At 41.8% G+C, this 64,529-nt stretch overlaps 1 protein-coding gene and 2 long non-coding RNA genes across 10 annotated transcripts; 2 read left to right on the top strand and 1 right to left on the bottom strand.

The window, feature by feature from the left end:
• The first annotated feature begins 3,940 nt into the window (after positions 1–3,940).
• Positions 3,941–41,306, top strand: grin1b (glutamate receptor, ionotropic, N-methyl D-aspartate 1b). Of its 8 annotated transcripts, XM_035380054.1 has the most exons (23): positions 3,941–4,635; positions 7,387–7,521; positions 7,702–7,878; positions 13,178–13,240; positions 13,925–14,022; positions 14,527–14,648; positions 15,402–15,576; positions 17,040–17,184; positions 17,675–17,761; positions 18,523–18,658; positions 18,872–18,999; positions 19,825–19,989; positions 20,328–20,446; positions 20,956–21,068; positions 21,387–21,535; positions 21,900–22,057; positions 22,848–23,009; positions 26,335–26,444; positions 27,886–28,031; positions 28,449–28,505; positions 32,278–32,304; positions 33,370–33,480; positions 38,107–38,172. In XM_035380054.1, the coding sequence occupies exons 1-23, from the start codon at positions 4,387–4,389 to the stop codon at positions 38,170–38,172; spliced, it is 2,898 nt and encodes a 965-aa protein (XP_035235945.1). In that variant the 5' UTR covers positions 3,941–4,386. The 8 variants fall into 8 exon arrangements, with proteins under 8 accessions (XP_035235945.1, XP_035235947.1, XP_035235952.1 ...); XM_035380056.1 differs by lacking the exon at positions 13,178–13,240 and having other exon boundaries at positions 3,942–4,635; XM_035380055.1 differs by lacking the exon at positions 32,278–32,304 and having other exon boundaries at positions 4,387–4,635; positions 38,107–41,306.
• Positions 34,517–53,823, bottom strand: LOC118206905. Its single transcript, XR_004761272.1, has 3 exons — positions 53,430–53,823; positions 50,080–50,183; positions 34,517–35,179 (listed from the first exon to the last, which is right to left on the bottom strand). It is a non-coding gene; the product is annotated as an uncharacterized LOC118206905 (long non-coding RNA).
• On the top strand, positions 52,997–59,942 carry LOC118206904. Its single transcript, XR_004761271.1, has 3 exons — positions 52,997–53,199; positions 54,029–55,655; positions 59,928–59,942. It is a non-coding gene; the product is annotated as an uncharacterized LOC118206904 (long non-coding RNA).
• The last annotated feature ends 4,587 nt before the right edge of the window (positions 59,943–64,529 follow it).

Here is a 64,529-nt window from a genome sequence, read left to right as displayed (position 1 = left end):
TACCTCTCTTTTTCACTCTGTTTTTGCTAGTGCTTTCCATCTTATCCATTTACTGCAGTCTTACTGGCCATGTCAGTCCATGTCTCCTGCTTAACTCAGCATGAACTCCCTTCAGAGTCAGAGAACGTGAGGTGATTACCTCGGCTATGATCTTACCTTAGCGATCAGTGGTTACGACATGATGACATTGTATAATGAGAGAGGCACTTGCTCTTTTTCTTCTGCTCAAGGGAATCCGGGAATGCAAATCAACATTTTTTTTTCACAGTTCAAACAGTGTGAGTGGGAATACAGCCATGAGACCACTCAGCAAGCAACTACTAAATATTACAATTAATCCTTAATGTGCAAACAATGGTTGGAAGCCAAATTTTTAATGAGTTCTAATATTCTGATATGAAAATACAACAATGTGTAAATATTGATCTGAATTAAACTCAAATTTTTCCCCAATTTGGTTTTATACTTATAGAGTTGAACTCTTTTGTGCATATATATTATACATTATAAAATTATACCATGATTGAAAGAGGTTTTTTGAAAACCATTTAAACTAGTTCCAGTCAAACATAAGCACCTACTTCCACAGAAAGAATGCTGCGAAGAGGGCGAAGAGAACGGTTCAGAAAAGACATGATGTGCCTCTCATTTCTTCATGATAATAAGCCTCCTTGATGAAGAGAACTTTTAAAATAATTAAACAGGCCTCAGGAAACATCGCAGGCTGGAGATGTAATGGTCTTCAATAATGCATGCGGGGAAACATATGCTACAAAAGAATCACATTAAGTGTGCAACTGGAAAGCGAGGCCTGACTGTTCATGCTTAACTTGCTATCTGCTTAATATGCCTTTCTACTGTAGCCCCTCCTGCACTTCTGAATTTAGCAGAAGTGGTAGGCACCAGCTCCCTACTCCCCAAGTCAAATGAAAGACAGTGTGATGCGTGTCCAAGCTATAGCATGCAGGAGAAAGCGAGGGGCATTTAAGGTCTTCCTGATTGGATAAAACGAAACACTGGCTTAACGGTTTGGATTAGTGTTCGGGATGCCGGTTCTGCAAGCTGTTGCCGTTCTCTTCTGAAATGCTTTTGCTTCTGTGCCAAAAGAGTCTCAGTTTTTCTGTCGCTGTTTTATTCTGCCACTGTATATGACAGGGTGATTTAGTTCATTCCACCGAGCCCAATAAATACCGCATAGGGTCCAGTGATGAAATGGTGTGCCTTTTGTACGCTGTTGCTGCAGCGACCCAGTTTGGGAGTCACTCTAGTATGATTTAAAAGAGCCCGGAGCATCTTATAGCAGGAGCGGGTCTACTGCCAAGTTGTCTGCCTGGTCCTTGTGTCTCAGTCTTTCTGAATAGGGCAGGACGACTCTTGCTTTCCAGTGATTTCCTTCAATTAACCGTGTGAACAGTTTGGCCACTCACAGCCGAGGACTCAGAAGGCCTGAAGATAATTGGTTAATTGTGTGGAAACTTGATTGGTTGCTCTGGAATAGTGGAGAGTTTTCTATACAAGTCCTCCCTACTCCACCCCCCCCCCCCCCCCCCAAGTGGAGCTATTTATGTGGTGTCTCCCGTACTGGTTTCCCTCCTCCCATGGGTGTGCTGCATCAGCGTCTACTAATTCTGTCCACAACCGAAATCTCCACTTTAAGGACCATGCCAAAATTATGATAACAGATAAAGGGATTTCTGTTTGTGTGATTTTGAATTGTCTTAATGTCTGTGTGCCTGTCCCTGAAGTACATAATATATGTGCAGTGGCTGCATGTGCATTTTTACATTAGTATGTATTGTGGTTGCGGTGGTACATAGTACACGTAGTATGTGAGCATGTATGTACGGGTGCTGTTCAGTCAATATTGATATGTGAGTACATTTAAGTGTGTGTGAATATTCACGCATGTGTATGCATTTATGGAGTGCCGTTGTGTATATGCATTTGTGCCTATTTTTGTTTATGCATGCACATATTCCTGTGTGTGAGTGTGTGCAGGCGTGTGCCGGTGTGCGTTTGCACATTTGTGTGCATGCCTGTAGGCACTAGTGTAGTGTATGAGGGCGTGCGTGTGAAAGGGTGTGCAGACCAGTCTGTGCACGTGTGAGTGCATGTGTGAATGGTGAGGTCGTAGTCACCTTGGCACTTCTGCTTTTCGGGCGCTGTAGTGACGAGCGTATGCGAGGACTTCCCGTCGCCGAGCAGAGGCGTTAAATGAAGCCGCTGTTACACCGACTGCCGCTGTTTTATTGATGTGGAGGGCGGTGGGGGGAGGGGCAGCGAACGTGGCGCGGGCCAGAAGGAACCACGCCGGCCCTTTGATTGTGTGGCTCTCAGCAGGACAGGATCAGAGTCCTCGGTGGGTCTGACATAAAAACCACACACTGGCTCCAACTGTTACAGTGCGTCTGTGTGTGCGTGTGTGTGTGTGTGTGTGTGAGAGAGAGAGAGAGAGTCAGAGAGACAGAGAGAGAGAGGGGTATCTTTGATTCCCCTTTATTTTGACAGTTAAAGGAGACATACGATTTTTGTCCAAACATTTTTAACATAAAAAGAAAGAAACAAATTCAAATCAAAACGACAAAACAAAAAAACAACAACCCCCCCCCCCCCCCCCCCCCCCTCATATACATAAGAAATACCGCCCTCCCCCCAAAAAGAGAAAAACAAATAAAAATAAGAGAGCGAGAGATCGAGAGAGGTCTATAAATAAAATATTTGATGCACATTCCAGCTCCTATTAAGATTCAGGAAACGAATACAATAACGCTATGGTTTAGACATGGTATTACGGCATCGCCAGTAGTTACCATTAGGCGATGTCTGCTTCAGTGGCTTCCATGGCTTATAATAGTTCTTTAATCCACAGGTTTCATTAAAAAATGAAATGCTGATGGGTCCCAGTTTAGGCTACCCACATCGCAAATATTGAGAATGCCCTTGCGTATTTTATTCTTAAGGTCTGTCCTATTCTTTTGGATGCTAAAAGCGTTTACTACCACCGATTACGCCGTTTTAAAAAACTAGCTTGAGCCAGAGATTCTTGTTTCCTTGGTAACCGAGGTCTGGTTGAATTTCTCGCTCTACTGTTCTGGAGCGTTCTGTCTGTGGAGCCCCAGTAATAGATGCACCTCCCATTTGGATTAAGCATGATATTATGTCTAAGCAGAAAACATTTTATTTCGATTGCTTTAATAATCCCGTTGTTTTCCAGGATACTATGTAAAATATTGTTTAAATGCATTTATTATTCATTTAACATGAGCATGTACGGTTATGAATCATTTAATAGGATTGGATGAAGAGGTGACTGGTGCCCTGTTGGTTTGGCTTCACATATTCTGTACTGTGAAATTATTCATACGTTCTAGACAAATCGATGCAATCTACAAAAGAATCGTACGTGGATTTGTCCATGATTGTGGAGATTAATTCACGGATAACGTGGTTATATAATGAAACAACCGTAGATGAAGAACACTGATCAACAGTGACATATGCTTGGTGGTGTGGTGCTTTTAGGGCAGTGAAATTTTAAAGTAAACAGATTTACAGTTACAGTTTGCAGATCTCTCAGGTGGCGTTCAACAAAAAAAATTCTTTCACTAGAATGAACAGATTTAACATACATCTGCCGTCTTATTCTGAGCTCCAGGCACTGTCTCTCTTTCTCCATACACATGTACATATAATAATTTTATGTGCTCATTGTTAACGTGCTGATTCACCAGTTTTTCCTACCTTGTCACACTGAAAGCCAGTATTACATCGATTACATCTTTACTTGACAGTAAACTGTAAGAGAACTATATAAAGAGCCAGGTACTGTGTTTGAAATGATTCGTTACTCAGATAGAGGAAAAACCACTCGATCGTTCAAGCAAAACACAAAAGGAATATCGAGTGGGGGTCCGTGGGCGGGCACGCGCCTCAGTGCGCAGGCACCGTGGTCAGAACCACGGACAGCCGCTCACACGCAGGTTTCGCTCATTTGTATCACAGCCCAACAGTACCTCGGACAGTGCCGAGGCAGAAGCGAACGGGCGTCGAAATGCACTTCTCCAAGCTGACGGCAAGCATTGTATGGTCCTCTAGAATGAATAGAATTTCATCAAACATAAAAAACAAACGGAGGATTTGCTGAGGATTTAGAAAACATAAGGAAATGAACGGCAGAATATAAATTAGATTTTAATTGTCTAGCGATTCACTCACACATAAACAGCGCACATTCCTTCGCAGTGTATGTTAATGTAACCACATTCCAGCGGGTACACTGGGACTGGAGGCGGTCAGAGAAGCGTGGATAAAAGACGGACACACCAGCCCACTGACAGCAGGAAAAGACGAGACCCGGGATCACGGAGCTACGGAGTTTTACACAAAATGCGTCTGTGTCTGCTTGCCATTTTCTTCTCGTGCTCCTTTGCGCGTGGCGGCTGTGAGCCGAAGATGGTCAACATCGGCGCCGTCTTGAGTCAGAAGAGGTATGAACAGGTGTTCAAGGACGCGGTCGCCCAAGCCAACAACATATACGGAAAAGATAAGTTCAAGCTGAACGCCATCTCTGTCACCCACAAACCCAACGCTATTCAGATGGCTCTTTCCGTCTGCGAAGATCTCATCTCGAGCCAGGTAATTCAGCAGTAGTAACAACATGCTTTTCCACGCTCATCAAATCTTTGCAAAGATTTTCTTTAGAACGTCCACACGTTTAAAGGTCATATACAAATATGCGCAGCTCAATGATATGTAAAGACAGTTGGTAGTCTACCGTACTATAACATTAATTTGAAAGACAAAAACAAGCCAATATTTAATGGAACAACATCGCATGAGCATTTGGAGAGCAAAACTGGAAATTCGCCAAAAGCGTACGTTTTGAGATGACCTGTATGGGCTGTGGAAAACATTGGGTGTAATATCAGACAAGCTGTCGAGAAAGCAGCACTATGACAGTTTAAAACACATGAATGACGAATAGTAGCCAACTGTATTGAACCAGTTACACCCACTTTTGAAGAAAAAAGACAAAATAAACGCATGATAGAATAAAATAACACATTAAATAAACGCAGGATAGCGCGATAAAAAGAAAATATTTATAACCAACATTTATAACAAAAAATAAAAATGAACCCTAAAATAAAGGATAACGTTACAAGCAATCCTCAAATTTACGTTCCACTGTTTACCTGTTACCAAAAGCCTATTAAGATGATGTGACTGCTCATCTGAGTTCACAGAGGAACTGTTCTTTCAAAAACATATTAAACAGCCGTTCTTCTAGAATTAAATTTCTGAACAATCTCTCAATTGAATGCTCAGTAGCCTAAATCAGAATGTCGATGAAAATGTTCTTGCAACCTTATGTGTAGTCTACGTGCAATCAGATCCCCAGAGAACATGATGTTCAACAAACCTAAACTTTGTGATTCTTATTTAATTTATTGTTTACCACATGCAACACGGGTTATCAACATTTCACGTTGTGCTTCAGCAAAATCGGTTAAAATGTGCATTGGCAATGTTTGCCATAAATTTTGTAGTTGATATAGACTACCTCTTGATATTATGTTGATTGAATTCGTAGGCTATATAACCCATTCGCTTTCTGTACACAAACCAAATGCTCTAAAATTGAAAAAAAGGTTTATTGAATTAAAAGAAAATCCGTGTTAACATAGAAAGTAATTTTGAGGACACCTCGCCCGCTCCATGTTCATTCATCTGCTATTTTTACTGTTGGTGTACGTGACAGAGCACAGTGATACATTGTGAACAACATTACTTCAGCATTGTTCAGCATTGACGTTATCTGTGTAGATTTAGCCTAAGTAATGGTCTTCTTCGGTTTTTATGCATAGACTTTTTATACTTGTGTTGCAAGCCTGATGCATGCAAAATGTTTTCTGAAACTATTTTAGACTAAGAGACTGTATCAGGCATAATATTGATGGCGACGGCTATTAAGTGACGATTGTGGCGATATAGGCCTAGATAATGCCTATATGACGCAGTTGTCACTATTGTAATCCCCATATTCAAAAGAGTCTCACAACGTATCAACCTCTACAGAACATACAGAGAAGTAACAAGTATAAAATATAACCTAGACAATGCTTTTAATTGTGATGGACGGGTAAATATTTGGAAGTCGACAGTTCCCCTAATTAGCAATGTATCTCCCTTTGCCAAATCATAAAGCGGAATAAGAACCAGGTTATTAAATAGGGCATGAATGCCCCTTGATTTAAACGCATCAGACGTATTCACATCCACGCTAAGATATGATACATTGCCGTCCATCTCCAGGGAGAAGGATATCATTATAACGCATTTTCATCTCTCACACTCAAACCGAGTGGAAAAACTGAAATAAAGAGGAATAAAAAGTGACACATCCGGCAGCACTGATTTTATGGTTTATATACTCGTAGCCCATACCGTGTTTGATGGCGTAGAGCCCCTAGGCGTTGACCCTAGATCCGTTATACTGGTTGGGTCAGCTGATCCCAGATCGGGCTCTTCACTGGAAGGAAAACAGAATCTCATTCCAGTTAGAAAGGAGGCCAACATGGCGGCAAGATCAACATCTGCTTTGTTCTTGTGAAAAGAAAGCCCGTGATGCTGCGCGTGCTTTGAGCCTTTTCGTTAAAAGATTATTGTCGCCCAAACAGCTCAATGCAAGTACTCTACCAACAAACAATTTCGCCCGCACAACAAACCGCACACCGCACACCTCACCCCGCCCCAAACACACACATGCATGTAGAGATACTAACATTAATGTTATTGTTTACAGGCTACATACTGTACTAGCATCAAACTGTTATTAATGATTTGCCAGTTGTTACAAAATGTTTGAAATTGATATGATATGATTTGATCTAACCAATAATTACTAATTCATTCTGGTAATCAAACTGAGTGATAATTGTATAAGCCCCACATAAATGTACAGTAAATGTGTGGTAACAATGTTGTTTGGTACCCATTGTGAATGCTATAATCTTCCCCCAAACTATTTGTCTCCTGTTCATGTTTTTCAATTAATACATGTCTCTATCAATGTTCTAGTTCAGTGAAAACACATACATTGCATTGCCTGTGAGTATTCCGGGCTCCACGTGTTCTAGGACCTCAGTCTAATTCTGAAGACTGAATAAAACACAGACATACATGAGCACACAAATACACACATGCACGCACACACACACACAGACGCAGACGCAGGCACAAGCACACACACATGCACAGCAACACATAATAAGGACAATTTACTTCAAAGGAGAAAAATATGCACCTTCACATCTCCTTGGAGGGGGCGGTACCGCCTCACCTGGCTATTTACATAATAGTGTAACGCTCACTCTGTGCCCTCAGGTGTACGCAATCCTGGTGAGTCACCCACCGCAGTCCGTTGACCACCTCACGCCCACGCCCGTCTCCTACACTGCTGGATTCTACCGCATCCCAGTGGTGGGGCTGACTACACGCATGTCCATCTACTCAGACAAGGTGAGCTCCTGCTTGCATGGTGAGCCTGGTCTTCCCTTTTACCCCATTTGTTCAGTGGGCACTGGGAGCCTCTCCTTCCATTTCGGTTCTAATCTGCATGCTGCCAGTGTGATGACAGACATTAAAGGCATGTATACAAGACATTAAAGCTCTCTCTCTCTCTCTCTCTCTCTCTCTCAGAGTATCCACCTGTCCTTCCTGCGCACAGTGCCTCCGTACTCCCACCAGGCTCAGGTGTGGTTTGACATGATGCGGGAGTTCCGCTGGAACCACATCATCCTGATCGTGAGCGACGACCACGAGGGGCGTGCCGCCCAGAAGAGACTGGAGACGCTGCTGGAAGAGAGGGAGACCAAGGTGAGACGCGCTGCGCGACGGCAGTCACATGGTGCGCACGCGTATGCGCGCGCGTCTTCTGTACATGTGTATCCTGTACTTTAATACCTCAATGGTCTTCTATGTATGTAACTGTTTTCTTTTCTGTTGTGTAAACGCATTTCTTTCCATTTGTAACATTGGCAAACATTTTTTATGCTAGAGGCATCAACAGCGTCTTAAGTGGTTTATCTGACAAAACTTTGTATTTTCTACTCATCTCACGTTAATTTTTTGCCATAGTCAAATTCTCCTATGTGTCAATCCACACCGGGAGCAAAAATACTTAACCTGGGGCTGTGCAAAAAATCAACGATTTCCAGATCGTTAAGCAGCTTGATACATCGTTTTTTGCTTGTTTGGATGTTTGTTCTTGCTTTGAAATGGTGTGTATCAGTGTGGAGTGGTGGAGCCGGTTATGTAATGGGCATGAATGTTGACAGGATGTGTCTTGTGCGACTCCACTGCGCTCGTTGGTCCGATTGAAGCAGAAAGTGTTGGTGTTCGGCTTCATCTCAGGATCCTCTTATCTCACAACGAAAATGGTAGAGGGTTGGGTCTGTTTGCCGGCAGAATCAGGTGTGATTCTCTGTGCTATCACTTTGATCTGGGGCGTTTAGATATGGACAGGTGTTGTGGTTTTCATAGCTCTGTGCCTTCTCTGGTCACATATTCTCTATCTCAGTGAGGGTTTGTGCCGTCAAAACCGTCAAAATGGCAGCGAATGCACAGCTGGCCACAATCCCACTGCTAATCTGATCTGATCTCAAAGCCTTTCTGGAATGGGTTTTTCGCTCTTGCTGATGTGCCAACAAATGAAACCGTTTCATGCTCTGGCTGAACCATGAAGGAGACCTTGGTTATCGTCATATGTCGCATTCTTGCTTTTAAGCACACTCATAGGGTACAGCTCTTGAATGAACTGGACTGTGAGGAGCACTTGTCATAAATCTGGCTGGCCTCTTTTTTATTTATAATTTATTATATTTGTTGTGCAGCTTCATGCACAAAGTAGGTACTGTTTCAGAGACTATACACCTACGGCCTGTTTATGTTGATGTGTTTTGTGGATTTCTGTGATTTATCTGCGTACTTTCTGCTTTGATGCTACTACTACTACAAATAATAATAATGATAATAATAATAATAATAATAATAATAATAACTTTACAGTGATAAAACAACAACAATAATAATAATAATAATAATATATTAATAATGATAAAACAACAACAACAGCAATCATAATAATAATAATAATAATAATAACAAACTATTTTTTAATAGATTTGTCAATGCTCTTAACATTTGTTGGTTAAATCATAAGCTGTATTCTTATAATTGTTGTTTTAATATGTTGTAATAAATGGCACAATATTCATAGGTATATGCTACTGTAAATGGAAGTGTCATTCACTCCTGCGTAATTTATATATTTATGTAGTTTATTATTTCTAAAAACAATTTATTATCAAAGCATATCAGCAAACCACGTCTCTTCACACCTTGATCATTTTTTTCTACACTTATGAGGCAAAGAAGAAAATAAATCCTAAGACCAGGGAAAATCAGAAAACTTATGCAATGAATGACGACAACAAAGATAAATGTGGCTCTTAATTAATTAGTTCTTTTCCTTATTCATAATGCTATTCTTTGATTTATTTTTTGAAAATACTCATGTTTAGGACCAATTTAATATTTCATTTTAATTTAGTAATGAATATACCTGAATAAAAATATAGCTATTAAAATTCCTAATGAGTAGATGGTGTTAATGCATGTGCTAAATACCCAGAAATGCACAATTACATCAAACCACATCACCAATGAATGGGTCCATTAAGGTCTATCCTACACATGCAAATATGATAAATAATGGATCCACACAATTTACAGATCTTAGCCATAGAATTAAAGCCAGAGCAACAGCTTTTTCCATCTTCTCTGAAAGGTAGAGGAGAGCCGCAGGAGTCAAACAACGGTCAAACAGTGTTAAAACAGTGGTTAAAATAGTGTTAAAACAGTGTTAAAATAGTGCACGGTTGCATTGTGCAGGAAGACCGCATGTTGGTCATCAGCACAAACACCTACCAAGAAAGCTCCAAAGTCACATGTATGTGTCACATGCTTGGCTTTAAGGTCGTACCCTGGCGTTTAACGGGTGGCCTGGGGGAGTCTGGGAGTTTCATCCTGCCTGGGGTTACGCTTTCCGAGGAAACGCGAAGCCATTGATGTTGGAGCCGACCCCGTCTACAGTATCAAAATCGATTTCAGGGACTGATCTACTGACTAAAGGCAGGGCGCCCTCATGAAGTTCTCTTCAGCGAAAGGCTGGAACAATGCCCAGTCCTCAAACAAGGATTTTCATTGCTGGATTATTAAAGATGAAGGTTCACTTGTAATTCATCAATAGAAGCATATTTTTTTTTCCAGCAGAATAAAAATAAATATAGTCTAATGTATGGTCAGCAATAAATGGAATGAGTCATTTGTTCAGCCAATCAATGTTCTTAATTACCTCAGAACAGGGAGCATTTCTGTTGATGACACATTTGAGGTCTACCATTTTTAACCTTCTGCCATACTAAAAATAAGTTTGACGTATTCTCGGAGGAATAGTTGTTTTATTGGAACTTTGTTGGTCAAAAGTCACAGGGGTCTGAGTTCTAGCAGTTCTTCAGCTCCTGATTTCCAGAATAGGTCAGCGATGGCAACAGCTTACATTCTAAGAACCACCCCCCCCCCCCCCCCCCCCCCCCCCAAACACATGTCCTTGCCGAGTCCGTGCTGTAATCTTAAATTAAAAATGGATGTCCTATTTAGGATGACTCCTATGAACAAGGCATTTTTCATATTTTATTTAAAACTGCAGGCAAGTTAAATGGCCTGCCAGCATCTTGCTTTAATTACGTCTGTAAAAGAGATCCTTTGGGGATCTTAACCCCTCAGTAGCACAGCTCTAATCAATGTTGCATCAGTATGAATCACAACATGCAACATTGCAGGAAAACCATACCGGAGAATTAGGAAACCCTGATGAAAGGTAGGTGACACCACCATAGAGGTAACCTTCTGATGTTTGAGAATGGGATATGTTATTTTCTTTGAGTTACAAGTTGAAACAACCTTCATTGCATTTTAACTATTCTACATTATTTAATATTTCTTCATCTGTGACTAACCAATAGTGTTTTCAGACCCTCACACAAGAAAAAACAAAAGCCAAAAACTGATTATCATCATGTATCTATTCTGCCAATATAGTACTTGGGTACCTCGCTTTTATGCTAATATTTTTGTTGTTGCATTAAATATATAGTAATTCTCTCTCATAAGACAGTATTTCTAAAATATGCTTCCCCATTTCAACTTCCATAGCGTTCACTCTATATTTGGTCCAGAGTTTTAAAGTAATTTGAGAACAATATTTACACACACACATGCTCGCACACACACACACACACACACTCACACACTGACATGCACATGCACACACATACACAGACACACACACACATTTCAAATAAATTCAAGTAAGTTGCATAACATTGTGCATGGTCATCACTTAACACCCAAAAAGAGTGAATTTAATAGACACTCAAATCCACTCATGAATTTGTCAGATGAATTTTAATGTTCTGTCAGATGGAATGTGGCTCTTTACTTAGAGCCACTGTAGGTATGGTGTTGGTGGGGTTCATGGGTTGATGCTTCAGAGTGGAATTAATTCGCATTTTCCTCTCCAGCAAACACAATACAAGTCATGAGTAGAATAAAATAAACAAAGCTTTTGTTTCTGTTGGAAGACACACACATGTACACAAACACACACACACACACACACACACACATACACAAACGCGCACACACACACACACACACACACACACCCATGCACGAACACACACACAGAGTACAGGGGGAGTCATTAGTCCAATTATAAATAAATGAAAAGGTGCACTGTTCCCATTACTAACCAAGAATATCTCAGCCAAGAATACAATTTCCTTGGCACCAAACAGACGCAATAAGTCAGGGGAAAATTAATTTGTTCAATTTGACAAGGAATCTGAATCAATAACTAATGTGAGATTACAAAATTATACTTCAACATTATTTTCCACAGACCGCATAATAGACTGCTTTGTATTCACCACAGCATTGTACGGAGAGGGCATAAATTCTGCTTCAAAGAATAGCTCTGGGACGGCAGCTATACTGTATGTGAGAGCGATCAGGGCACGCATGCTTAGTCACGGTGTCCATTTTGTGGCTATATTGAGGTAGATGTCTCTTGCATAATGGAAGCCTTGGAGACGGCATGGCGGCTAATAATTCCAAGGTCAAAACTGTGCAATCAATCTCAACAACTGCTTCAGAACCTGAAGGTCAAATGGCAGAACTGCTCTGAACCAGGGACTTGTGGTGGATTTTTGGTCACAAATTGTCCTAGATATTTGTAGATGTAAAAGTGGCAGTTTTCACACCAAGTGTGAGTATTAGGTAATCACCTTTATGTCTGGGAAGTCTTTTGTTTACAGTCACTTCATTGCAAGTAACTAGACTGACAACGGGCCTTTCAGAAATGGGGGAGCTGGAGATTTTCAGATAAACAAAAAAATAAGCAAAATGCAAATGTTTTGGATTTTTAATTCATGGAATTGTTCAGTAAGGTCGGCATTCAAAGAAATAGCTTTTGCATGTTTATCGCACGTTTATCGCAAATGCATTTACCCTGCGTCCTTTGCATTGCTTGGAAATGACTGGGTAGGTCTGGGGAGTTTGCACAGAAGCTGCATAGCTCTGCATTCAGATGTATATTGGGAGGAGTTGAGCCTCAGAGAACCCCAGACAAATGCCCAAACTCGACAGTGGCTTGCTCCACACGGAACAGAATGCCTGCCTTTTTATGACCTGACTGGCAAATCAGGAGTTCTCTTAAAAGGCAAAGGCCACCCCTTCCAATTTAATTATGGTGGGGATATATATATATATTTCTTGTATCCAGGCAATTAAACACATACATAAGAAATTAGAAAGTTATAAGGAGACAAAAAGGGTCTCTGATAAGCATGCCTGCAGCCCTGAGAAGCTAAGTGTACAGTTAGCGTGCATCAGTGGTCCTCTTTGATGTTTTGCAAGCCCCAGTGTTAGGGATTCCAATTTGAAGCAGAAAAGTGGAGATTTGTTGGAATGCTTTTACTGCCGCCATTTTTCAACTGTTTATAATATTTAATATCTGTGTCTGCATATCTTCTCTGTGCGCATTATTCATCAGAATAAAAACAGGAACTATGAAAACCTCGACCAACTGTCCTATGACAACAAGCGAGGACCCAAGGTATATTTGCATGGTTAATGCACGCCGCCCCACCAATTATCTAAACGTAGAAAACTAGAAACCAATCAAGCAGTCAAAAACCGACCCAGAAATGTTCTTATCTTGGTAGCACGCCTTTTTTATTTTGAGATTTTTTTTTGATTTCATAAAATCAAGAATGTTTTTTTTTGTGTTGGGAAAAAAAAAAAAGAAAAAAAGAAAAAAACACCCCGCATTTTTTTTAAAGGAATGCATGTGTTCAGATCAGCAAGTTTGCAAGTCTGTTCCTTTGTGGACATCTGGTCGTGTGGGACAGGCACTCTTCAAATACTGAGTCTTACCTCTTCAGCATTTTCTTATTTTAATTTTTTTCTTTGGGAAAAAAAACCACCACCACCACCCCTTCCCCCTCCCTTCACCTATTTTTGATTTCCAGTTGCATCGATCTTCTTCTCCTTCTACCTCTAACATGCACGTTCTTTTTGGAGTCTTGATGATCCTCAGTTTGCATGCAAAAAAATGCAGACCTTTTTTCCCTCTCAAGCTTAAACTTTTTTTGGTTGAACCGATTCTCTTGGATTTTTTTCTCATTTTTTTCGACAAAAAGAGAAAAAAGAAAAAAAAATACAGAAAAAAGAGCTAAACAGAGCATGGTTCACGAGAGTGAAAGTGGCCTTCCTGGCTGATTGTCTACCTTAATCACAGGCAGAGAAAGTCCTCATGTTCAGCCAAGACACCAACCTCACAGCACTGCTCCAAGAGGCCAAAGAGCTGGAGGCCCGGGTCATCATCCTCTCAGCCAGGTAAGAACCAGGAACTACTACTACTACTATTACTACTACTACTACTAATAATAATAATAATAGAATGGTGAGTGAATGGTGTGTGTACCCTGTGATGGATTGGCGGCCTGCCCAGGGAGTATTCCTGCCTTTCGCGCAAATGCACGCTGGGATAGGCTCCAGCACCCCCGCTACCCTGCACAGGTTAAGCAGGTATAGATAACGGATGGATAATAATAATAATAATAATAATAACAATAATAACAATAATAATAATAATAATTATTATTATTATTAATTACCTGGGCGACGTCATCTTAACCCTGCCGGGTGTGATGGAAAATTGAGAACAGGGTGCATAATGTGCATATGTCCTACTAACTTGAGGCAGAGCCAGTCCCTGGTTCAAGTTCATTTTCTCAGAGGCCATATAGACTGCTTACGGCACCACGGAAAAACGACTAATCAAGTCTGAAAGTACTACAAAAGAGACCGTTGCCATTGCTGTTTCTCCTGTGACTCCAGCGAAGACGAAGCGGCTGCGGTCTACAAGGCGGCACGCCAGCTCAACATGACGGGCTCCGGTTACGTGTGGATGGTTGGAGAGAGAGAAATGTCCGGTAAAGCCCTGAGCGAGGCTCCAGACGGTACGTACCGCTCCTGCGTCGCGTGCCTCCACAGACTCCGGAACATGCTGGCTTCATGTTGTAATTTTATCGATGTGTTATTTATTTATTTGTTTGTTTGTTTATTTAATCAATCATTCCGTCAAATAGGGGGCTTAATTCAAAATACATTGCTTCTAATCAAACCATGGCAACTCGGTGTTTGTTTACATGTTAAGCGTTTAAACGTTTAAACATTCAAATGTTTAAAGGTTTTAAACGAGTGGTGTCGTTTCACAGCATTGTTAAGGTGAATGTCTAACAGTTGTTTATTGTCTGAATGTGTCAGTTTCTTTTTCAGTTGGCAAAGAAATGATGAAATACATGTTTTCACCCAAAACCAGAGGCTGTGGTTTTCCACAGCAGCTGTAGCCTACGTTGTATTGTATGTATTTTGCTTGCGTTAATAGCCTGGTTCTCATGAATTTATGAAGGGTGCTTTACAACCCTCCACACTGCCCTGTAACTGAAATGTAATGGTAAGCAGCGACTGCATTTTCTGTTCTGGCTATTGCACTTGCGTCTGTCTGATCTTCCCCTTTTTATATTCACGGAAATGTCAGTGATTGTGCACCAAATTAGTAATAACTATTAATTTACCAAATATTTGTGTCCGGGCATGCGTTGTAGACTTTTTATATGCACATTCCCCGACTGACTCCCTGTCCTCCCCAAACGTAACTATTTCAAAAGAGAGGGTGCAGCATACTGATTGTAACGCTGTTGACTGGGCAGGTTTGATCGGCCTTCAGCTGATCAATGGCAAAAATGAGTCGGCGCACATCAACGATGCCGTGGCAGTGGTGGCGCAGTCCATCCAAGAGCTCTTCGAGAAGGAGAACATCACAGAGCCGCCCCGTGGATGCGTAGGGAACACGAACATCTGGAGGACTGGGCCTCTCTTTAAAAGGTGTGTGGACAAGTGTACACGGCTCACTGTACGCTAAGGAGTACAAACTGACAGCTGACTTGACAGCAACTGCTGTCTGATTTGTTATGCTGGATTGCATTTGGCCATTAAAGAATAATGAAGGGAGAAAAGATAAAGGGTGACGCTGTAAATACTTTTCCCGTTGCTGTCGACTTAAAAGGAAAAACAATGACAAACAGACTGAACAGAGAAATGATGAGTTGCTTCACTGACTGAATAAATTAAAGGGGAACTTCATCCTAAAATAACTTATGGTGAATTGGTCCACAAATAATATGGTTCTCTGATAGCTAGCTGGTGAAACATAGAAACGTAGATAGTGCATGCAGGCCTTTGGATGACTTTTGCGAACAGTAGGACATCATGGATGATTTCACTCAGGACATTAGTCCCTGTTGTTTTAAGCATGAGTCCACGGATGAGGAACTTCATAACCTTGAAAGGCAGTGACAATATACTGTAGCTACGTCATATATCATCGAGATGGAACCGCCAGTCACAAAGTTTTGGAGCTTTACACGACACTCTGGCGTTTTAGAAACTTACTTCTCCAGTGTGAGAATAAAGGGGAAGCGACAGCTAGGCCCAATGGGAGAAGGAGGGCAGCTTTTTAAGGAGTAAGTAGCAGTTAGATTATGTTATATTATTGGCCTCCTTTTGCAAGCTTCTAGCGCTTTGCTATCAGCCTGCTAGAGAACTATACCCTCAGCAGGAACCATCCAGGGAGGGAGGGACTGGCTGATCTAGCTGGATTAACAAATCATAAGTGGCTAGGCAGCCTTTCAATTTGTTAAGTAAATTGGTGTTCCGGGAGATATACCATCCTGTAGGTTTTCATTCCAGCCCTAACAAAACACCTCATTCAACAGCTCAAGAGCTTGTTGAGCTGCTAATTAGTAGAGTCATGTGTACCAAATTTGGGTTGAAATGAAAAGTGACAAAGAATTCAACACCTCTTAAGAATATAGCAGCCACACATTATATTTTGAATGGTGTCGCCAACTAATGACACTGGTACTATTAGTGGAGTCTTTTTGTCTTTTTTCTCTCCTTATTTTAACAAATTCAAATTTTTCTTTCTGTGCTGTCTTTGTCTGAGAATGTATAAAAATAACTTAAACTGATGAAATGAAAATATATTCCCTTTGTAAGATCCAGGCATATGATAATGAGGAAATAGAAAGATGTGTTATGTCAGAGTGGAAATACGAACAAGCTGCATAGAGTTACTGGGTCAGATTAACTTGTACTTATTGTCAAAGTTATGAATATTTTATGAATATTTGACTTGATACCAAAATAAAGAAACTACTGTGTATGCCATGCTGATATCAATGGATTTCAACATTGTGTTTGTTTCACATTGCTGTGCTTGTAAGGGCAATCTACGCTGTGTAGCAGCCAAAAATTACCCCTCCCTTCCTCTCAACCCCCTGCTTCAGAGTGCTGATGTCATCCAAGTACCCAGATGGCCTGACAGGACGTGTGGAGTTCAATGACGACGGAGACAGGAAGTTTGCCCATTACAGCATTCTGAATTACCAGAAGACCAGGCTGGTTCAAGTGGGAGTCTACAATGGCACACAAGTACGCAGATTATTTCAGTCTGTCAATCACACCTGAACACATTCATACTCCAGATGGTGTTTTTCAGTCTAGGACAAGTCAGCCTTGGAATTCTGCAGGCGAATCTACAGTAATTCAGTGTCGGTCGTGTGAAAAAAGGAAGAAAGAATTCTGACTCAGGAAAGCATCTCACACAAAGGCATTCAACTTTGTGCTCTAGAACACAATTTCACCCCTCAGAGATCAAGTGGGATCATGTACATTTTTTTAAAATGGGTGTTCGGTCTTAGGACAGGAGGGTTATAAGGATTACAGTAGACTCCTTACAGGAAGTGGTAAAGCGATTAAGATACATGGAGGCTTTTGCACTCTTAATGCATTCTGTTGATGAGAATACGTTTCTTGGAAACTGGAAGCGACTGTTAATTTCATAAATGAGAGATCTGGAAGTACGTTTCAGAAGTGGTGCTTGTGGTTTGATCGTACCTGACCACGTTGGTCGGCCCTTCAGGTGGTTCTGAATAGCCAGCGGAAGATCATCTGGCCTGGTGGAGAGACGGAGAAACCCAGAGGATATCAGATGTCCACCAGGCTGAAGGTACATTTCTACCCATCTCCATCCGTCTTAACCCATGTCCTCCTGGTTAGATGCTCATAATCATTTGCTTTTCACTTCAGACCAAATCAGCAAGTTGTTGTTTAAACTGGTTTTAGCTAGCAAGTATTCCGCTGCTGAAAGCTTACTTATGTATGGCAATGATCACTGTCTTATCTATGATATATTCTATGCTTTATATTGTATGCTATACTAATATACTATAATTACCATTTTGCTGTGTTTCCTTGAGCTAAAAGTCCAGGTTTCTAAGGGAGATAATCCTACTCTCATGTTTGTGCTAGTGGGCGCATTAGTGGCTCATGTACTTATTCATGCTGAAGGGCTCTATTGCTAAAAGCCCTCTGCAGTTCAGGCTGCCATTGGTTTGTCCTGCTAATGCACTGGGGTACAGTAAGATGATGTGCTGCTTGTTCTGGTACAGAAACCAGAGCTAACAGTGACCGGGGCTGGCACAGTTGTCACTGTGACATTGCCCAGGAGCAACTCCAGTCACAGTGCACTTGAAGACTGCCTGTGCTAACTGTGCAGGAATGTGCTCGTGTGATGCAGGGAGCACTTAGCCCAGGCAATGGGAAGTGGACTGTAAATAAGATGTGAATGGCTGGGATTATTAGTGTTATTGCGGGGGAGGCAGCCATACAATTCAGTCATACAGTCAGAGATAATCCCCGATGTGGAGTTTCCGTCCTTTAAAAATCAAATGTTAACGTAAGAATCCTTCTTTCCGTTTTTGCTTGTAGATAGTGACCATTCATCAGGAGCCGTTTGTGTATGTGAAACCTACCATGCTGGATGGCACATGTAAAGAAGAGTACACAGTCAATGGAGTCTTAATTAAGAAGGTTATCTGCACTGGGCCCAACGAAACTATCCCTGGTAAAGAAAAAAAGTCCTTTTCTTTTGCCATTGAATATTTCCTTTAAATCAAATGCCAAGTGCAGAGGATTGCTGAAAGACAAATTTACACGTACAAATATATTCATCAGTATATAAGTAGGTGTGTAATGTGTGTGTAAGTGTGTGTGTAATTTGTTGTATGTAAAATGACAGGATTTTTTCAGCATGCGTTCTGTTATTTCTGTGTTACAGGACGTCCCGTAGTGCCTCAGTGTTGTTTTGGGTTCTGTATTGACTTGTTGATCAAGCTGGCCATGACCATGAACTTCACGTATGAGGTTCACCTGGTGGCCGATGGGAAATTTGGGACACAGGAGCGGGTAAGTTTCTATAGAAACACAGTAATGACCCCACGCTAACTTAGATTTAGCAGCGATACTCACATTATCTAATTTCTTATTATTATTAACATGATCGTTATTAGCATACAAATAATTAGACATGCCACTGGAAATAAAGTTTTAGTTAAATACTTTAGTTTGCTCTTTATTAGTGGCATGCTCACTCTGTGCTATTATTTAGAGGGCTGGTATTTCTGTTGAGGGAGTAACCATTAAAAATTTACTGCTGCAGGTTTTGAGGCTTGAGTTTGAGCTGGAACTCCCTGAAGAGGATTAATTTAAGCACTTTAAATAGGAGCCCAGTTCCCATACAGAGAGTCCGGGAGAGACAGTACTGTCGGGTTTTAGTGGTTATGGGACATTCAGTACCCTAAGAGTCAGTTGAGGGGTGGTGAATCAAAGCTGGGGCCTGGTTTGGTGAAGAGTCTATCGGTATGCATGAATATGAGTGTAGTGAGCCAAGTCTGTTTACTCTCATTCCATTTTAAAATATCTCAGCTTAGAAGGTTTTGTAACCCATGTCATTAACCTACCGGACAAACTCAAATGAAATGCTAATTCTAAGAATAAAAAGTCTGATTAAAAATAAATTACATAGTGTCTCAAAGGCAAGCCCAAACCCCCCTTTGTTTAAGTCCATTCCACTGCTAAGTATGATTTTTTCACATTTTTTGTATAGCATTTTTTTTCCCGACTCAAGGTACTTAACATGCTATGGCATATTATTATACACAGAAATAGGAAACGTCTATTTTCATTTGCCACGGAGCAGGCGGGTCTGATCCCGGTCTCTCTTTGCCTCAGGTAAATAACAGCAACAAGAAGGAGTGGAACGGCATGATGGGAGAACTGCTGGGCGGCCTGGCCGACATGATCGTCGCCCCGCTCACCATAAACAACGAGCGAGCCCAGTATATAGAGTTCTCCAAACCGTTTAAGTACCAGGGGCTGACAATCCTCGTTAAAAAGGTACGCCACAATCTCGCTCTCTGTCAAGAAAAAAAACCAGCATATGGCTCCTCTCCCACGGTTATCCACAAATGTGGGGGCGGTTTCTCGTTTTTCCATTAAGAAGGAAGCAAAAAAAAAAAACATTTGGCTTTTTCTGACAGGCTACTGTATCTGTTTATCCTCAGGCGGTTTGCACCTACGCTCGAGCCAAACGTTTAAATATGTTTTTTTTTTTTTTTCCCTCGGTCCTTTTTCGCTCGGCGTGCCACGCTATGTTCTTTTTGAAAGCGTCGCCGTGGCGCGCGGCGCCTACGCGTGAGGATGCGTGGGTGATGGCGTTCCCGTTTGTGTTGCAGGAAATACCGCGAAGCACGCTGGACTCGTTCATGCAACCGTTTCAGAGCACGCTGTGGCTGCTGGTGGGTCTGTCAGTACATGTGGTGGCGGTGATGCTTTACCTATTAGACCGGTTCAGGTACGACTGGGCTTTCCCTCGTATTCTTCTGAGGGTGTGTTCACTAATGCGCTCTGGGCTTGGCTGTAGTTTCTATGCAAAGGCATTTGCCCCCCTAGTTGTGAAGTGACATCATGCTAAACAGACTAGAATTTTTGGCCATTAATGCATTATAAGTGTAACAGTGGGAAAACCTAAGGAAATAGCACCGGGGGTGTTGGGTGTGTCTAGTATGCTACTCTTTTAAATTTATTCTCGACCTCTGCCATTTCTTCTTTCGACCTCTATCCCACCCTCTCCATTTCTCTGTATCCATCTGCCTCTCTTTCTTCCCCACTATCTCCATCTGTTTATACCCATAAAATAGGCGTGTAGGGGAAAGAGGGCCATCTAGTGACAAATTTGAAGGGGCTGGCTTATGTTTGGAGGGGTTTGGGGGTTAAGGTGTGGACATTGGGGAGTGGGTGGAGCTGGTGGGTGGTACGTTTTGGTGTTTCTCATTGGGCCCTTTCCACGGTTTGATCACGCAGCCCATTTGGAAGGTTCAAAGTGAACAGCGAAGAAGAAGAAGAAGATGCCCTCACCTTGTCTTCTGCCATGTGGTTTTCATGGGGAGTACTGCTGAACTCTGGGATCGGAGAAGGTGAGCACCTGCATGTCGTTCGTACTGCGGGAGCTCTGTGCTGTTCACTGCTCCCTGCAGACTGTGCACTCTTCGTGCATTTCTGTGAGCTGTGTGCTGTGCACTGTGAGCTGTGAGCTTGGTGTTCCCCACTGAAATCTCAGTGCCAGTCTGTATGTATGCGTGCCTGTGTGCGCACATATGCGTGATTTAGTAAGTTAGCCTGTTGAGTCTTTGTTATCCCCATGGGGCAATTTGTTCTGCAGCATAGTATACAATAAATAACCAGAAAAGAATGCATTTTTATGGGTGTGCATTTGTGTGCGTGTGTGTCTGCAGGTGCACCACGCAGCTTCTCAGCAAGGATCCTGGGTATGGTGTGGGCAGGGTTTGCCATGATCATTGTGGCATCCTATACTGCCAACCTGGCTGCCTTCCTGGTGTTGGACCGGCCTGAGGAGCGCATCACTGGCATCAATGACCCTAGGGTGAGTCACAGTGCCCTGCACCACAAGGGGGCGACAGCAAACAGGAGTGCACGGGGCTCACAGCTCTGTAATGCATACGTTTGAAACCCAAGTAAAAATGAAAACTGGGCTTTTAGTCGTTGACTCGAATGACGTTAAATGAGAACTTTGTATCGCCGGAAAAACTCCTGGAAATTGTTTGAATACTTCAGAGGTAATATAATTACTGTTTATAATTAAAATGTCCTCATTTTCATTATTGTTAATCTATTTGTATACTAATTTGATGCTCATTATGCTGTGTACCGATCGGATTTGAGATCCGGAAAGGTGCCCTTCAGAAACGCAGCTCGTTATCACCGACTGTGCCGTTTTTGCCGCGCAGCTGCGGAACCCATCAGACAAGTTCATCTACGCCACGGTGAAGCAGAGCTCTGTGGACATATATTTCCGGCGGCAAGTTGAGCTGAGCACCATGTACCGCCACATGGAGAAGCACAACTACGAGAGCGCCGCAGAAGCCATCCAGGCTGTGCGGGACAAGTGAGTGATCGCCCGGGAGGGGGCGGGGCCAGGGCCTGGGCCTGGTGGTGGTGGAGACTTGTGCAGGAAGGGGTGTGGTCATTTCCACTATTGTACCATTACGCTATTCAAAGCTCTTAATGGCTTTTGAAGTTTTTTTTCGGAGAATAATAAAGATGGGTCTTATATGCCTTTCTGTCTACCCGTGGGAGAAAAAATATTTAAACTCAGCAGGAACGGGGGCGTCCTTATGATGTTTTTCCCCCTTGGAAAAACAGATGGTGTACTTCCTACACTCTTGTCTTGGATAGTTTTCTGTTGCTTATTTACCTTGTTATTTGGCTTTATACATTTTTAATTATTGTTGTTGTATTGCTGTTTTATGTTTTTATACCTAACAGAGACCATAGAGAATTAAAAGTAAATAACTATAATTCAAGTCTACCGATATCACTATTGATATGTGGTGGCAAAACTATGAGAATTTTACTGTGGACTGTTCATTTCTCCGTAATCTACCTCTATTTTTCTCACACTTTTGTCTCACTGAAAACCCTTTTTTCAGGTTGAGCCTGGACATTGAACTCCATAAAATGATAAGGAGTGGGGATGGGGGGGGGGGACCGCTTGTCCGGTGACGGATTTCAGTTGACGGAGGTTAAAGATGATGGTGGTAGACACCGGTAAACCGTACTGTGTTGTAACCCACTGTGCTCTCTATTGTCACCCAACCCTCCCCCACACACCCGCGCACGCACACACAAACACACACACACACACACACCCAAACATGCACATCCCCTGCCTGCAGTAAGCTGCACGCCTTCATCTGGGACTCTGCGGTTCTGGAGTTCGAAGCCTCACAGAAGTGCGACCTGGTGACGACGGGGGAGCTGTTTTTCCGCTCCGGTTTTGGGATCGGCATGCGGAAGGACAGCCCCTGGAAGCAGAACGTTTCCCTGGCCATTCTCAGGTCAGTCCCCGGGGACGCCAGGGCACCATGCCTTTTTTGGCTCATCGCACTCCGTGGCTGCATGTCTCCCTTCCCTCAATTTCAATTTCAGGCTGCTTGCCACGTTGTCACGAAGAATGGAGGAAGTGTAGCTTTTAAGGAGCCGGGGCCTCTTGTAACACTGAGGTTGCCGGTTCATATCTCAGGCATTGCCACTGTACTCTTGAGGAAGAGGTACTTAAGCTGCGTCACTTAAGAGGAATAACCACTGTGGAGTGGGCTAACTTGCAGTATGGGGATGATGTCACCAGTGTAACTGATGCAGTGCATTGTGGTCCTCAAACTGTTTTGTTTCACAAGAAAGTGTGCAACTTTGTACAAGCAACAACTTTGCACGAACATTGTGTCATTGAGACTTGCCAAAGGAAATGTGATGTTTTCAGTTGTGAAGAATAGCCGGAGTACCAGCTGAGTGTTCTTATCAGTAATGATGGGCCTCATTTGCTGATTTAACTCATTTCATTGATTTTAGTATAGAGCTCCAGGTCACAGACTTAGTGGTTCATTCAATTCCAATTTGTTATTTGTTGTTATTGTTATTTGAGTATAGCATACTATTCTGATACTTTATAGTCCATTCAGAGAATCTGATGTGAATACAGAGGATTTTCTGTGCATGATGATAAACAAAATGTAGCAAATAATAATGTTTTCATAGCAATACTAAATAATAAATACTGTATTTATTTCAAAGTTTATGGATTATATTTCATAGTATTTAAATCATATTCCCTTTCACTTCCACTTCTGCTCAGTTTGTTAGTATAAAAAGGTTGTATAAAAAGTAGGTCATTAAGATGGAGTGACGTATCCTTACTAGAACTATGGGTTCGAATCTCTATGACGTGAATCAACAATGGAAATTGGTTTTTATTTCTATTGAAAAATCAAACCTTGGAACCTGAGTGCCAGTTAAAATGAGTAAATGAATTAATAAGCATTTATTTTATGGTCATCAAACTAGATTTTCTGATAAGCAGTCATTTTTATGGTTCCCTCAAAACCTAGATTAAATTTCACTCTAAATTTATGGACTGGGAGTGTCACATGTGACTGCCTGTGGTTGCATTCACCTGAAGGGATTCTTTAAGAAAGCAGAACAGGAGTCTCAACAGTCACCAATTCCAGTGATTTATGTTCAGAAGGTCCGTTTATTAGATAGCTCCGAAATATTGGTATTGTGTCCCATGACTGTATTAGCATGCTAGTTTCTAATAGGCAACATTTTTATGGGTGGTACATGGCTATGTCCCCATACAGCTGCATCAGTTTAGCTCTCTGTTTACCTTGCCAACTTGCTAACAATGTTGTCAAGCTAACTAGCTAATTAGTTAACTTACCTAATTAAAATAATAGCTTGCTAGCTGAATGTTTGAAAGTGAATTTATCCAGTTATCTAATAAGCCTGAAAATGCATTGAGCTGGCTAACTTACTAATTTGAGTTTTTCAGCCTCCTGTCTAATCATTTTCCTGGCCAATCTAGCAGATTGAATGCATTCAGAGTTAGCTAAATAACATTTAAAGGAATTGAACATGCACATAAAATATGTAGCTGTGAGTAAATGGTAAATGGACTGCATTTATATAGCGCTTTTATCCAAAGCGCTTTATCAATTGATGCCTCTCATTCGCCAGAGCAGTTAGGGGTTAGGGGTTAGGTGTCTTGCTCAAGGATACTTCGACATGCCCAGGGCGGGGTTTGAACCGGCAACCCTCCAACTGCCAGACAATCGGTCTTACCTCCTGAGCTATGTCGGTACACACGTATGTTCCCCTAAAGAGTACTACACAACCAAACTTGGCTGAAATAATGAGTGTGTCCCAAAGTGAATTTTGTTCTCCCCCCCCCCCCCCCCCCCCATCATGCCTTCCTCTGCTGGCAAGAAATCAATTTGTCTTGTCTAGTCACTCAAGGAACACATCTTTTAGGATCAGTGATTCAGTGTACTCCCTTCTCCCGAGAATAGTTCAAAAAGGTTTTTTTGGTCATGAACTGCGCTTTACTTCTCATGCACGATAAAATGTCCAGTGTAAACTCAACTGCAGCGGAGTACATGAGTCCAACAGAGACCACATGTACTCGGTAACAGTTGATTTAACACTGAACACTTTACTGTGCACAAGTGAATAAATGCAGGCATTTCCACTTCCTGAACTTGAGTTTCAGTCTTTGTCCATGTCACAAATAATAAAAACACTTATTTAACCAAGATAAAATAAAGGCACAAATATATAATAAAATAAATAAATAAATAACTTAATACCTTTTAAAATTCTTTTTAAATATGAGGATACGGTAGACAGAGGTAATGTTGCATTCTCGTTGTAGACTCTCACTTCTCAAAATTATGATTCCAGTAAAAGTTGCTATTCCATTCCAGAGGAGGGTAAAAAACAAAAACAGGGAAATGAAAATTAGCAAAGTGTAAAAATGAAACTTCTGGTTGTCAGTGAATACTCTTCAATTTCTCTTTTTCAAAAAAAAAAGATTTTGTTTTTAAATTGAAATGGTACATATAAAGTACACACAATGTAACAAGCAAATAAAGAACAAGAATAAATAAAAACTTGAATTTCTATGTCTCTGAACTATGCTGTGTAGGTGTCACTGCTGCAAAACTGTCAACACATTTTGCATGTTAATAATCTGACTCTTGGGAGCTGCTGGGAGGCTCGGGCTCTACAGCCTGCCTCTCTGTGTGGATGCATCCAGCGGCCTGGTGGCAGATTCCAGCCGGCTGCCCTGTGGGTCAGTATGTAGCGCAGGGATGCTAAACTCCAGGTCCTGCAGGCCGCAGTGTCTGCAGGTGTCTGCTCCAGCCATGCACTGAGCCAGATGATTTCACAAATTACTCACTTTATCTCCTGTAGTAATTAGGTGGTGTAGTCCATGGTTGGAGCAAATACCTGCAGGTACTGCAGCCTTGAGTTGCACTGATGTAAAGTTATGGGCTACCCAGGGAGGGAGGGTCAGTGGGTGGACTGCCAAGTCAAGAGAAGCGCTGGCTGCTATCAAAGGCCTACAAACGCAATTGCACATCCCAATTTGGGAGAATAGAAAAAAAAAGTAGCTTAAAAAAATGTAGTTTTTAAATAATTATCTCTGCGCTGATGTCGTTAACATGTAAGTGATGGCAGATCGTAATGTTGCGCCGTAACGATTGGTGAACTATATTATTTTACGGCTAGAAATAAAGTCTGTGATTAGGAGTTTCTCATTTTTTTTGCGTATGTTAACAAGCGTGACCCTGCCCCTGCCCCCTCCCCCCCCCCACCCCCCCGCAGTTCCCATGAGAACGGCTTCATGGAGGACCTGGATAAGACCTGGGTGAGATACCAGGAGTGTGACTCCAGGAGCAATGCCCCGGCCACGCTCACGTTCGAGAACATGGCAGGTACAGTACGCTCGCTCCGGTTCAGCGCCAGGCGGTAAACGCGCGCGAGCAGGCCGAAGCTTCCGTGTCCTGCTTTCACAGATTCTGTCCTCCGCTGAAGGAAATGCGCGTTGGGATTAAGTCCTTTGACTGTTTTGTGTTTTTTTTATCCTTGGTAATCATTACTGGAAGTACAACCAGGACTGCTGGGTAAAATTCAAGATGATTACTATTACATTTTTGCCGGGCCCTGGACCATAATATCTCAGGGTCACAGAGTATTGGGGCCCCCTCCTCCAGGGCCCAGGACGACTGTATCTGAGAACTATATCTACACCGACTAAGTCACTTGTTAGCCTACTATGTATATGTGAGTATATAAAATTATTACATAAAACAAATCAAATCGGATGAAAATATGACTGTGGAAATGATTTTGTCTATTAAAAGCGAATGGAGCTGCCTTTGAATTGCAAATATACATAATTTTACATTCATTAAGCAGTCTCAGAGCAAGTGTTTCAAGGCATGATGTGAATGTTATTTGTATGCTGTTGATGAAACACAACATTTTGTCTGAGAGCCGATTGTGTAAATAATTTTGTGCTGGTTACAACCTTTATGTTTCACCAAGAGTTATGTACATATGGTACTGCAAATCAGATGGCCAATTAGGGCATGTGTTCAGAAAAGGAAGAAGCACAACAAATATGAATACAGCATTATATATGTAGTGGAAATAGTTACACAGACACAGGAGCAGATTCTTAAACATATGTTTGGTAAGCCGCAAGTTTACAAAATTGGCTATTCTAAGAGGTGTAGTTAATATCGATCCATTTTCCACAGTAGTTTATGACTGGAAAACCTACCTTAGTTTTGGATTGCAAAGAAAAATCTTCCACAATGTATAATGTGTGGGCGTTTATTTATTTTTCATTTGGGCAAAAGCTAATGACTGCTTATGAAGCCTTTAAAAACATCAAACAAATCATACCGAAGGTACAAGCGAAGGTCACTGTTCTGGGCTGTTTCGATTTTTCGAGGCTTACATAAACAGTCATTAGCTTTTTCGCCAAAAAAACAAACGGTTCAGTTCCTGTATAATGATGATGTGCAGATGGTATTCCTGTGATATTTATTTGCCTTCTGAGCACCTTTTGATTTTTTCCACCTCCTGTAATTTTCTGTCATATTTTTGCTGTCCAGTTACAGCTGGTGGGAATTTTCAGCATGTTCTCTGTGGCTATGTTCAGAAAATAGCACAGCAGCCTCGTGGATGATTTGACATTTGCTTTGACATCCTTTGGTATGTTAAACGCTCGTGGACACCAGTGAAGGGGATCAGACGAACCAGCTCTGAGAGTGTTGGTGAGAGTGTCCTTCGGGCCGCGGCTGAGGCCAGGGTGAGTGGCAGGGGTGGTGTCTGGAATTGACTGGCCCCGCCTGCTTTCCCCCGCAGGTGTTTTCATGCTGGTTGCTGGCGGAATAGTCGCCGGCATCTTCCTCATCTTCATTGAAATCGCCTACAAGCGCCACAAGGACGCCCGCAGGAAGCAGATGCAGCTGGCCTTCGCGGCTGTCAACGTCTGGAGGAAGAATCTGCAGGTATGTCCCCCAATCCCCCCACCACCCCCGCCCACCTCTCCAACCGCCCAGAGGGGGAGGGCCCGAGCTGGACCAATGAGAGGCCCCCACAGCGGTCACAGAGTCAGGACATGACAAAAGTTATCACTCTTTCCTCTCCCTCTCTGAGAGACTGGACCTTTACTGAGGTCAAGGGGCATGTGTAGGCTGTTCTGGCACAAGGGGGCCAGGCTAGAGTGTGGCTATAGCACAACAGAGGCTGACGTCTGCACAGCTGAGGCGTAAGACGCAGCTGAGGCCGGGGTCCGTAGTGATAATGTTAGGGTCCGGAGAGAGATAGACGACTGCGGCCTTTCTACCCTGGCCAACCAGGCCCTCACAGTGATGTCCTGTCCTGCAGTTCAAATCGGACTCCTGTCTCTTGTCTGTCCCCCACAGGACAGTAAGGAGGCACAGGGGAGTCAAGGTGTGGGCCAGCCCGGGACCCCCAGATTAGTACGTAAAGTAATCGGTCTGAATCAACCATCCTTCCGCCATGCCATCCGCTCTGTCAGAATTGAAGTTGCCGAGAGCAAAGCTGAGCCCAATATGAGAAGCATCAAACCCAAAACTACCATTCCAGTTCATGGCATCAAATAGTCTGTCAGTTATATAAGGGAAATTGGTTGAAGTAGTTACTCTGGTCCTGCTGAGTCACCCATCATGTAAGAAAATGTTTAAGAAGTGGAGAGAAGAAAAAATCAGGAACGTTTTGGTAAGAAAGGGTGATGCTAGTCAAAGCTACAATATGCGATATTTAGTAGAGAATTTGTGAATTGATTAATGAGTCATGAGTATAGTGATAATTTATATGGCAGCCATGCTTAGGTACACAGATAACAATAATACAGTGTTAAAGTCCTGCCCATTGCAAAAAAGTGACTGGAACTAGGAACTGGTTTGAAACAATGGGATTTGCCATCGAGGAAAACTTTTAAAATCATATCTTCCCATGAGGAAACAGTTACACAACCTCTTTCTCCAAACAATGTGTTCTGCATATTTGTTGATTATAAAAAAATATATTGAAAAAATTTTATCCCCAGATTTACGATATCTTTAAAAAACTACACAACAACTGTTTATGTCAACGGGCTCTCGCTAGCCAATAATGGAGAATGCTGTGGAAAGCTCGAAGACGTAAACATGTGTTGTGTAGTTTTTTGCCAGTATTGTAAATCTGAGGATAAAATTTTTCAAATACAATTTTTACAATCAACACTGATATACAAAACACTTCATGTGGAGAAAGAGGTTGTGGAATTGTTTACTCATGAGAAGATATGATTTTTAAAGTTTTTCTCTATGGGAAATTCCATTGTTTCCAACCACTTCCTGGGCCCAGTCAATAATAATAATCGAACAGAATCAGTGGACGTAGAATGCTGTACTCCAAAGTTAGCCACTCTGTGCCTTTCTCCTGTGTGTAGAGTGATTCCCTGCTGCAAAGCACCATGGGTAAGGGATATCAGCGATGGGGAGGCCAAAGGTCACTCATTTCATTGGTTGGTGTAGGTTGACAGAACAGGTTCTTCACTTGCCTTCCCACTGTCCTGCCCAACCTGGGGAGATTTCTTGTCATACTTAAGAATGTGGTTCATACACAGCACATAACTCACAATGGCAATCTGAGCCGTGTTGTTCCGTATGCATTGCCTAGCCTTGTCGCATAAAGATTTGTCACCCGCTTCCACATTTATCTTGTGCTGTAACAATGTAGAGGACAGGAACTCTGCCAGAACCTCCCGCCCCTCAGCAGCAGGAGATTTAATGTCTCTAAAGGGCAGCGTAGACCCAGGGGGCCGCAGGGAAGGGTTCTGGGTCCCTGTTATAAGGGTCATGCTGCACAGCAGCGGGCGCAGTAAGGCTCTGATGTTGCCGTGGAGACGGCCGCTGGCATGCTGGGACCGGGCTCTTTAGCGAATGGCGCTCTGCTGGTGGGCGGGCAGGATCACGGCCTCTCTTCCGGCCAACAGCTGCCTTCTAACGCTGTGCGTCGTTTTCCTCTGTGCTTTCTCTACCCGCAGACAGGGGGCCCTTCAGAATGGGATGCGATCAGAACGGGCTCGCTAACATCGTTGTCTTTCAGAGTAGACCGCGCCAGCAGAATGAGGCACCGTATCCGGATTGGCTAATTTGTTCTGTCAGGAACCAATCAATCAATCAACCAATCAAATTTTATTTATATTTATAACGCATTTTTGCCCGCAAATACACCTCATAGAATACCCTGGCCTAAACCCCCACAAAGAAACCCAAAGGCGACAGTGGCAAGGAGAAGCAAGGAACAGGTTGCATGCTGCCCTTGGCAGTGGCTGCCACAGGACTGATTAGAGCACTGTGACCCAAATTACAAAATATATTTATATATTTATGAAAGCAGAGAGGTACACGGGCTATTATATAACAAAGAGAAGAAAACTCCTTCGAGTGTGGCTTGCTGGTGTGGCATGCACAGCTCCAGACACTTTTTGTGCAGCCTTCAAATGAACACGCACTGGTCAAACACAAGTCAATAACCAGGCTATTGCAATGGTAGTTTCTGCGATCTTCCCTTTTTTAGTGGTACGTCTCAATGGCCAGATTTTGCCATGGTTTTCACCCTCTGAATTGTTGGAGCGTGTGGGTTTGTGCTAATGCTCGTGTGTGCAGCGTTTGGACACGAGCGACTCGTGAGGCAGCGCTCCATTGAATAACCCACCCACGCGGGTCCGCTGACCCACCACACCCGGAGAGGCGCGTGCTTTCCTAGGCAGCCACCGGAGGCCTGGCAGCCATAATTCCGTCGTGGAACACTACTGCCTCTCGCCGGTCTCTGTTCAGGGGATTAATTCAGGGGTGCGCTGTCTAATGGAGACGTGCAGAAATACAGAGACAAGACGGGACAGGACAAAAATAAACACCCCTGCATCTGAGAGGCAGAATTAGATGAAAGCCCTCTCCAGTTCTCACTGTTACTGACACAGGAACAGATTCAAACGTGAAGCAAAAAACTGTCCGTTCAAAGATGATGTTTTGAAACTGTCCAAATGATTAGCGGTGGCAGGAAATTAAATCTGGCGAAGTATCACGCAACAGCTGCAGTTCAGTCAGTAATCCAGTAGTTTGTGTATGTAATATCCTTCACCCTTTGAAGAGCAGGTATTTTTGGAATGTTTTTCTTTTTCCAAGTCAGTGGTCTAGAACTCAGTTGCTGTCAATTACCTGTGGTGATTGTTACATCAGTGTCGGAATGTTCAGTTTAGAACATTCTAATCACACACTTGTGATCTTACACCTTAAAGAATTGTGGTTTATTTCTAAAGGAGGAATTTTAATTCGATGCCTCATAAAGAACTGTGGCCATAAACTGATGCCTGCCGATGCTGCCCGCAAATCATCCGGGCAGGATCCGCCACACCTTTTTAGCCACTTCCTGTGTGGCAGGAAGTAGCTGTTTGGTTTCGGAAAAACAAAAGTGTTCAATTTAACCTCGAATCCTAAAGAAATCCAGAATTATTCTTTATAATTTTGCTGAGGGTCAGCTGGTTCTTATGGTCGAAGTCCAGTTTTTAAAAAATTTTTTAATAGTTTAAACAACAGCAAAGTTGCACAATGGTCCAATGATAGGAGTCGAGGATCAGCTGGGATCGCAGGTCATGTAAGGCGCCCGGTCACGTGATCTGACAGAAGGGGCTGTCCTGAGAGACAGCAGCGGCCTGATTTCTCTCACCATGCCATTCATTATGAATCACCGTTCAGTTCGCTGTTCTGCATGACCTCAGGTGAAATTCGCACCACACTGCCATAATCTGCACCCCCCCCCGTCCTCCCAGTCTACCCCCGTTTCCCAGAGTGTGTGGGGTGAATTTCCATTATACCAAGCTCAAGGTATAATGCAAAGAACGTTCTATTGAGTTGTCAGTTTATTATTGATTGGTTGTCATTTCCCATCAGTGCATTTTTAATGGGAACTCCCCCTCAAGTCCCAACTCCACACAATTGCACAAATTAAGTATTTTCTGCTTGGCTTTTTTGTTCTTACTTTTGCGAGTCCTCGCTTCCCCAACCCCCCCCCCCCCCCCCCCCCCCCCCCCCCCCCCCCCCCCCTTATTTACTTTGGTTTGCTTTTGCGCTTGCGTATGGCTTGCCATTTGGAGTGACACCACCCTTTAAGCAGAATGTGAATATTTATATCGATATTTCTATTTATTTATTTGTTGTTTTCCCTTTCCTTCCCTCAATGCAGCCCTCTTCCTCTCTAGAGAATCAGGATGTAAGGATCCCCAAAAAAACAAGCTTTGTGTCCAGACAGTCTGTGTAGTCTGGCTTCTCCTCTGTGCCTTTTAGTGGCTCGAGGGTCACCATGACAACAAGGGTGGGTGGTGATTGTGGGAGGGGGGGGCGGGTACCAGCGGAAATAAAGAATTTCCTGCTGTATCAATATTGAGCCAATCAGCCAGCCCAATGGTGTTACCCTCCAGAAAGTTCTATATTTTTATATAATTGTGCATGTGCATGTCTGAAACCAAAGGATTAGATACTGCACACTGTTGAAAGATGGTAAGATCAGTTTTTTTGCATGCACTCAAGTTCTGCAAGTAATACCTATGTTGTAGATGTGAGGAACACAGATATAAACTCTTTGATGTAGCTGGGGTGGAGTGCATAGAACCCTGGGAGTGTGTTTGTGTGTGTGTGTGTGGTGGGGGGGGGGGGGGGGTGGCGAGGTGGGAGGGGGTTGGGGAGGGCACAGGTATATTTCCTAACTTAAGCAGCCATTTTGCTCAGCCAATCAGAATGCAAGTACGTGTGCTCCTGATATGTGAGTCCAAGGGTGAGGTTCTCCCATCTCACCCGGCCTCACTGCGGAGAGTTAGACTGTCAGCTGCTTTAGGCGAGCTGACAGTCAGTGGGTGTGAGGGTGTGGCAGTTCCACACTGTCCCCTGACCTATAATGTGGAAAGAAACATCCACGCACTGAGACGTGTCTTGCCGCCTCATGCTTACTAATCTGTGGACCTCTAAACCTGCCGTTGGGGAGAGAACACAACAAGGAGACCTGATGTCGAGAACAGGCCGTTAAACCGGTCTAGTTCTAATATACCGGGTAAGGCACTGCTTCAAGCCTCGTCTTGAACACCCCCAGAGGGTCTCCGCTTCTACTACATGGCCTTAACATTCTTTAAGAAAGACTGTGTGAGAGAGAGCGTCCAATCACGATCAGAGATAGGGTGTAGTGGGGTGGGAAGGGGTGGGGAATTAAGGGAGGGGGTGAGAGTAAAACCAATCGCACTCCTCCACAGAACGTAAATAATTCTTCTACATATATTTATTTTAGGATAGGAAAAGTGGTAGAGCAGAACCCGACCCCAAAAAGAAAGCTTCTTTTAGGTCCATCAGTGCCTCCCTGGCCTCCAGCATCAAGAGACGTAGGTCCTCCAAAGACACGGTAAGGAGACCCAGAAATGACACCCTCCCTGTAACTTTCTTTCTCTCTCTTTCCATCTTGCTCTCTCACTCTCTTTCCCTCTCTCTTTCACACTCACCCTCAGTCTCTCTCTCTCTCTCTCTCTCTCCTCCTCTTTCCCTCTCTCCCGCCATTCCATCTCTACTTGCAAATAACCCGTCCCATTCCAGAGTTTCTTCACCCTCACACATGGAGTTAAAGCCATGGCCACGTGTCTGTCAGTCAGCCATCTACACTCCCATCCGGACATGTTTTGGGGAAGACCGTCAGGGCGTTAGGCAGCAGGTGTGGACAGGGGGCAGTGGTGCGGTGATCTGCCAGAAACGCGAGTTAGGGGCGAGGCAGGGGGTAGCAGGGGTGACTAAGGTGCAGGAGAACAAGGAGGAGGAGGCAGGGCTGTTCGTGCTTCTGTAGAGTTTGTGCTTCTCTTTCTCCCTGTGGCTAACCTAGATGTGTGTTCTTCCCCCTTGTTATATTTTTGGTTATATATGTATTATGAGTGTGTGTGAGTGTGTGTTTCCAGTCCCCCTTTACTGCTTGGTGTCCTATTTACCTGCAAACCTCCCCCTACCCCCCCTCCCCCCCCGCCTCCCCTCCCCCAAATTCCTATGTTCCCCCCTTCATTTTGTGCAGTGCGTGCCTACGTTGTTGTGGATGTTGAGGCATGCGTCACAAACGCATGGTACAGTGTGCACTGTCTGGTTCAGATGGCTAAAGACAATCAGCATGCCCAATAACACTAATTTCACCATTATTTCCCAGCAGGCTTTACCTTACAGACCCCTCCCCCTCCCATTGGGGGTCATTAATGGGTACATTTTATTACCCAGATGTATTTTTTTTTGTAGTGTTCCATTTAGATTTTGTACAGTTCCATTCATTGTTTTTTCAGCTCTGTTTTCTCTTTGCAAACTTAAAATTCCAGGAAATGCTCACATCTGTGCAAAATGATGGGAAGATATTGACACATTTTTGATTGATTTCCTTTTTTTAAGGTTTTTTTTTTTAAATTTTTTTATTTTTTAACCATTTAGAAAAGGTTTACTCCCCTGATAATTCACTTCCTTCAGCATTATAGGAATTTCATCAAATCGATGTACTGTAGGTGGGATCGGTCCAAAACTAAAAAAACGGACTAAAATCTGCATGAGGATATCCACATTTCAGTATGCCGAGATAAAGTAATACAGGGCATTCTACCTCCCGGGTTTATTAATGACAACATTTTTTTAACCGAAAATAAGAAAGATCTTGCATGTTGCTATCATCTAACAACGTTTCTTTTTTCCAGGTGAAGGTACCAGAGAAACTGCTTTGATGAAAAAAAAAAGTTCCTCAGGGTGTATTTCATTTTTCTCCTTTCCTCAAGGGCAAAAAAAAGACCCAAACAAAATATGAAACGTCTGACGTCCACAGAAACTCCATTCCTTTGAGTGTTTAAAATAGAATCCACCCCCACCACCCCCCACCCTCCCAGGGTGCTTTGTATTTCTGTGCTATGTCCTGCCTGGAGTCGGGCTGTAGTCGGGAATATGATGAGCAACTGGTCAAAATGCTTTATTGCCGCTCCTCTGTTTTAGAAGAGACAGAAGAGTGACTCCTAATCCCCAGTCACAGAAAGTCCAGCCCCAGGTCTTGCACAACCTCACCAGCTTGGTGACTTCTCCAGGTTTTCAGTCCCCTGGAAGAAATTGGAGGACAGGCAGGGGGTTAGATTTCGTGTGCCCTTCTCACTCTGTCTCAAGTTGTACTGACAGGACACTGAGGTGAATTGAGTGAGGATGATAGACAAATCTATGTAAAGGAGAAGTTGGAAAGGCAGGTTTTTCTGAGGATTTGAGAGTCTGAGGGATTGCAGGCTTAGTAGACCTCAGTTGAAATGAGATGATAAAACATCTCTTTGAAAACAAAAACAAACGGGAATGTAATGCCCATCTTCAGCCGTGACCATTGTTTTATTTTATATCAGTGTTTTTTTTATAAATGGATTTCAATGGATTTTGAGTGTTGGTGTCCCCACCACATGCCACACTGCTTCGCTCTCCTCTGCCAGCATGACTCGTGGGTTGTTGTAGAGTAGACCTTCTCTCTTTCTCTCTCTCTTCTGCTGTTTATCTGTCTTTCAGCAGGGGGCGCTGTGGGCTATGATTCGGAATGCTAACTTAGAAGCACTCTGCTGATGCACCTGTTTGTCTGAGAGTCATTGGAGGAAACAAAAATCAATCTAAATTAGGGAATGTGATAATTAACCAATGAAAACTTGAGTTGTATGACATGGTACAGCCTCAATTGAAAATTCAGCTGTGCATTATATCTAAGTTTCTGACTCAGTGACTGATAGGTGCATTATTGTTGCTTTTAGAGGAAAATATGTCAAGTAGGTTGCAGTTATGCTCCATACAACAATTTTAGGGAAATACTGACCCCTTAAATTCCAGATGGACCATCTGCCAGTTTAAGGGATGATGTGAACTTAAAAAGAAAAATTGAGTCCATCACGAAATCGTATTTTTGTGAAGTAAATTTGATGGGATGCAGGATATTGAGTATGATTAATGTTCATTAATTATAGCATTGAATATATTTTTGCTATCCAAAACTTATATGTTTTTGGTATCCATTTATTTTTCCCTTTTTTTACAGGTTTTGTTTTTGCATTATTATCTTTTCCTATTTGTGTTTCCAATATGGCCATTATGTTCATGCAGGTGATACAGAGTGTTTCTGTGTCAACATTGAACAAATAGAAGGGCTGGCCAAATCTGAAACAGTCCACATTAACACCAGCACAGTACTTATTTACACTGCAGGCACTTTGACCATGAGTAACTTTTTGAAGACAGTCTCAGTTTAGACAGCTGTACACCCCTCCAGCACAAACACTATGCACCCCAACCCTGTACTCTCTCAAACCTTTACTCCTCAACCCAAACCCTGCACACAACAAAAACTTTTTTTCTTCTTTCAGAACAAGCTATTACAATTATTCTTTTTTGGATTTTCATTTCCTCTCCAAATTTAGTCCTTGCCTGATTTGGAGTTTTCGTGGAACTCCTCGTCTACACCATCCACCACAATGCCAGGGGAGGAAGGCGAGCATTAGCTTCCTCTGGTCCTAGTGAAGCCAGCCACTGCTTTCTTTTTCACCGAGTTGCAACCGTAACTAGGCAACATGTAGGCACCACGCACACAGGTGTGAGTGAAGAGCAATGAGCTTCAGAAAACAACCCCAGTTTACTACCCCTCCTGTGGGGATGAGGCCAGTTACACCGCCACTAGCCAACAAATGATCCAGCGAGATTCAAATCAGCACTGCAATGGTCATCCCTGCATCAAAACTGGGTGCCATTACTCACTGAAAAAAAACTAAAATTCTTAAGAAAAAAAGTCTATCTTAAGAAGTATTTTAGCAACATAGTTGCAATTAAAATCTTATTTCTATCACTTTTTTGCCAAAAATGCAAAAAGATTGGTAGTGAGGTCTGACAGTTTTACTCATTTCAAAATGTGGTAAGAGTATTTCATCTGTCAAGCATAAAGTAACTTAAAACAAACAATATTTTCTACTTGAGAGGGAAAAAAATGGATATTACGTTGCTTTACAAGACTACAACGCTCGTTAAGACAGATCATTTTTTCTACAGAGCTGGCTGTGCCTCCAAACAATTTTAAAAACCATATTGGAAACATGATTGTCGTCCATATATCAATTAAGTTATGGTACAGTTATGAACTGATCACCTGCCATCACTTCCAAAGGACTTCACAAAAAAAACAGAATTTCACATGGTAAAGGCATGCACTGTGGCAAAACATTTCATAAAGCTGGGATATCGTTACCATTGTAAAATCTGGTAAATGTCATGATGAAATTGTCTATGGCATACTATTAGAATAGTTTTGCCAAGGCAGTTTCCATGGCAACACTGCTTCTAGAAGGTCTCAGGTAAAATACAGAACTGATCAACCGGACAGTACACGAAAGCGCTGTGTGAGCCCTGAACAGATGATCTTGAGCAACAACCCTAATATGGCGAACAAATGAACACAAACATTGAGCCTTCTGATCCATTTCAGGTTTTACATGGCGCCACTGGCAAGAAATTGATGACTGAAAAATAAGATATTATGTATCAAGTTTCGGTACAGAACCCTCCACTTCCTAAAAAATCCAAATCGTGCATTATGTCCTCAGTATGCTCATACATGACAAAACCAGAAATGAATCATGTCCGCTCTGTGGCCACACAAGGTATTCTCTGTTTCCATCCCCTCTCTGATTTTAAACTGGTGGTGCAGCCAATTCTTATCCGGGGCAGTTAAATTCATTTGTCACATGACCTTCCTCAGCCATTTAATGAGCTTGCTGAGAGCTGTAGTCAGGAAGCACTCTGCAGTCTCTGCTGTCTGTCCAAACTACCATTCCGAATCAGAGGCAAACTCGCACTGCCTTTTCAGAGCTGGGGGGGGGGGGGGGGGGTTGGGGGTGGAGGGATTGTGAGTCACCACTTTCTGAAGTCCTGAACACTTACGCTTAGTAGGGTGGGGGGGAAAGGTGGACGAGAATGATTTTTTTTGTTTTTTTTTGTGTTTGTCCTTTTTCTGCAGCCATACCCCACTGACATCACGGGCCAGCTGAACTTATCTGACCCTTCCGTCAGTACTGTCGTGTGAAGAGAGACAGAGAAAGCTTGGGGGGAAGGGGGGCCTTTCAGACCAGGGAAGGGGGGGGGGAGGGGGGAGGTCCTGATGTTGGGACAGAACCGCCGATCCATTTGCTGCTGATTCATCTGAGCCACAGTCCATTTGGAGTTGTAGGACCACAGCTGGACCTCGCTGGACCAGAACGTGACTGAAAACGCTGAGCCTTCACACGTCTCATACGAACCCGTACCGGCACACTGCTACGTCCCCCCCCCCCTCCCTTCCTCGCTGAAGGTGCAGACCAGCAAACCCGACAGCCTTTCCACTCACGTACTTCTTTAAAACCTTCCGCAGATGTCAAAATGTTGGACAGGCACGTGCCCAAGTCCGCACCCCTGGCCACGCTTGGCCGGATACCTTTTGTCCTCCTTCGCAGTTTATGGAAACCTGATAAAATCGATGAGCCGAAAAAGTTAATGTTTTTACTCAAAGCTGGAGGAGGACAGTTCACTGCTATTTATGAACAAGTCATACTATTTATTTGGGACTCTGCGTATCATTAATGTGAACTATATTACTTGTTGTATATGTCCTACTACCTCCGCGTATTTCAGCATATTTTAGATATGTAGCCTATTTGATACACTATTATGGCAAAGTATTTTAAACATGTGACATTTCTTAATTTGGATCAGTTTTTGTGAAAAAATGAAAACTATGAGTTTGTGCAATATACGTCTTTTGTATCAGCAGCTATGGTGGTAGTGGTAGCGCGCAGCACTGTAAATGCTCAGTAGTTGCTAATCGAAGTTAGAAGACTGCTATGTTCCTTGTGGCGCTGCTGTTCCTGCGTTTTTATCGAAGTTCAAAATCCCGCCGTCCACCACAGCGCTTGTGTCCAGCTGCACAAATATCCTCGTTACTCATGGGAAAAATAAACAGATTTTGTTTGTTAGTGAACGGTTGGAGACATTTGTGCAGCTGAATGCACGCCACATGTGGTCATGGATTCTCCATCAAATGCTGCTATATTCAGGGTGGATCTGAAGTGTTTGTTCAAGCTTGCATTTTCATGTGTATGTGTGTGTGTGTATGTACATGCATATATACACACACACACACTCGTGCTTAAACAAATAATTCAAAACCACCTTGACAACAGCAGTATTGGGTGTATACATGTACACCTGAACAAGTAATTTGCAAATTTCTAAATGTTACTATTACAACTGCATATTTCCCATGGAACCAAAGTCAGCATCCTAAGAGGACGTGGATAGTCTCTCTCAGTACATTGGAGTAGCCACAAGCTTTTCTATTACAGCCAGTCTTCACTTTACAGGTTACTGAACCACAAGCTAAAGGCCCTTCTTACAATAGCTGCTAAACCGTAGTCTGTGCACGGAGGAAGTGGGCTTTGTTCTACCCACCTTCACATTTCAACATTAGAACTTTACCTTTCTTATGTAGCCAATTAACCTTCAGTATGGACAAAATATGAATCTGTGATTTGTAATGGAATCTGCCTATATAGCATATACACATGTGTAGTAACTGTAAATGTTATCTTCTTTCTTCCTCTTTCTCACCTTCTTTTTTTAAATGATATCATTTCTCAGCTTCATTTTTTGATGTGCATCCAAGTAAAAACTGTTTCTATCCGACCAGCACCAGTTCTTTCACGTAAGACCCCATTATGTTGTGTTTCCTTAGCCAGGGCTTTTACATGAAAATGCCCAGGTGAATTTCAGACTCAACGTACAGTATTTAGTCCTGTATTTTACACAAAAATCAGGCCATTCCCCTGGCTATGGAGTTCAGAAATCCTAATCCTGTTGCATACTGTCCCACTGTACTTGGACACCACCATAGAGTAGAAATAACACTGTATGGCACTTTTGTCTTAAACAATCAATTTGAGGGCTTTGCCATTTCTTGTTAGAAATGAAGAATGTGGGAAAACATACAATTGTGTGTTTGCTGTTCTGAAATTAAATCCAAATGATTTTTGTAATGTTGAAAAAAAAATCCCCATTCACTGATTATTTATATTATTCATTGTTTTCGGAGAGAAACGACAATGTGTTCATCTAGTACTGAAGTTTAGTAGATTTCATTGGGTCTTTGCTTGTAAAGCCTTCTCTGTATTTGAGGTCTATAAGCTGAACCTAACAGTGATATCTCTTTGTTATATAAAACTGAAACAAACTGTGAAATGCAAGACATCATTACTATAAAATTGTGATGCTTATCTTCCATCAAAGGCACTGCGGCGCTTGCTTTTGTGAACGCCACCATGTATATATGACTCATAGATATTCATGTGTATTTTAATGAACAGTTCCTTATTTATTTAAGTAAGAATAATGTGCTGGTTTTTCTGAGGTGATTTGCTGTGCACCACGCATTTGAGACACATGCTCTGGCAGCTGCTTTAGCTGCTGGAGCTAGTGTGTTTTTTGTGTGTGGTGCAAGTTCAGGATAGTTTTCTTTTGTGGATGTTCAGTAAGATTCTGTAGGGTTTTTGTGAAAAGTACAGTGATACTGGTAAACAGCTTTGGAGATTGCTTCAGGTAAAGTGACCATATTTTATTTTGACACTGCAGGCGTATGGGGGGGGGGGGGGTTATATTTATGGATACATGATTGTGTTTCTCTCTCATTCAGGGCTATTGATAGCTTAGATGAATTTTGTTAGACACAGCATCATTTGTGCCACAGTATGCTTTTATAAATCTGAATTCATTCCTATTTTGTGTCAAGGATAAGCAAGTAACTCTTTTAAGCAGTAATAATAATAACAATAATAATTATAATAATAATGCTACATATTGTATGTACATGCAAATGTAAATTGTACTATGTGCCAATAAAAATGTCTTACCTATAGATCACATGCAAAGGACCTAAGAATTTTTCACAATTGACAGATGCCATGTAGGCCAGACATGCAATGCAATGGTTTGATAGTTGGGCTAATATCCAGGAGGTTGTATGTTTTTTTGTGGAGTGTACCCTGGAGCAAGGTTTTGCACCTGAATTAATCCTTACATTGACAAGAGTTGTATAAGTGATTACTACTGTAAAGTGCAAACTGTGTAATTTGCCCCTGAAATGGGCATCTGCCAAGCAAATAAATAACATAATGTAATATACAGCAGTCATATTTACTGTCAGTCCTCTGAATTCAGCTGCACAAAATCACACCATACCTTGTGTGCAGCGATGAGTGTGTGAGTTTTCATGTACCCCTTAATGGGTAGAGCTACACTGAGCTGCCAATCACTGACTTGGTTGAACCAATCAAAACTATTTGCTCCTCAGCAAAATACTGTGATTGGTCCATCAGTAAAGAAGTATGATTGCTCCTCAGATTCTGGAAGCATCACTCTCTCATCTCTGATTGTATCTGAAGGCATTCATGTTGAGATATGGTATTTCAAAACTGTCTATCTTACTTTTTTAGGTGAATCATTCTTCCAGAATAAGTAGGGCTTTATACTGCAATTTCGTAGTTAGGAAGTTAGCTCTAAAAATTTTAGTTTAACTTGTTTTCATTTAAAATAATGAATTCCTGTGGCAGAAACAAGGAAGACAGGGAACACAGCTGAGTTGAATCAAAGAAACGCATACAGTATAGCTGGCTGCTTGCAAATAAATGCTGCAAAAGGCCGTGTGATTAATATGATGATTCACAAATAAAGACATAGCAAGCATAATTAGTTCACTGTGGACAGGCAGCTTGATTTTGGAGGGGGAGTCAGCTTCAGGAGTCACTGACTTGAGTAAACTCCAAAATGTGTCAGCTGCTTATCAAAGTGTGGAACGGATCATGTTCACAACTGAACATGTGCCAAATAACAATTTTTCTCAAATTTTGTTTGGAAAAAGCATTTAATAAACATAGGTAAAATAAAAAAGGATGCGTTGATTTTGTGTTTTCATTCAGAAGACAGTGTCTTAAGCACTGAACATGTATACAGTAGTTAGCCAGCTGATTGTCCCAGTCCAAGTGCAATACCTCTTTCTCAATATTAATAAACAGGAAAATAATAAAGTTTTTAATATAAAGTCTGTCATTTCGAAGGTGGAGGTCTGAAGTGTCCAATCTGTAATAGATATCCACGATTTTACCTCAACAGAAAGGGATAAGCTCAAAGTGATAAACTTTATGGAGTTCGTGTAAAATTATTATTTCAATTTCAGTGTATGTTTTTGATTTTACTTTTTGTGTGTGATGAAGAATATTTTTGATATTTTGAGAAGTTCCTGATGATCTACAATGACAGTAGGACATCGGAAGGTTTGTGGCCTAACATGCACATCAGGTAACTCCAAAATAGCTTATACATTGGCATGTTGCTAGAGGTTGTTCATATGAACAAATTAAATTTCTAGCATTTAGTCATTAATAGGCTAAACAAAACGTTTTTATGTTTTTATGTCATGCCAGTACTTTTTTTGAGTCCAGCAGTCCCACGTAACATGCAAAAATAAACATAATTTTTTAAAGAATTTTTTTAACCTCTGGAGGCATAACCAGGATAACCTATGCCAGTGGTCTCCAACCCTGGTCCTGGAGAGCTACAGGGTCTGCTGGTTTTCATAGTGACTCTGCACTTCATGAATCAATTAGATCAGTTGATTACACAGTTAACTCCACTCACCTGGTGTCTTGGGTCTCAGTTAGTGCTGATTTTAAAGTGAAAACAAAAACCAGCAGACCCTGTAGCTCTCCAGGACCAGGGTTGGAGACCACTGACCTACGCTGTGCTTGCACAGACATGCTGCTAGCCTTAGTGTAAATATTCAGGTACACAGAGCCTGTCTCAATCAATACACCAGCTGTGACAGGTTTCTACCATCTTGACCGCAGTGGGAAGCTGAATTCACCCGAGGGGGGGCCAGAACAGATAAGCGATGTGACCGGAAAAGGTGAAGTGACCTGAAAGTGTAGGCACATGGGGGAGGGGGGCATAATCAGGACATTTAAGGGTGCCTTAAATGAATCTGCCAGGGCAGGAATGAGCAAATGAGTTCATTTTAGGACACAATAAAGCCAAGAGTCACTACTGGCCATCCTGTTTAGGTGGATCAGAGAAAAAAGGTAACTGCAGGACTGTTTACTCAATGGTTTCATGCTTTATGAACTCCAAACCCATCACTCAGCACTTAGTCATGCAGCAAGACAATGACCCCAAACACGCTACTTGTGCAACCAAAGCATTCATCAATGGGAAAAAGTGGACTGGCCAAGTACGTCACCTAATTTAAATCTAGTTGAGCAGACTTTTCACTTGTGGAGACTGAAGACAGAAACCCCCCAAAACAAAGATCAACTGAAAGCGGCTGCAGTGAAGGCCTAGGAAATGCCTTCACTGCAGCCACTTTCAGATACCAAATATTTGGTGATGTCATTGGGTCACAAATTGATACAATTATTTCATTTAAGGGCTATGCCACAAAATATTGGACTTTACTCCTAGTTCAGGACAGCTAGGTATTTAAATTAAATATATTAATGAATATGCAATGTAATTATTTTGGTTTGGCACTGAATGGACCTGCATTAGGAACTTCTGTGCACACATCAGTGTGCACTGACCTATCAAAATGGAAAGCATGATACATCTCCATCACTAAACGGGAGAAATATCAAAAACCTCCCCAGGACCTAGAAGCATATCCAACAGGTAGAAGTTGGGGTGGTGGAGAGTGAGCGCAATTATATGAGCAGCAGCAACTGAAGCATGCAAAAAGCAGTACTAGAGAGATCTGACTGTCGGTCTTAAAAAGGCACTCCATCAGCGATGTGTTCATGTGATTGGTTGAGTATGAGAACATGTAGCTGCTGAGGACAACCAATGGTTGGCTGCAGCAAGAGTTTCCTGACCAAATTTGCTCTACGCATTTCATGCACAACACTCACAAATGGCAAAAATAACAAATTTCCCTCCATCATTCAACTATCAACATGCTTACATATACTGTACATTCACTGGCCAATTTATATGATACACCTCTCTAGCACCAAGTAGGACCTCATTTTGCCTCCAGAACAGCCTGGATTCTTCACAACACGGTTTCAGCAAGGTGCTGGAACCATTCCTTTGGGATTTTGGTCCATGCGGACTCAATAGTATCACTCAGTTCTTGCAGATTTTTCAGCCACACAAGTATGCAGCAACCCTCCCACTCATCCCAAAGGAGTTCTGTTGGATTGAGATCTGGCGATCGTACAGGCCATGTTCATGGAACCAGCTTGAGATGGTGTGTGCTTTGTGACATGGCGTATTATCCTGGTGGAAGTATCCATTTGAATAAACAGAGACTGTGGCTGTGTAGGGATGTACATAATCAGTATCAATGCTTAGGTATGATGCAGCATTCAAATGAGGCTTAATTGGGAAAAGAATACAGACATTCAACACAGCATTAAACCTGTCAGGGTTTGAGGGGTTAGGACCCAAGTGCAGAGTAAAAGAAAACACACGAACCTCAAAAAGGTAATTATAAAACAAAGACTTTACTTACAACAAGAGACAAAACCAGGGAAACAAAATGAGGCCACAAAAGGCAAAACCAAAAAAAATCAAATCCTACTAACAGGTAACAAGCAGAAGAACAAAACACTTGAAAAACTCAGAACAAAGAAACAAATGAGGAGGGCAGAAACAGTATGGGCAGAAACACAGGCAGGCAGGCAGATACATACAGGCAGAAACACAAGCAGGAATGCAGGCAGAAACACAAGCAGGAATGCAGGCAGAAACACAAGCAGGAATGCAGGCAGAAACACAAGCAGCACCCGAGTCAGGCAAACCAAGAGCTTAAATAGATGGGCTAACAAGACACAGGAGAACATAATGCACAATTAATACAGAAGTGAGGGATAACGAGAGGCAGGTGGGAACAATGATTAAATAACGAGACAGAAAATAATTGAATAATGAGACATATACAGGCATACCAAACTAAGGGACGTGAGACAGGACAAAAACTATGGGGAGGCGGGAACAGGCGGGAACAGAGGAAGCACAACCATGACAAAACCATTACCACCAGCCTGCACTGTTGAAACAAGGCAGGATGGATCCATGGATTCATGCTGTTTGTGCCAAATTCGGACCCTGCCATCAGCATATTGCAGCGGAAATCGAGATTTGTCAGACCAGGCAATCATCCAGTTTTGTTGATCATGTGACCACTGGTGAGGAACCATTGTCTTCTGCTGCTGCAGCCCATCTGCTTCAAGGTTTGTTGTGCATTCAGAGATGCCCTTTTGTACACCGCTGTTGTAAATAGCTATTATTTGAGCATTTGTGGCCACAGTTATCACATAGTGATGTCTCACTGTGGGTAACCGTTACAAGTTTTCCATTAAAATGAACTTGGTTTGCTCTGGGACTGACTTTATTTCAGTCACAGTGGCATCGTGCAATGCTCCAAACCTGTTCTTTGAAACATCACAAATTTGGAACCATTTCACAGCTGGACAACAATAATTATGACTAATCCTGTAAGTATCACAAATATCTCAACATAAATAGCTATTTTAAGGTGCTTACTTATGTCTTGTGTAAATTGCTGTGGCAAGGAGAAAGACAGCACAGGAAATAACATAGAAGTCAGGTCAAAAAAAAATTAATGGGGTGAAGATCTATTTTCCCCAGAGTGAATTATGCTTAATTATGCATTAATGAATAACAAAATAGTCACCTATGCAAAATATAAGGCAGTTTCTCAGATCAGCTGCAGGATTTTATTTGCAACTCCAAAAAAATGAGGAAATGAGATACTGTGCACCTCTTTGAACCATTTTGCATGCCGTGCAGCCTGTTAAAGAGTGTAATTTTACTTTATTTTGTATCTCCATTATTCACTTTTCATAGCATTCATGCTCCATGCATTCCTTCATGTTAAGAAAAAAGAAAGCACTTTAAAGTTAATCTTTATTAAGAATAGACATGTTGCAGTTCAGTTTTTTATTTGCAGTAAAGCCTGCTGTATTCTTTTAATTCACATTTAATTATTGTATTCTCACATTGCAACATCCCCCTACCATAGAAACTGGTAGAAATATTCAAGCCAGCGGTAGTCAAAATAGGCACCTGGGGGCATGGAGTAGATCTGGTTTTGTGGTGAAAAAATTTCACTTAAGCTCCTTTTTATGCTACTCTTAATTGTTTGTTCAGTGTTACCATTGTTCTTGCTTTTCTTCTTATTTTTCTAATGATAATGATGATAATGACTACTACTGTTACTACCACTACTGCTACTACTACTACTACTACTAAAAATAATAATTAGCATCATTTCACTACAGTCTTTCTTTGATTTGTCTTATGTTTTCAGTAGCACATAAAAATCCTCATTACATTTCCTATAATGTATGTCTTGTTATCTGCTGGAGAAATTATCTCCAGATCTCCAGTTAGGTTGCTCCATGCTTTACGCATTTATTCAATGACAACTACAGGCAGCAGTGCTGTGATCGTGTAACACGCAATCCCTAAGAAGTATTAAGAACAAAGAATCTAAGATCAAGGTGTCACATGATATATATCTATATCTCATAAAAAACACGTTTTCAATGTACAAAAATGCCAAGTTACTCAAAAGTATTGATATCAAAATGACGCCAAGTTACGGTACTACATACAATATAGGCTATCTTTCCTCACCGAAATGACATAAGATGTATTTCAAAGCAATGCTACCCAATATTTCCTCAGTTCTTTCAAGTCACTTGGCCCTGTGTATAAGCATGCACTACATGGACAGGCCAAACATATGTGTGGATGGCTCTCTGTACCCTTGAGCAAGGTACTTAACCTGCATTGCTTCAGTATATATCCAGCTGTATAAAATGGATACAATGTAAAATGTTATGTAAAAGTTGTGTAAGTCGCTCTGGATAAGAGCGTCTGCTAAATGCCTGTAATGTAATGTAATATGTCCAATTTGTATTGGTATGTATGTATTTTGCTGCCCAGCCTTTCTGTTGCGTGAATGATAGTATGTTTCTTGGTATAAGTGTGTGTTCGTAAATGTGAATGTAACATGCTGCGAGGGAAATGTCCCCATGGGGATAAAGAGGTTCTCTATGTATGTATGTACAATATGTATTTTACATGCAGTATTTATTGTACGTAGTGAATATACAATAACTTGCACGTGTACTCAAATTCAGTTCAGAAGCAAGTATAAACATGTTTTCTGGAGAAATATGCTTCCTGTAGTTACTCAGCAGCAGTTTTGTACATTAATTTCAATGTGTTCCATGAGGAAATATTTGACTCTTTGATCTGACACAAAGTTTGCATGACATTGTAAAATGGTAAGATTACAAAACACAGGGCCAAGTGACTTGAAAGAACTGAGGAAATATTGGGTAGCATTGCTTTGAAATACATCTTATGTCATTTCGGTGAGGCAAGATAGCCTATATTGTATGTAGTACCGTAACTTGGCGTCATTTTGATATCAATACTTTTGAGTAACTTGGCATTTTTGTACGTTGAAAACATGTTTTTTTATGAGATATCATTTCTTTTTGCAAAGCGTTTTATTATGAGAGTGAGAAATGCGACCCTGTAAGAAACGGTTGTGGATTATGGCTATCGTTGTGTGAATTTGTACAGTCTGATGAGCGTGTACCGTTCAGCAGTTTCGCAAAGAAAGAAGAAAACGCAAAATCCCCTTAGTTTGGGGCTTTATTGTGTGGACATGTGAAGTTGTTTATGAAATCTGTTTGTTGAAATGGGGTCAGAATGTACAGAATTTAATGTTTTTAAGGGCTGAGTGTCTGTGGCTGTTGTGATTATTTCTGTGGGGAACCCTGAAAAGTGCCAAACTCTCGGTGCTGTATAGGTATGGGGCATGCCCCCGCCAAGGCGTAACTTGGCGGGATGGCATACCTGCCATCCCAATTCCAGACATGAAAGATACTAAAATTACAATGTTCATAATTACCAAGGACAGGTAGAACAGGCATCAGCAACATATTTTCTCTGAAAGTCTAAAATATATGGAACTTATACAAAATATAGAAATATATGAAATATAAAGAAAATATTCTTTAAAGAAAAATTGTTCTCCTTTAAAGACCCCAGCAGTCTCCATATTTGTTTAGGAATCCCTGTTACACATACCCTCAAATCCTGATGATATGACCGATCTGAGATTAGCCAGGGTGTTCCTGTCAGATGTGGGTCCGCACCAAGTCCCTGTCAGACTGGTTTAACTTCTTTACCCAAGATTGTCAGAAGTTAGTTGAGGGGGAGAAGCAGGGAAAAGGTGACCTCTCACTCCTTTTCGTCTTTCTCCCTGCTTAAATTACAAAAGCTGGGCCTGAATTTTGTCTGTTGCTGTACAAGCTGTGCTACCCTAGAAAAAGCAGTGTGCATAAAGATATTCAAACCTTCACCGTACTGTATCTCAAGTTGTCTGTCATTATGATCAGCTGTCATTTTCAAATGCAGTCCCCACGAGTTTGAACAGTTGGCTACGATTCAGTGACGGTAAGGTTTTATCAAGCAAAAGGCAGACACTATGTGCTTAACCTGCAGTATCACCGACTTTTGATTGATTTTGTCCCCTTTTACTCACAAAATTTGGAATGCTCATTCAAATGTATCAGTGCACATTGCTGCAAGTCATTGATTTGGAAGAGCGTGGGCAAGCATGTGCTCTATGAATGCCCACCACCTCTTCTTATCATCACATTACATAATGTTAATTTGGCAGATGCTTTTACCCAGAGTGACTTGCAATGAAAGAGTACACAAGTGTTTCCAAGAAAGTTATATGAGCAATGGTGCCAGACTTGGCTATTAACATTACCAGACCCATTGGTTGTAAGTACAATTTCAATTTTAAAAAGTCATAAATGTAAGTTAAACATATTCCAACCTAGAAACATGATAAAAATCAGATTCATATGGCTAACATCCATGTAAAATTACACAATATGCTATTTTGTGTTATTATCACACCACAGTTCAAAAGTTCGACTTGCACTCCACCTCACCACCTACTCAACACAACTCTTAGTCTAGGCACTGGTCATCTCCCATTAGGACAACTGCAATTCTCCAGCATCAGACCTCTGCAGCTCATCCAAATTTGATTATACATGGGCCTTCTGAGCCTAGGTGATATCACAATTTTGTATTCCTGAGCTTAACACTGATGTTCTCCACTTCTGTAAGTCGCTCTTGAGAATAAAATCTGCTAAATCAAGGTAATGCAATCTAATGGATAACACCTTACTTATATATCAACAAAAGGCAGATTTTTTTCAACATATTTCTTTCTCAGGTGCGTATTCCTCTGTGAAACTAATGGCCATGTTCACCACTGGTGCAATAAGAATCCGATTCATAGATCCTGTGGTTCTACCCGAATATACAGTACTACCTGGGATTTCCCTATTTATTCCTATACATAAATTGTACTAAACCAAATAAAGGGTTCCACTTCCAAAATCATGAATATGTTCATTGAAAGTGGATCATTGTGGTAAAATGTCCCTATGATTTCCCTGTGTTTCTGTAGCTATTTGGGCTCATATTCTATGATGGGAAAGAGTGTAGCACATTCTTTCATATGCAATGACAAGCATACCTCAAGGACTCATTGAAGTCAATTTTGTTTTGATCATCTACAATCATGCCTGAAGCAAGACTCTAAACCCACCTTTCAAGATGCTCTCTATCCAAAGTGCTGATCTCACAATCACATGCGAGGCAAAGCGTGTCATTTTCATAAAGACATTTGTGATACAAACGTCATGTGAAGAGCATTTCCCCTTGGGCAAGTTATTAAACGGAGGCCAACTCAAAAATAATGTGAAAAAAGAAAATAAATATGGAGCAGAACGTTCCTTGAAGTTACACAACATTTAAAGCATGTTTACTGCTCTAATTTGCTCACCTGTGATCCCATGTCTAATTTACATCCTATATGAGACCTGGTGCCAAATGGAGGAGAGGTGCATGTCTCACTGATGACACCTGCTAGTCTGAGTTATGTTGTATCTGTAAGGAAAAAATAAACCATGATGATTACCTTTACATAGAGAACCACTCAGAAGTCAGTTTCTGGCGACATCTCAGGCCTTCTCATAATCGCAGATGGGTCCCCTCATTTTTGACCATATCAATGGCATTGTTCCTGCCTGTAATGCTTCCCTTTCATTAAAACCCTTCACATTAAAACCAATATTCTTACCTCACACCTCTTTGGAATTGTCTGCACTGAAATTTGTTTGATTTCGTTTGTTTAGTTCACAGCAATGGTTAAATAAGTAGCTACTCCACAATGGCCTTCAGGGGTAATGTCAACAGTGCACTGAACCCGACGCCTGGCAGGATCTAGCACTTGATAGTGCAACAATCAAGGACAAGCTTTTATTTGCTCGGTTGGCAAACACAGACAGCATGACCACAATCGATCAAACATTTGGTGAAGGTTCTCTCCACATTAAATGAGAGATGAATCTTGGCAATGCACTTTTCTAGTTAACTGAGATTTGCAGCAGAAATATTACCCACTAAGAACACAGTAGGCTTTAAACAAGAGGCAACAGAGAAACAAGACATGCTTCTCTCTAAGGTTGATGTAAACTTCCAGCTCAAAATTACAGCTTAAACCAGCCTTCTGGTCAATCTGGTTTAAGATGTGTTTTCGACACTTCTAGCTGGTTTTATCTTGTCAACCAACTGTTCACCAGCTGACCAGCCTATATTCAGCTAGTCCACCAGTTTGGCCACCAGCTAACTCTAACAGCTAAACCAGCTTTGACCAACTACAGACCAGCTAAAACCAGCTTAGAATCCTAGGTGGTTTTAGCTGGAATTTTCAGCAGGGCCAGACATTGTGAAATCTGGCAAATTTGACTGCAAAGCAAGATTTTAAGTAAAGCACAACCTTTCAGGTTAAAGTCAAAACTACAACCTGGTTTATTATTGATGTATTGTATTGATCCCTCCAATGTTGTAAGGTTTTAAATAATAAAGTTATGATCTAGATATCTTGCTTGTTGTCCACTGCATCTGAATCAGACCTCCTTGACTTTGGGTATGTTTTGTTTCTACATTGAGAAGAGGAGGTGCTGGGCCAATGGTATGATCATACTTACATAATTTCCCGAATGGGAGATGGATTGTGTTGCAAATGCCACAATGCAACCTGCATACACTTCCCATCCAAAATGGATAAAACCCACGGGTGTGACTTCACCATGAAGAAGATATGGAAGGACTTGTCAAAGAGTGGGGAAGTTGGAGAAGAAGTACAATGACATGTGGTGGTGCAGAAATCATGTTTTGGTGAATATGTGTTAAATAATTTTGGTTTGCGCCTAACCATGCTTTGGGTAGAGCCCTGTACTAGAGTTGTCTTGGCAGGGCTGCCCAACCCTGTTCCAGGAGATCTACCATCTAGTAGGTTTTTATTTTATTTATGATCTCTAGCTGTTGAATGAGTAGGGCCACCAGTTCGTCTCCCCTTCATTTCTTGCATTGAACATCAATCCTTCACCAACTAGTGGTCACAACAGCCTCTTTGTCAAGCCCCTTCAGAAGCAATTATCCCAATTGCACCACCTCAATCATTTAAGTTGATAAAGTAATCGCCACTAATTAAGCACAGATGATAACTGACAGCGATATCTACAAGTGACACTCACATGTTAAATGCAATTACTTCGATTACTTTGAGTGCTTAATTCTGTGAACATGCTGCAGTATTTTAAAATCTTGTACAGAGGCATGATTTATTAGAAGTGGGAAATGCCCACATTAAAAATAAGAGTAGTTACATCACATTCAACTTAAAAGGTAAATGAGAAAAATAAATTCATGATTCAACTAATGAACCAATTACTGTTTCAATCAAGACTTCACAGTAAGTAGAATCAGGTGTATTAGTACCCGACTGAAACAAAAACCTGCAGCCAATGGCTCGGATAAGATTGGATACCCCTGCGTTATATGGATGCATTTTTATTTTTACTGCAGTGATACTCAATCCTGGTCCTGGACAGCTACAAAGTCCCCTGGTTTTGGTTTTTTTTCTTTCTTAAAATCAGCAACCAATTCAGACCAAAAAAATAAAATAAAAATGTGACCTGAGTTAACTGTGTAAACAACTGCTTTAATTGATCACTTGCTGTGCTACTCAAGTTCCGAATAACAGTGCAATCCAACAGACCCTGCAGCTCGCCGTGACCAGGAGTGAGGCCCACTGACTCAAAGACATGCTTTTCATAGCATTTAAACTTCCATCCATGTTCACTTTCCTTCCTGACTCTCCCCATATTATATCAACTAACTGTTTTTATAAATGTCTCGAACATAAATTAATTTGCGCAATTAATCACTTGACTGTGCCATTTGAGTGAAGATGGGGACCCCAGGAGGATAATGCCTGAAATACAAGTTTGAATCCCTGCAGGGCACATGGTGGTGACAAACTGATGGCCCTATGAATAAAGTGTGCTTTGTTCGGGTTGGAGTGAAAACCTATGGTAGATCTCCAGGAAGAGGGTTGGGCAACCCTACTTCAATCACTTATTCAAAATTATGTGGTTGCTATCCAGTGGTGAACAGGATGAGTCCATGGTAAGCTGGAACTGGAATAGGATGGTGGCCCGGGACAGCACAGGGTTCAGGAGATGCAGATCGTTCAGATGTGAGCAGAGGTGGAAAATCCAAGTTCAGAAATTAAAAGTCCACCCCAGTGTTTTGTTCCAATCACATCGATTTCCCTGGTCTACGGATTTAAATAGCCTACTGAGATTGTCTGACGCAGAAGGGGCGGGCTCATTCAGCACCTGTTAAAGGTAAACAACCATCCATCCTTCAATCGGGTCGGTGACAGCGAGACCCAGGTCTGAAGCCACATGGGCTGCTTGTGTTTTCTCAGCAGTGTAGCATTTCTTTGCACGTTAGCAAAAGATTTCTAGTTCAATGTGTTTTTTTCGGCACAGCTAGACAGACTCGACGAACGACAACCCTCCTCACAGTCGTCAGGGAAATACACTTAGCTAAGGTAGGCATTGCTACGAACATAATTTCAACTAACTTGTTTCGCAAGCAACATATACTCGTAAAGAAATATGTACTGTGACATTAACTGTCATATGCAAAATATCTTCACACGAATTGTGTGTGCCTCGCTTACAACCTATAGCCTACTACAGCCAAAGCTACTTGTTTTTCAAGTTGAAAAGGTAGCACGGAATGCATGGAATGCAATGGGTAGTTTAGAGAAGTACAAACCTCCCTTTCAGGATTAAATTCGTCGGACCTTCAGGATGAAATACACGAGGAATTATCACCCCTTACATTCGCTTCAGTTGCGTTCAGCTGTCGTTTTTGTGCTTTGGCGTTGTGTGCTTTTTATAGCCTACGGATAACCCGTTGTTGATGCAGTTAGGCGTTACCACAGTAACGATGAAGAGCTTTTAAGTGTTTCTCTGGTAACGCTGTTCCTGGCTTTCAATTATTTGGCCAAGTGGAAAAGAGCTTTCCGAAAAAATCTTTTGTTCGCCGGTGAATTCGGAACATGAACGTGGCGTTGTAATGGCATTTTTGCACAACTTTAAATTAACTAACTATGACATATATGCTATAGGTTACACGAATCTCTATGTAGGATACTGTCATTAATAATATTTTAAATAGCAGATGCCGCTAGCTTCTGTGCTTAAAAAAAGCCGTTTCATTACGTTAGGTCAAATGTGACAGGAGCTTTTCCACATTGTTTTTTGCATTATTTATTATAGCGAGTAGTATTTTCGCTCCGGAGGTATACATTCTGCAGCCTTTGATTATCTCTCGACGTTGACTAATGTGCATTTGTTTAATCTTTGTCATAGCAGTGCCTGTTCAACACAAGTCAGAAGTACCATGTCTACCGGTGAGTCACAGATGAATGAAGCGGATGCACAGTTTAACTTTCCACAAGAATGTGAAAGCGGGGTACTCCTTCTCCGTCCAGCTGATTCCTGTATAAAGCGATGGCTACTGCTTTTCCGGAAGACGACTTCAAAAAAGGACCGTCAGGGGCCGGATTCGCCTACTCGGCGCCGGCAGCGCCTCTTACTGGCTATCATCATCCTGTTAGGTTTGACCGCCATGGTGCTGCTCCTTCTGTGGAACTACCAGTGCATTTTCATCGAGCGCCTCTGCCAAGGGCATGAGGAGAGCTCCGTCTTCCCGGTTTTTCCAGGATGGATGTCCACGTCCACGCCCACCGCAGGGAGCCTGGGCTGAGATCGGAGAGGGAAACGGACAGTCCTTCTCACCCTCAACCCCGTCCCCATCACCTATGTTGTAGGTGTTGAGGACCGCAGAATAGCCTGTGTTTGGGAGGCTTTGTTAATATGTTCCCTGGTTATTAAAGTAGGCTACTATTTAACTAGTAGAGGGGTTACCGGGGATATTGTGCAGCCTGTGAAGTGTTGAGTGACTGTCGGTTGCGTTATTTGCGTCAAATTCTTGCAGTAGCTCAGCAATAGAGACCGGATTTTACAACTATACTCCTATACATTTGCCGAAGAACCCAGCTCTTGCTGAGGGCACATAAGTTGCCATGACAATTAGGTCACTACATACTCTTCAAGCCAGTTCGCTTTTAATTTAAGTTTAGGAAAGTGGGCACTGCACTGTCCTTAGATGCAGCTGTATGTCACCCACATGTACTGTCCATCGGTAACTTCCGGATTAACTATCTCGTGCTATCACAACCCCCCTGCGGATGCACTGCACAACCTGCATTTTCTTTTCTTTTTTCTTTTTTTAAAATTTATTTTGGTGTGCTCTGTTTCTGTTCTCTTGTATTTGTTCTATAACTATTTAAAATGTCTTCATTTTAGGATTTTTTTTTTTTATCTATGTAATTGCTGTACTCTTATTCTTCCCATTAAAAAACAACTTTGACACTGCTCTGCGAACATGTGCTCTATAAATAAAATGTGTTCCTGGAGGTATCAATACATGAACAGGATTGCCCAACCCTGTCCCTGGAAATCTACCATCCTGTAGGTTTTCACTCCAACACTAACAAAGCACACCTCATTCAACAGCTATTGATCTGAGCTGCTAATTAATAGAATGAGGTGTGCCAAATTAGGGTTGAAGTGAAAACATACAGGACTGCCAGATCTCCAGGAACAGGGTTGGGCCGCCCTGGGGCGTATTTCACAAAACAGGATTACTGAGGGTGCCTCCCAATTCTCAAAGAATTCATCCTCCTTTCTTGCACTGCCTCCTTGTCTCCTCTGTGCCCTGGAAACCAATCTTTGTGTCCTCTTTCCCTCTAGTGTCGCAATACTGGAGGAGACGAGCGAAGCGCACAGAACTATATTGGTGGCTTCAAACTTGTCTCCTCCCCTACTTTCCTCCACATACTTTGGGGTGTGAGACGAGCAGTAGTGGGGCAGTGGAGGAAAGGAGGTGAAGAGTGAAGAGTAAGGGCAGGCAACCTGAGTTTGCTGGATAACTGTAAGTGGTCCAGATTTGGGATCTACCAAAGTCAATAGTCAGCTATGTAAAATAATCATGGGTAAAGTTGTGTGTTGTGTAGATCTCCTTGCAGGAGGATGTTTAACAAACAGATAAGTGATAAAAATGGAAATGGATCATTGTTAAGGTGGAGTTTGTGTTAATTACGATACTCGTTAACATTCTGTGTAAAATACCTACAAGTGCTTCGGTTTCAATGGTATTCTTTCCTGTTTAAATGAATAATTTTAGTATAAGCTTAAAATAGTCCATTACTAAATGCGTACTGTACACATGACACCCTAGGCATTCCCAATGGGTACTCAATAGAGATTCTTGTAAAATAGGAACATTGTGAAATACTATACTAGTACAATGATGCAATGTGCAAAAAGTGATTTGATACTAACTTTTAAATCAACCAAATTTTGAGTATAAAATTCACATTCACAAGATGGACAATACATTACTAGTATACATTTTTGCAGGAATAATATTGAAATTAAGAGTGAATTAATGTGCATGGTTATGAAATAGTAGGGCTGTTACCAAACAAGACGTTCTGTCTGCCCGGTGTAAATATTTAAACTAATTAATTGCAGCATTCTTCTTCCTATGATTCCTGTTTATGACAGTGGATTTACTGATCATTTTATGAAAATATGCCAATATATGCCACTTACTGTAAGTATTATGTTATATTTGTTCTCTAAAAGAAAACATTAGATAAATACAGAATAAGGAGCAGCAACTTGACGAATGCAGTAATTCTCTAGTAGCTCAAATGCTTTGGACCTGATTAGAAATTAAGGAATAATCTCAAAAAGGTCGTTTGCTCATTGTACTCTGTTGTTGAATGAGTCCCATGGACTCAAAAGTGCTGTTTAAAAGAGCTGTGAAGTTCCCCTCCCACAGGGTCTACAAGACCTTTTCTGGATGTGCGTCCTCTCACGGCCAGAGTTCAACCCTACCGGTCACTGTCAACAGCGACTTAATGCTTTGAGGTCAAAGCAGCAAAGCAATAAAGTCACTGATGATTGGTTTAAAGAAAGAAATACACTTTTTAACCATTTCACTGTTGGCTCAGTTGTGTAAATTGCCTTAAATTATTTTACAGTATGCAGGGTGACTGTACATAACTTAATTGAGGGGCCTTTTAGTGAGCAGCTGTTCCAACGAACATAGCCAGGCCGGAAAATGCCTGCCACTGCTACATTGTATTATTGATAATGGGTATGCTTAGAGCTTAATACGAGGATGTGCAACCATTAGGAGAGTAAGGATATACAGGAACACAAAGAGCTCTGTTTAGTAGAAGTGAAACTGGAAAACAATGAAAAATGACTTCTTTAAACTTGGAGAGAACAAAAACAAACCTTATGTTGTTACCATGGCCACCATAACTGTGAATTTGGCTCTGGCCCCTCCCAGACTCCAGAAAACAGCTTTAAATTTTTCACTTTTTTCTATCCCCCTGAACTGACTGTGGACTGACCAGTCATTAAGAAATTTGACTGCAGTCCTAAATTTATACATTATTCTAGAAAAACGGAACAAATTTCGAGATTGAGCAACACAGTGCTTTAGGAACATAATCTGTCAAGATTTGCTGCACTGTGCTCATGTTGCCACCCGGGGGCAACATAGCCGAGTTAAATTCATTTCCCCCCTTCAGACATTGGTGATTTCATTGCTTTGGGGAAAAACAGCGAACAAGCTGAGTTACAAAGGCCTGCACATTATATTATTGCACGTATGCATTTTATGACACTAGCACCTTAATATAGCATGACAAATTTAATGAATGAAAAAACAAAATAGCACAATATTTTAGAAATGCAAATATATCCAGGCAAAACAGTCTGCGGGACAACTGCATCTGATGCATGTGCTTGTTACTGGCCACAAATTAAAGGTTCTGATGAGACAAAAATAACTAGATGCTGATAAAATATCTTCATGCCATTTCTTCATAATGCATTTCAATTTCACATGAATTATTGAGAACGTTTACTGCTGTTGGGATGAATGCTTTTTCCTGGCCCTTTCATTCTATCTCTGGGGTATTCTAAAACGTTCTGAAAGAAGAGTCTCATATCATCGATGCGGTCTGTGGCAGCCATTAGGTAGCATGCCGTGTGACTTCCAAAGGACTACCTCGAAACTCTCAGGCATGTTGGTTCAATTTATACTTTGCCATATGAATCTGTCTTTTCAAGGTGTTTGGGAGGCATTCTCTGATCTTCAACAACCCCTCCTTTTTCATAAATGAATTGTTGTGGTTAAAAGGACCGGGTAAGGTATGGACAATTCAGTATATTTCACGACTGGATGGCTGATGTACTTTCGGGATAGGTATAACAGTAATTTTCCCATACCACAGGGTACCTCATGCAAATTTAAACAGACTGCCGGAACAGATCTTGTGATTGAGTACAATCTTTAGAATGCAGTTGTTGATACACGGATCAGTCTCTGATTGATACGGAGCCATTATCCATTATCTGAAGGTTGAAGGATGTGACTGCTTTTTGTTTTTACCAAGGCCAATGTCACATGCCTCCTTCTGGTCCTCTGTGATAGATTTTAAGAGACAGTTGAATATTGATTGGTAATTGCCCTGAGAAACATCCCCTTAGGTGTCCTAACAACGGTAATGTTTAGCCTCGCATGTGTACTGTACATATAATTGACGCAGATCGATAAAGCTCTGTTGTTCCTCGCCATCACTTTCCCGCAAAGAGCACGCCCTGCATTACTTCCTCCAGCACAGGAAATCTAATGTATTATGTGAAAGTGAGCATGTGTCTTTACTTCTATTATTTTTTGCTCAGTGGTTTGTGAGGTAACCACAGTAAAACCCATTTATCCTTTTAAGGAGCTTAAAGTGGAGTGGTTTTGTCTGTTTTGTCAAACCTGAGTGTGCCTTTGTGTGTCTATATATGGGTATATCAGTTTGGGTGTGTATTTGTATACAAGTTTATATAAAAGTGTATGTTCATGCTGCTAAATGCAAAAGCATTCACTTAACTGTATATGCATGGGCTCAACACACTTATTTGAATGTAGTATCTGCCACTATGTTGGCTGTGCTTTTATGTGAAACTGCTGTCATTCTGTTGCTCAGCCTTGGCTGTGCAGTTATATTGGCTGTACCCTCCCTCTCCTGGTTCAAGCCCTGATGCAACCTGGATGCCTAGATGCGTCTCTCCATGATGTTCAGGACAAAAATAAATAAATAAATAAATAATTTATAAATAAATACATAAATAAATAAATAAATAAACATTTCAGGCCACCATAACATTTGAGAAATTAATGTTATGTAAATGTAGTAGAATTATGTTTAGTTCTTTGTTGTATATCCTTTGACCCATAGACATCACTGAGTATCTTCGCAGTTCATGCTTTGACATTTTCATTTCCTGTTTGTGGGCTACTTGCCTTTTTTCTTCAGCATATGAAAAGCGCAAGTGCTCTCTTCCTTCTTAAAGGGTAACACCACATAACAGCATCCCCCAAAGATGTCAGACCTATTCTTTTTAGTCTAGAGGTTTTTCATTAAATTAAGCTGAAATTGTTGTTAGAAAAGGACAGCATTTGGGTGAAGCAATCATGCCCCGGTTCATACGAAAACACCGATACCAATTGTGCACATCCTTGTGTGTCCAGTACAAGGATATAGAGGATACAGGCTGCATGCTAACAGCGCTGTCAATGGCTGCAGATGGACGGCACTAGCTAATTAGCTCCTACCTTAGGATCTAGCTTCTCTAATCCACCTCTAGTGAATGAATAAGTCTACCATCATATATCGATTTAATTTGTTTTTCATTAGTGTTATCGCAATAACATTCTTATGCACATGAAGTTGTAATTATATAAACTAATTCTTTAATGAAAAAATGGGCTAGCTATACCTAATTTGACAGTATCTCACTTCCTCACTGTATCACATCACAGAATATGACATCAGTGATCATTCTGAAGATTGTTCAAAAAGGAAGGTGGGGAAAAAATGTATTTTTATAATTTTTTAAAAAATAAATAAATAAATTAAAAAATAAAATTCATCTTTATTTCAGTGAGATTATGTTTATTAATGTTGTGAATCATAAACAAGGACTTCCTCCATCTGACGGGTGTATTTGATCTTTTATAATGTAATAATCTGGTGCTTACCCTTTAATGATGTTCCAAACTGTTCATTTTGGTAAGCATGTGGTTTGGCCTATGTCCCTGACTGTTTTTTTCCTTCTTCTTATTTCTCAGAATCATAATTGCCTTGACTTTCGTTGGCACAACTCTGGTCCTCATGTTGACAAATGCCAATAACAGACTCCAAAAGCAATGAAAAGGCTCGAATCAAGACTAAACTAGGTCTCTCTAGAGAACTGAAAGCTCTCTTATACCTGCACTAAGGAAGGAATTGAACACGACCGACTCATCAGACGCACCTGTAAGGCTATTTGTAACCAGAATTATGGTGCTTTGAAATGAGGGTGCTGCAATTTCTACATGATGAAACCGAAATGTAAAAAAAAGAGGAACAAAAACCTTTAATAAAAGCCGAGAATCTGCACTTAAACCACATGTGATTACAAATGTAGAATCGTGGAGTACACAGCCAAATCAAGAAAGAAAAAAGCCTTTGTCCCAAACATGGAGCTCACTGTATTTCTTTTCCTTTGATTGCTCATTTTATTGGCTAGTTTAATACCTCAGACTGTAACCTGCCCAACCCATAACCTGTCCAACCCATTTGATTATTTGCTTTAATGAATCCTTTGTTACATTTAATCTTACCATTCATTCTATCTCATCATGCTGTCAATTCATTCTGTCTTTACTATTACACCACACCAGTCAGTGGGGGATGAGCTCCCCCACTAGAGCTAGGTTCCTCCTGAAATTTCTTCCATTGATGAATTTTCTCTTTCTACTGTTTGAGTGTTTTTCTTCCCATTGGTGAGTTTGTTTTACCCAGTTGCTTGCTTTTTGGGGGTTCAGGCCTTCTCTTGCCCAATTTTCCTTTCTGTTTCCTCTGTACAACGTGTTTGTGACAGTGTCTCTGAAAAAAGCTCTTAACCAATAAAATTTAGTTGAATTATGTTGAAGTATCTGCAAATCTGTGCTAGCCATGCTTTCATGTTAGAATATTTGTTGCTCTGCGTTGGCTGTGCTAGGGTGTTGGATTATGAGCTACTCTGTGCTGGGTGTGCTTTTATGTTAGAATATCTGCCACGATATTGCTCAATGAAATTGTTTACATTACAAATTGTTTACAATCCTCAGTTCGTCCAGTTCTGTGTTCTAATCATAAAATCACTGCTCATCTGCTTCATTTTTTGTCTATGGAGGTGAGTGAATAAGAAAGTACCAGAACCTGCGTGTGTGTGTGTGTGTGTGTGTGTGTGCGTGCGTGTTTGTGTGCGTGTGTTTGTGTGTGTGTGTGTGTGTGTGTGTGTGTGCGCGTGCTTGCCTGCGAGTGTGTGTGTGTGTGCGCGTGTGTTTGTGTGTGTGTGTGTGTGTGTGTGCATGCGTGTTTGTGTGTGTTTGTGTGTGTGTGCGCGTGTGTGTGTGTGCGTGTGTGCGTGTGTGCGTGCTTGCGAGTGTGTGTGTGTGTGCGTATGCGCGTGTTTGTGTGTGTGCGTGTGTGTGCGTGTGTTTGTGTGTGTGTGTGTGTGTGTGTGTGTGCATGTGTGCGTGCATGTGCATGTGCCTGCGTGTTTGTGTGTGTTTGTGTGTGTGCATGCGTGTTTGTGTGTGTTTGTGTGCGTGTGCGCGCGAGTGTGTGTGTGTGTGCATGTGTGCGTGCTTGCGAGTGTGTGTGTGTGCGTCTGTGCGTGTTTGTGTGTGTGTGTGTGTTTGTGTGTGTGTGTGTGTGTGTGTGCGTGCATGTGTGCGTGCATGCGTGTGGGCCTGCGTGTTTGTGTGCTGGCTCACAAGGCTGTGCGTGAACGTGTGTGTGGGGCATCCCAGTGTGAGTCACCCTCCATGCCCGGGGGGGTCAGGAACTCATCCACTGCTCAGCGTCCGTCAGGCTGGGCAAAGACCCCCGGGCCAAGGGGACTGTCGTCTGCCCATCTGTGACATTGCCAGTGCTGCAGACACACAGTGGCACCTCTGTCTTGCGGACAGACCCAGTGAAACGGCGCCATTCATGGACCAGTCTACCGGCGTCAGAGTTTCCCCCTCAGCCCTCAACACAAAAGAGGAATCTCCCAGCCTGAAAGCAGGGAGGAAAAACAGGCTTTTTACAGCTGCGCTGAATACTGACACTGCTGCACTGAGAAAGGGGGCACGGGGACGGGGCAGGAGGGGGGGGCGGGACTGAGGGGGTGTGCATGGGGGGTTTCAGATCGGCCAGCATAATCAGGGTATGCCGTAAAATGAGGATTTAGAGTGACATCTGCTGTAATGGTAATAAAGTTGATAATACTTCCTTGAAATACGGAATATATGTGAATATTGTATCATCCTCATCATCATTATACACACAATAAGTCCAGGCCTTGAGAGTTTTGGGAATTATGCTATACAGTAAATGACATCTTGATGATCACGATTCACATCACTTTCATAACAGGGCCCACGCAAAAGGTTTGAACTCCAGTTATCAGTACTTCTTTGTAATTACTCGATGTGAATTGCCAGATTACTTAACATTCACAAGCTTTCCTTGCTGATGCTTATAAGCGTCAGTACCTCATACATCAAGTAGTTATAAAAATGTATTTGGGGATTAAATTGAAATGCGGCACAGCGAGCATGCAACTGGGCTAATTGCATTCTGTGGCAATGACAGTATTTTGCTTTATAATAAAAAAGGTGATGGTGCTATGGTATGGTTCCAGTTTTAATTTGTGCAGATAAAGAAGCGATCAAATCAAGGTATGGAGAAAGGGAGGGATTAAGGGAGGGCTAAAATCCTGTGTGTGTGCATGTGTGCACGTGCATATGTGCGTGCATGTGTGTGTGATTGCATATGTCCGTTTCTGTTCCCGTATTGCCAGGTTTCGTCTGCTACTAACTCCCATGAGAAAACAGCATTGAAAAGATGTCCCTCTGCAGTACATATGCAAAGTAAGATATTTGCTTTGTGGTTCTTTTTGCAGTACAATTTAATAAATTAAATTATAAATAAAATTATCTTTATTTGAAGACGTAGGGGTAACTGTGAAACAAAGCAGGCTGAGAATGCAAAAGATTATAAAGCCATTCAAATGTAGGGGGATGATTAGATGGCCATATGTAGAGAAGGGGTGTGCAGTGCCTGTATCTACACTTTTATTTGTATCTTAATTTAAAGGTACTAAATCAAATTTAACATAGACAATTGATCTTTAAAAAATAAGGCCTGAAACATACCCTACATAAGTTTGTGAATACGGACACTTCGAGGTACACAAAGTTGATTCATGTGTTGTTGTGTTCTAAAATGTGACACCTGAAATTCTTAAAGCAACGCTAGTGCAAGCTACAGTGTCAAGCAACGCTGCGAGGGGCGCTATAGCAGGCAGCATCAGGATGAAGCTGTCTTCAATTCGTACTTTCTTCCACTCAGGCTTTTTGAAACTCTCCTGGATCACTCCCTTGAGGATTCAGGTTTGTGACCTCCACAGGGACATGAAAACACACGTTGAGTATGTACAACCAGGCTGTACGTTTGCAGCCTGTCGGCCCAGCATTTGCATTCGCAAATTTACATAGGGTAGGTTTCGAGCGTAACTCGCAACAACTGGGGTCAAAAAGATATTAGGCTACTCCATCAGAATGTTTGGTTTTGAAATGAATTGGCGCTGACTTCAAAACCCCCCAGTCTGCGCGGTCCAAACTGAAACTCCCCCTTCTCAGTCCAGTGATTAATTCCGTCCCCCTGTCTGAAACTGGTAAACCCAAATATCACATGGTTGGTTGAGTCATTATTGACTGGCTGGGGGGCAGAGTTCAACTTTATTTTCCTGTTCATCTCTGTACTTTCCCATAGCAGGTCACCTTGACAAATTAGGTCAAATTGTCGTCAATTTAATACTTCTATCATGGGGAACCTTTTTCTGAAATCTTTATCCACTCTGGAATACTTTTTAGATGAAGACTTTTGAAGGGCGGCACGGTGGTGAAGTGGGTTCGAATCTGGCCTGGGCCTTTCTTTGTGAAGTTTGTATGTTCTCACCCTGTTCCATGGGTTTCCTCCGGGTACTCCGGTTTCCTCCCACAGTCCCAAGAACATGCAGGTAGGCTAATTGGAGACTCCAAATTTCCCATAGGTATGAGTGTGAGAGTGAATGGTGTGTGTGCCCTGCCATAGATTGGCAGCCTGTCCAGGGTATATTCCTGCCTATCGCCCAATGCATGCTCGGATAGACTCCAGCACCCCCCGCGACCCTGCCCTGGATCAGCAGGTATAGATAATGGATGGATGGATGGACTTTTGAGCTAAGAGTTGCTGAACTCATGTGAGGATATTGCCATCTTTACGGTCAATCGCCCAGAGATTTTAAAAACAAAAAATGTGCTCAAATTCCTGGCCATGGAGTTGGGTATCAATGAGTTGTGCTAAGCAACTTGGAAAAATCTGAGTGACAAGTTTGTGCGCCCCTCGGTGGTGGGGAGTGACATAATGACATAATGAAGAACACAGAGTTTGTATTGAGTATACTGAGAACGGTTTCGGCGACATGTTTCCATTTGGAGTATACTGCCTACTTTAGAAGTCAGCTCCCTCTGAGGGTAGCATCCTAATTAAGACGAGACCTCAAAGAGCAACAAATTTGGGACGGGCTTTGAAGGCAGAATGACGTCACAGAAAAGTCATGTGATTACAATGCGTGATTTCAACCAAGATAGCTGGCTAGTTCATGTAAGGCTCAC

Source organism: Anguilla anguilla, chromosome 10 (genome assembly GCF_013347855.1).
Source record: "Anguilla anguilla isolate fAngAng1 chromosome 10, fAngAng1.pri, whole genome shotgun sequence".
NCBI classification, from domain to species: Eukaryota; Metazoa; Chordata; class Actinopteri; order Anguilliformes; family Anguillidae; genus Anguilla; species Anguilla anguilla.
Note: the sequence above shows the minus strand (reverse complement) of the source record. Positions and strands in the feature narration are given on the sequence as shown.

Bases quoted from the DNA above. Each gene is read 5' to 3' on its own strand.
- grin1b (XM_035380054.1), top strand. From the start codon at position 4,387: ATGCGTCTGTGTCTGCTTGCCATTTTCTTCTCGTGCTCCTTTGCGCGT. The intron at 14,649-15,401 runs GTACGTACCGCT...TTGACTGGGCAG, and splicing joins CCTGAGCGAGGCTCCAGACG to GTTTGATCGGCCTTCAGCTG. The intron at 33,481-38,106 runs GTAAGGAGACCC...CTTTTTCTGCAG, and splicing joins GTAGGTCCTCCAAAGACACG to CCATACCCCACTGACATCAC.